Genomic DNA, 72,089 nt, shown 5'->3' on the forward strand with positions numbered 1-72,089 from the left:
AGAGACCCTTGCACTCCCATTATTCAGCAGACAAAACTACTCTCTATGTATCCGTTAGGGTGTCTTTCAGGTTTCGTGCATTCTGAATCGAATCGTAGTTGGCCACAATGAAAGTGGCACGTATAACGTCGAAAATAGAATTCGGACACCGCTCTGAGTAAGACCAACGTGTTGTCCACCCTCTAGACTTCAATGAGGTTAAGCCGCGATACCTAAGACAGATCTGCACTCGATGACACCTCGATAACAGCCGGTTCCCACACTTACATCTTGCTCTCCTTACGTCAGTATACATCATATCAGTCTGTGACGCTGGCTTTGCAACATCTTGCGTGCCTTTAGGTTCGCCGCGACCAACACTTACCATGCACTGACAACAAAAAATGTAGGCGCCGCGGCTTGAACACTGGACCTTTCACATGCCAAGCGAACGCTCTACCAACTGAGCTACGCCCCATACACGAGCAAACAGCGCTATTCCCCATTCTTTGCGACTCAGATGCGCACGGACACGATGGTTGGTTGGTTTGTAGCGGTGAAGGGAGCAGAGTACAAAGGCGCGGACCCGTTCATATACACAAAAGTACCAAGTAGTTTCGATGCTCTGGTATTACAAATGAAAATTCCGTCTGTTTTTAACGTCTTAAATTGAAAGAGCCGTCACAAATTGCTCCGTTTTCACTCCTTGACGACAATCATACAGCACCTGAGGTAACAAACACATCTCGAGCCCCATTGTGCACTCCATTATTCATGCCAACTCAGTGCCTCGCTCTTTACTACTGTGTACCAATCTTGTCGTCCAACTGCAAAACACTGGGCCACAATAAGTTTCCGCGTCTCCATTGCACTGCGCATACTACGAAACGCTCCCCAAACTTGGCACTCACCCTCGCAGCCGACTTTTCCGACTTTCCACGACGCTCACGCTAGTGACAGCATTATTTATAGTTCGACGTCGCGCCAAAGCGAATGAGCACATTTCGCCTACGGCTTAGGCCGCCCTCCTAGTGTGGCTGCTCGGTGTCTGCAGGCAGCGAGGGTCTGCAAGCTTCCTGTGTTCGCACCTATGTCACCTGTGCTTGCTTGTCAGAGACAGACTACTTCAAAACATACAACTCACTCCATGAATTGATTGCTACGGCATCTGTTATCAGCAGTCACAACTAACAACACCAGTAGCAGCTGACTGCATGCAAAGAATAGGAATGTGCAGTGGAATTTACGTGAACTCAGCGCAAGGCAGATCTTTCCGACATAGGCTTGAGAATCTTACAGGAACACTTGTACTGTTTCTAAATTAAGTGTAGGCGTGGGAGGAGGGTGCTTCCTGCGCACTAATAACAGCACGCTTGTCAATTGTGGATGCTAATCATTCGCTTGTATCTTCCTAGACACATCTGCTGGTTGTGAATTATTCCACTTGCATGGCAAGGTGCGCATGTAGGTGTGTTAAAAATTCTGGAAGCACTGGGTATTGAACCCAGTTCCTCTCGCATACTAAGCGAGCGCACTACCATCTGAGCTACGCCCGCCCCCCCGAAGACTAATGGTGCTACATACAGCCATATAGACGACACAGACCCTTGCACTCCCATTATTCAGCAGACAAAACTACTCTCTATGTATCCGTTAGGGTGTCTTTCAGGTTTCGTGCATTCTGAATCGAATCGTAGTTGGCCACAATGAAAGTGGCACGTATAACGTCGAAAATAGAATTCGGACACCGCTCTGAGTAAGACCAACGTGTTGTCCACCCTCTAGACTTCAATGAGGTTAAGCCGCGATACCTAAGACAGATCTGCACTCGATGACACCTCGATAACAGCCGGTTCCCACACTTACATCTTGCTCTCCTTACGTCAGTATACATCATATCAGTCTGTGACGCTGGCTTTGCAACATCTTGCGTGCCTTTAGGTTCGCCGCGACCAACACTTACCATGCACTGACCACAAAAAATGTAGGCGCCGCGGCTTGAACACTGGACCTTTCACATGCCAAGCGAACGCTCTACCAACTGAGCTACGCCCCATACACGAGCAAACTGCGCTATTCCCCATTCTTTGCGACTCAGATGCGCACGGACACGATGGTTGGTTGGTTTGTAGCGGTGAAGGGAGCAGAGTACAAAGGCGCGGACCCGTTCATATACACAAAAGTACCAAGTAGTTTCGATGCTCTGGTATTACAAATGAAAATTCCGTCTGTTTTTAACGTCTTAAATTGAAAGAGCCGTCACAAATTGCTCCGTTTTCACTCCTTGACGACAATCATACAGCACCTGAGGTAACAAACACATCTCGAGCCCCATTGTGCACTCCATTATTCATGCCAACTCAGTGCCTCGCTCTTTACTACTGTGTACCAATCTTGTCGTCCAACTGCAAAACACTGGGCCACAATAAGTTTCCGCGTCTCCATTGCACTGCGCATACTACGAAACGCTCCCCAAACTTGGCACTCACACTCGCAGCCGACTTTTCCGACTTTCCACGACGCTCACGCTAGTGACAGCATTATTTATAGTTCGACGCCGCGCCAAAGCGAATGAGCACATTTCGCCTACGGCTTAGGCCGCCCTCCTAGTGTGGCTGCTCGGTGTCTGCAGGCAGCGAGGGTCTGCAAGCTTCCTGTGTTCGCACCTATGTCACCTGTGCTTGCTTGTCAGAGACAGACTACCGCAAAACATACAACTCACTCCATGAATTGATTGCTACGGCATCTGTTATCAGCAGTCACAACTAACAACACCAGTAGCAGCTGACTGCATGCAAAGAATAGGAATGTGCAGTGGAATTTACGTGAACTCAGCGCAAGGCAGATCTTTCCGACATAGGCTTGAGAATCTTACAGGAACACTTGTACTGTTTCTAAATTAAGTGTAGGCGTGGGAGGAGGGTGCTTCCTGCGCACTAATAACAGCACGCTTGTCAATTGTGGATGCTAATCATTCGCTTGTATCTTCCTAGACACATCTGCTGGTTGTGAATTATTCCACTTGCATGGCAAGGTGCGCATGTAGGTGTGTTAAAAATTCTGGAAGCACTGGGTATTGAACCCAGTTCCTCTCGCATACTAAGCGAGCGCACTACCATCTGAGCTACGCCCGCCCCCTTGAAGACTAATGGTGCTACATACAGCCATATAGACGACACAGACCCTTGCACTCCCATTATTCAGCAGACAAAACTACTCTCTATGTATCCGTTAGGGTGTCTTTCAGGTTTCGTGCATTCTGAATCGAATCGTAGTTGGCCACAATGAAAGTGGCACGTATAACGTCGAAAATAGAATTCGGACACCGCTCTGAGTAGGACCAACGTGTTGTCCACCCTCTAGACTTCAATGAGGTTAAGCCGCGATACCTAAGACAGATCTGCACTCGATGACACCTCGATAACAGCCGGTCCCCACACTTACATCTTGCTCTCCTTACGTCAGTATACATCATATCAGTCTGTGACGCTGGCTTTGCAACATCTTGCGTGCCTTTAGGTTCGCCGCGACCAACACTTACCATGCACTGACAACAAAAAATGTAGGCGCCGCGGCTTGAACACTGGACCTTTCACATGCCAAGCGAACGCTCTACCAACTGAGCTACGCCCCATACACGAGCAAACAGCGCTATTCCCCATTCTTTGCGACTCAGATGCGCACGGACACGATGGTTGGTTGGTTTGTAGCGGTGAAGGGAGCAGAGTACAAAGGCGCGGACCCGTTCATATACACAAAAGTACCAAGTAGTTTCGATGCTCTGGTATTACAAATGAAAATTCCGTCTGTTTTTAACGTCTTAAATTGAAAGAGCCGTCACAAATTGCTCCGTTTTCACTCCTTGACGACAATCATACAGCACCTGAGGTAACAAACACATCTCGAGCCCCATTGTGCACTCCATTATTCATGCCAACTCAGTGCCTCGCTCTTTACTACTGTGTACCAATCTTGTCGTCCAACTGCAAAACACTGGGCCACAATAAGTTTCCGCGTCTCCATTGCACTGCGCATACTACGAAACGCTCCCCAAACTTGGCACTCACCCTCGCAGCCGACTTTTCCGACTTTCCACGACGCTCACGCAACGCTCACGCTAGTGACAGCATTATTTATAGTTCGACGCCGCGCCAAAGCGAATGAGCACATTTCGCCTACGGCTTAGGCCGCCCTCCTAGTGTGGCTGCTCGGTGTCTGCAGGCAGCGAGGGTCTGCAAGCTTCCTGTGTTCGCACCTATGTCACCTGTGCTTGCTTGTCAGAGACAGACTACCGCAAAACATACAACTCACTCCATGAATTGATTGCTACGGCATCTGTTATCAGCAGTCACAACTAACAACACCAGTAGCAGCTGACTGCATGCAAAGAATAGGAATGTGCAGTGGAATTTACGTGAACTCAGCGCAAGGCAGATCTTTCCGACATAGGCTTGAGAATCTTACAGGAACACTTGTACTGTTTCTAAATTAAGTGTAGGCGTGGGAGGAGGGTGCTTCCTGCGCACTAATAACAGCACGCTTGTCAATTGTGGATGCTAATCATTCGCTTGTATCTTCCTAGACACATCTGCTGGTTGTGAATTATTCCACTTGCATGGCAAGGTGCGCATGTAGGTGTGTTAAAAATTCTGGTAGCACTGGGTATTGAACCCAGTTCCTCTCGCATACTAAGCGAGCGCACTACCATCTGAGCTACGCCCGCCCCCCCGAAGACTAATGGTGCTACATACAGCCATATAGACGACAGAGACCCTTGCACTCCCATTATTCAGCAGACAAAACTACTCTCTATGTATCCGTTAGGGTGTCTTTCAGGTTTCGTGCATTCTGAATCGAATCGTAGTTGGCCACAATGAAAGTGGCACGTATAACGTCGAAAATAGAATTCGGACACCGCTCTGAGTAAGACCAACGTGTTGTCCACCCTCTAGACTTCAATGAGGTTAAGCCGCGATACCTAAGACAGATCTGCACTCGATGACACCTCGATAACAGCCGGTTCCCACACTTACATCTTGCTCTCCTTACGTCAGTATACATCATATCAGTCTGTGACGCTGGCTTTGCAACATCTTGCGTGCCTTTAGGTTCGCCGCGACCAACACTTACCATGCACTGACAACAAAAAATGTAGGCGCCGCGGCTTGAACACTGGACCTTTCACATGCCAAGCGAACGCTCTACCAACTGAGCTACGCCCCATACACGAGCAAACAGCGCTATTCCCCATTCTTTGCGACTCAGATGCGCACGGACACGATGGTTGGTTGGTTTGTAGCGGTGAAGGGAGCAGAGTACAAAGGCGCGGACCCGTTCATATACACAAAAGTACCAAGTAGTTTCGATGCTCTGGTATTACAAATGAAAATTCCGTCTGTTTTTAACGTCTTAAATTGAAAGAGCCGTCACAAATTGCTCCGTTTTCACTCCTTGACGACAATCATACAGCACCTGAGGTAACAAACACATCTCGAGCCCCATTGTGCACTCCATTATTCATGCCAACTCAGTGCCTCGCTCTTTACTACTGTGTACCAATCTTGTCGTCCAACTGCAAAACACTGGGCCACAATAAGTTTCCGCGTCTCCATTGCACTGCGCATACTACGAAACGCTCCCCAAACTTGGCACTCACCCTCGCAGCCGACTTTTCCGACTTTCCACGACGCTCACGCTAGTGACAGCATTATTTATAGTTCGACGTCGCGCCAAAGCGAATGAGCACATTTCGCCTACGGCTTAGGCCGCCCTCCTAGTGTGGCTGCTCGGTGTCTGCAGGCAGCGAGGGTCTGCAAGCTTCCTGTGTTCGCACCTATGTCACCTGTGCTTGCTTGTCAGAGACAGACTACTTCAAAACATACAACTCACTCCATGAATTGATTGCTACGGCATCTGTTATCAGCAGTCACAACTAACAACACCAGTAGCAGCTGACTGCATGCAAAGAATAGGAATGTGCAGTGGAATTTACGTGAACTCAGCGCAAGGCAGATCTTTCCGACATAGGCTTGAGAATCTTACAGGAACACTTGTACTGTTTCTAAATTAAGTGTAGGCGTGGGAGGAGGGTGCTTCCTGCGCACTAATAACAGCACGCTTGTCAATTGTGGATGCTAATCATTCGCTTGTATCTTCCTAGACACATCTGCTGGTTGTGAATTATTCCACTTGCATGGCAAGGTGCGCATGTAGGTGTGTTAAAAATTCTGGAAGCACTGGGTATTGAACCCAGTTCCTCTCGCATACTAAGCGAGCGCACTACCATCTGAGCTACGCCCGCCCCCCCGAAGACTAATGGTGCTACATACAGCCATATAGACGACACAGACCCTTGCACTCCCATTATTCAGCAGACAAAACTACTCTCTATGTATCCGTTAGGGTGTCTTTCAGGTTTCGTGCATTCTGAATCGAATCGTAGTTGGCCACAATGAAAGTGGCACGTATAACGTCGAAAATAGAATTCGGACACCGCTCTGAGTAAGACCAACGTGTTGTCCACCCTCTAGACTTCAATGAGGTTAAGCCGCGATACCTAAGACAGATCTGCACTCGATGACACCTCGATAACAGCCGGTTCCCACACTTACATCTTGCTCTCCTTACGTCAGTATACATCATATCAGTCTGTGACGCTGGCTTTGCAACATCTTGCGTGCCTTTAGGTTCGCCGCGACCAACACTTACCATGCACTGACCACAAAAAATGTAGGCGCCGCGGCTTGAACACTGGACCTTTCACATGCCAAGCGAACGCTCTACCAACTGAGCTACGCCCCATACACGAGCAAACTGCGCTATTCCCCATTCTTTGCGACTCAGATGCGCACGGACACGATGGTTGGTTGGTTTGTAGCGGTGAAGGGAGCAGAGTACAAAGGCGCGGACCCGTTCATATACACAAAAGTACCAAGTAGTTTCGATGCTCTGGTATTACAAATGAAAATTCCGTCTGTTTTTAACGTCTTAAATTGAAAGAGCCGTCACAAATTGCTCCGTTTTCACTCCTTGACGACAATCATACAGCACCTGAGGTAACAAACACATCTCGAGCCCCATTGTGCACTCCATTATTCATGCCAACTCAGTGCCTCGCTCTTTACTACTGTGTACCAATCTTGTCGTCCAACTGCAAAACACTGGGCCACAATAAGTTTCCGCGTCTCCATTGCACTGCGCATACTACGAAACGCTCCCCAAACTTGGCACTCACACTCGCAGCCGACTTTTCCGACTTTCCACGACGCTCACGCTAGTGACAGCATTATTTATAGTTCGACGCCGCGCCAAAGCGAATGAGCACATTTCGCCTACGGCTTAGGCCGCCCTCCTAGTGTGGCTGCTCGGTGTCTGCAGGCAGCGAGGGTCTGCAAGCTTCCTGTGTTCGCACCTATGTCACCTGTGCTTGCTTGTCAGAGACAGACTACCGCAAAACATACAACTCACTCCATGAATTGATTGCTACGGCATCTGTTATCAGCAGTCACAACTAACAACACCAGTAGCAGCTGACTGCATGCAAAGAATAGGAATGTGCAGTGGAATTTACGTGAACTCAGCGCAAGGCAGATCTTTCCGACATAGGCTTGAGAATCTTACAGGAACACTTGTACTGTTTCTAAATTAAGTGTAGGCGTGGGAGGAGGGTGCTTCCTGCGCACTAATAACAGCACGCTTGTCAATTGTGGATGCTAATCATTCGCTTGTATCTTCCTAGACACATCTGCTGGTTGTGAATTATTCCACTTGCATGGCAAGGTGCGCATGTAGGTGTGTTAAAAATTCTGGAAGCACTGGGTATTGAACCCAGTTCCTCTCGCATACTAAGCGAGCGCACTACCATCTGAGCTACGCCCGCCCCCTTGAAGACTAATGGTGCTACATACAGCCATATAGACGACACAGACCCTTGCACTCCCATTATTCAGCAGACAAAACTACTCTCTATGTATCCGTTAGGGTGTCTTTCAGGTTTCGTGCATTCTGAATCGAATCGTAGTTGGCCACAATGAAAGTGGCACGTATAACGTCGAAAATAGAATTCGGACACCGCTCTGAGTAAGACCAACGTGTTGTCCACCCTCTAGACTTCAATGAGGTTAAGCCGCGATACCTAAGACAGATCTGCACTCGATGACACCTCGATAACAGCCGGTTCCCACACTTACATCTTGCTCTCCTTACGTCAGTATACATCATATCAGTCTGTGACGCTGGCTTTGCAACATCTTGCGTGCCTTTAGGTTCGCCGCGACCAACACTTACCATGCACTGACCACAAAAAATGTAGGCGCCGCGGCTTGAACACTGGACCTTTCACATGCCAAGCGAACGCTCTACCAACTGAGCTACGCCCCATACACGAGCAAACAGCGCTATTCCCCATTCTTTGCGACTCAGATGCGCACGGACACGATGGTTGGTTGGTTTGTAGCGGTGAAGGGAGCAGAGTACAAAGGCGCGGACCCGTTCATATACACAAAAGTACCAAGTAGTTTCGATGCTCTGGTATTACAAATGAAAATTCCGTCTGTTTTTAACGTCTTAAATTGAAAGAGCCGTCACAAATTGCTCCGTTTTCACTCCTTGACGACAATCATACAGCACCTGAGGTAACAAACACATCTCGAGCCCCATTGTGCACTCCATTATTCATGCCAACTCAGTGCCTCGCTCTTTACTACTGTGTACCAATCTTGTCGTCCAACTGCAAAACACTGGGCCACAATAAGTTTCCGCGTCTCCATTGCACTGCGCATACTACGAAACGCTCCCCAAACTTGGCACTCACCCTCGCAGCCGACTTTTCCGACTTTCCACGACGCTCACGCAACGCTCACGCTAGTGACAGCATTATTTATAGTTCGACGTCGCGCCAAAGCGAATGAGCACATTTCGCCTACGGCTTAGGCCGCCCTCCTAGTGTGGCTGCTCGGTGTCTGCAGGCAGCGAGGGTCTGCAAGCTTCCTGTGTTCGCACCTATGTCACCTGTGCTTGCTTGTCAGAGACAGACTACTTCAAAACATACAACTCACTCCATGAATTGATTGCTACGGCATCTGTTATCAGCAGTCACAACTAACAACACCAGTAGCAGCTGACTGCATGCAAAGAATAGGAATGTGCAGTGGAATTTACGTGAACTCAGCGCAAGGCAGATCTTTCCGACATAGGCTTGAGAATCTTACAGGAACACTTGTACTGTTTCTAAATTAAGTGTAGGCGTGGGAGGAGGGTGCTTCCTGCGCACTAATAACAGCACGCTTGTCAATTGTGGATGCTAATCATTCGCTTGTATCTTCCTAGACACATCTGCTGGTTGTGAATTATTCCACTTGCATGGCAAGGTGCGCATGTAGGTGTGTTAAAAATTCTGGAAGCACTGGGTATTGAACCCAGTTCCTCTCGCATACTAAGCGAGCGCACTACCATCTGAGCTACGCCCGCCCCCCCGAAGACTAATGGTGCTACATACAGCCATATAGACGACACAGACCCTTGCACTCCCATTATTCAGCAGACAAAACTACTCTCTATGTATCCGTTAGGGTGTCTTTCAGGTTTCGTGCATTCTGAATCGAATCGTAGTTGGCCACAATGAAAGTGGCACGTATAACGTCGAAAATAGAATTCGGACACCGCTCTGAGTAAGACCAACGTGTTGTCCACCCTCTAGACTTCAATGAGGTTAAGCCGCGATACCTAAGACAGATCTGCACTCGATGACACCTCGATAACAGCCGGTTCCCACACTTACATCTTGCTCTCCTTACGTCAGTATACATCATATCAGTCTGTGACGCTGGCTTTGCAACATCTTGCGTGCCTTTAGGTTCGCCGCGACCAACACTTACCATGCACTGACAACAAAAAATGTAGGCGCCGCGGCTTGAACACTGGACCTTTCACATGCCAAGCGAACGCTCTACCAACTGAGCTACGCCCCATACACGAGCAAACAGCGCTATTCCCCATTCTTTGCGACTCAGATGCGCACGGACACGATGGTTGGTTGGTTTGTAGCGGTGAAGGGAGCAGAGTACAAAGGCGCGGACCCGTTCATATACACAAAAGTACCAAGTAGTTTCGATGCTCTGGTATTACAAATGAAAATTCCGTCTGTTTTTAACGTCTTAAATTGAAAGAGCCGTCACAAATTGCTCCGTTTTCACTCCTTGACGACAATCATACAGCACCTGAGGTAACAAACACATCTCGAGCCCCATTGTGCACTCCATTATTCATGCCAACTCAGTGCCTCGCTCTTTACTACTGTGTACCAATCTTGTCGTCCAACTGCAAAACACTGGGCCACAATAAGTTTCCGCGTCTCCATTGCACTGCGCATACTACGAAACGCTCCCCAAACTTGGCACTCACCCTCGCAGCCGACTTTTCCGACTTTCCACGACGCTCACGCAACGCTCACGCTAGTGACAGCATTATTTATAGTTCGACGTCGCGCCAAAGCGAATGAGCACATTTCGCCTACGGCTTAGGCCGCCCTCCTAGTGTGGCTGCTCGGTGTCTGCAGGCAGCGAGGGTCTGCAAGCTTCCTGTGTTCGCACCTATGTCACCTGTGCTTGCTTGTCAGAGACAGACTACCGCAAAACATACAACTCACTCCATGAATTGATTGCTACGGCATCTGTTATCAGCAGTCACAACTAACAACAGCAGTAGCAGCTGACTGCATGCAAAGAATAGGAATGTGCAGTGGAATTTACGTGAACTCAGCGCAAGGCAGATCTTTCCGACATAGGCTTGAGAATCTTACAGGAACACTTGTACTGTTTCTAAATTAAGTGTAGGCGTGGGAGGAGGGTGCTTCCTGCGCACTAATAACAGCACGCTTGTCAATTGTGGATGCTAATCATTCGCTTGTATCTTCCTAGACACATCTGCTGGTTGTGAATTATTCCACTTGCATGGCAAGGTGCGCATGTAGGTGTGTTAAAAATTCTGGAAGCACTGGGTATTGATCCCAGTTCCTCTCGCATACTAAGCGAGCGCACTACCATCTGAGCTACGCCCGCCCCCCCGAAGACTAATGGTGCTACATACAGCCATATAGACGACACAGACCCTTGCACTCCCATTATTCAGCAGACAAAACTACTCTCTATGTATCCGTTAGGGTGTCTTTCAGGTTTCGTGCATTCTGTATCGAATCGTAGTTGGCCACAATGAAAGTGGCACGTATAACGTCGAAAATAGAATTCGGACACCGCTCTGAGTAAGACCAACGTGTTGTCCACCCTCTGGACTTCAATGAGGTTATGCCGCGATACCTAAGACAGATCTGCACTCGATGACACCTCGATAACAGCCGGTCCCCACACTTACATCTTGCTCTCCTTACGTCAGTATACATCATATCAGTCTGTAACGCTGGCTTTGCAACATCTTGCGTGCCTTTAGGTTCGCCGCGACCAACACTTACCATGCACTGACCACAAAAAATGTAGGCGCCGCGGCTTGAACACTGGACCTTTCACATGCCAAGCGAACGCTCTACCAACTGAGCTACGCCCCATGCACGAGCAAACTGCGCTATTCCCCATTCTTTGCGACTCAGATGCGCACGGACACGATGGTTGGTTGGTTTGTAGCGGTGAAGGGAGCAGAGTACAAAGGCGCGGACCCGTTCATATACACAAAAGTACCAAGTAGTTTCGATGCTCTGGTATTACAAATGAAAATTCCGTCTGTTTTTAACGTCTTAAATTGAAAGAGCCGTCACAAATTGCTCCGTTTTCACTCCTTGACGACAATCATACAGCACCTGAGGTAACAAACACATCTCGAGCCCCATTGTGCACTCCATTATTCATGCCAACTCAGTGCCTCGCTCTTTACTACTGTGTACCAATCTTGTCGTCCAACTGCAAAACACTGGGCCACAATAAGTTTCCGCGTCTCCATTGCACTGCGCATACTACGAAACGCTCCCCAAACTTGGCACTCACCCTCGCAGCCGACTTTTCCGACTTTCCACGACGCTCACGCTAGTGACAGCATTATTTATAGTTCGACGTCGCGCCAAAGCGAATGAGCACATTTCGCCTACGGCTTAGGCCGCCCTCCTAGTGTGGCTGCTCGGTGTCTGCAGGCAGCGAGGGTCTGCAAGCTTCCTGTGTTCGCACCTATGTCACCTGTGCTTGCTTGTCAGAGACAGACTACCGCAAAACATACAACTCACTCCATGAATTGATTGCTACGGCATCTGTTATCAGCAGTCACAACTAACAACACCAGTAGCAGCTGACTGCATGCAAAGAATAGGAATGTGCAGTGGAAATTACGTGAACTCAGCGCAAGGCAGATCTTTCCGACATAGGCTTGAGAATCTTACAGGAACACTTGTACTGTTTCTAAATTAAGTGTAGGCGTGGGAGGAGGGTGCTTCCTGCGCACTAATAACAGCACGCTTGTCAATTGTGGATGCTAATCATTCGCTTGTATCTTCCTAGACACATCTGCTGGTTGTGAATTATTCCACTTGCATGGCAAGGTGCGCATGTAGGTGTGTTAAAAATTCTGGAAGCACTGGGTATTGATCCCAGTTCCTCTCGCATACTAAGCGAGCGCACTACCATCTGAGCTACGCCCGCCCCCCGAAGACTAATGGTGCTACATACAGCCATATAGACGACACAGACCCTTGCACTCCCATTATTCAGCAGACAAAACTACTCTCTATGTATCCGTTAGGGTGTCTTTCAGGTTTCGTGCATTCTGTATCGAATCGTAGTTGGCCACAATGAAAGTGGCACGTATAACGTCGAAAATAGAATTCGGACACCGCTCTGAGTAAAACCAACGTGTTGTCCACCCTCTGGACTTCAATGAGGTTAAGCCGCGATACCTAAGACAGATCTGCACTCGATGACACCTCGATAACAGCCGGTCCCCACACTTACATCTTGCTCTCCTTACGTCAGTATACATCATATCAGTCTGTAACGCTGGCTTTGCAACATCTTGCGTGCCTTTAGGTTCGCCGCGACCAACACTTACCATGCACTGACCACAAAAAATGTAGGCGCCGCGGCTTGAACACTGGACCTTTCACATGCCAAGCGAACGCTCTACCAACTGAGCTACGCCCCATGCACGAGCAAACTGCGCTATTCCCCATTCTTTGCGACTCAGATGCGCACGGACACGATGGTTGGTTGGTTTGTAGCGGTGAAGGGAGCAGAGTACAAAGGCGCGGACCCGTTCATATACACAAAAGTACCAAGTAGTTTCGATGCTCTGGTATTACAAATGAAAATTCCGTCTGTTTTTAACGTCTTAAATTGAAAGAGCCGTCACAAATTGCTCCGTTTTCACTCCTTGACGACAATCATACAGCACCTGAGGTAACAAACACATCTCGAGCCCCATTGTGCACTCCATTATTCATGCCAACTCAGTGCCTCGCTCTTTACTACTGTGTACCAATCTTGTCGTCCAACTGCAAAACACTGGGCCACAATAAGTTTCCGCGTCTCCATTGCACTGCGCATACTACGAAACGCTCCCCAAACTTGGCACTCACCCTCGCAGCCGACTTTTCCGACTTTCCACGACGCTCACGCTAGTGACAGCATTATTTATAGTTCGACGTCGCGCCAAAGCGAATGAGCACATTTCGCCTACGGCTTAGGCCGCCCTCCTAGTGTGGCTGCTCGGTGTCTGCAGGCAGCGAGGGTCTGCAAGCTTCCTGTGTTCGCACCTATGTCACCTGTGCTTGCTTGTCAGAGACAGACTACCGCAAAACATACAACTCACTCCATGAATTGATTGCTACGGCATCTGTTATCAGCAGTCACAACTAACAACACCAGTAGCAGCTGACTGCATGCAAAGAATAGGAATGTGCAGTGGAATTTACGTGAACTCAGCGCAAGGCAGATCTTTCCGACATAGGCTTGAGAATCTTACAGGAACACTTGTACTGTTTCTAAATTAAGTGTAGGCGTGGGAGGAGGGTGCTTCCTGCGCACTAATAACAGCACGCTTGTCAATTGTGGATGCTAATCATTCGCTTGTATCTTCCTAGACACATCTGCTGGTTGTGAATTATTCCACTTGCATGGCAAGGTGCGCATGTAGGTGTGTTAAAAATTCTGGTAGCACTGGGTATTGATCCCAGTTCCTCTCGCATACTAAGCGAGCGCTCTACCATCTGAGCTACGCCCGCCCCCCCGAAGACTAATGGTGCTACATACAGCCATAAAGACGACACAGACCCTTGCACTCCCATTATTCAGCAGACAAACACTACTCTCTATGTATCCGTTAGGGTGTCTTTCAGGTTTCGTGCATTCTGTATCGAATCGTAGTTGGCCACAATGAAAGTGGCACGTATAACGTCGAAAATAGAATTCGGACACCGCTCTGAGTAAGACCAACGTGTTGTCCACCCTCTAGACTTCAATGAGGTTAAGCCGCGATACCTAAGACAGATCTGCACTCGATGACACCTCGATAACAGCCGGTCCCCACACTTACATCTTGCTCTCCTTACGTCAGTATACATCATATCAGTCTGTGACGCTGGCTTTGCAACATCTTGCGTGCCTTTAGGTTCGCCGCGACCAACACTTACCATGCACTGACCACAAAAAATGTAGGCGCCGCGGCTTGAACACTGGACCTTTCACATGCCAAGCGAACGCTCTACCAACTGAGCTACGCCCCATGCACTAGCAAACTGCGCTATTCCCCATTCTTTGCGACTCAGATGCGCACGGACACGATGGTTGGTTGGTTTGTAGCGGTGAAGGGAGCAGAGTACAAAGGCGCGGACCCGTTCATATACACAAAAGTACCGAGTAGTTTCGATGCTCTGGTATTACAAATGAAAATTCCGTCTGTTTTTAACGTCTTAAATTGAAAGAGCCGTCACAAATTGCTCCGTTTTCACTCCTTGACGACAATCATACAGCACCTGAGGTAACAAACACATCTCGAGCCCCATTGTGCACTCCATTATTCATGCCAACTCAGTGCCTCGCTCTTTACTACTGTGTACCAATCTTGTCGTCCAACTGCAAAACACTGGGCCACAATAAGTTTCCGCGTCTCCATTGCACTGCGCATACTACGAAACGCTCCCCAAACTTGGCACTCACCCTCGCAGCCGACTTTTCCGACTTTCCACGACGCTCACGCAACGCTCACGCTAGTGACAGCATTATTTATAGTTCGACGTCGCGCCAAAGCGAATGAGCACATTTCGCCTACGGCTTAGGCCGCCCTCCTAGTGTGGCTGCTCGGTGTCTGCAGGCAGCGAGGGTCTGCAAGCTTCCTGTGTTCGCACCTATGTCACCTGTGCTTGCTTGTCAGAGACAGACTACCGCAAAACATACAACTCACTCCATGATTTGATTGCTACGGCATCTGTTATCAGCAGTCACAACTAACAACACCAGTAGCAGCTGACTGCATGCAAAGAATAGGAATGTGCAGTGGAAATTACGTGAACTCAGCGCAAGGCAGATCTTTCCGACATAGGCTTGAGAATCTTACAGGAACACTTGTACTGTTTCTAAATTAAGTGTAGGCGTGGGAGGAGGGTGCTTCCTGCGCACGAATAACAGCACGCTTGTCAATTGTGGATGCTAATCATTCGCTTGTATCTTCCTAGACACATCTGCTGGTTGTGAATTATTCCACTTGCATGGCAAGGTGCGCATGTAGGTGTGTTGAAAATTCGGAAAGCACTGGGTATTGAACCCAGTTCCTCTCGAATACTAAGCGAGCGCTCTACCATCTGAGCTACGCCCGCCCCCCCGAAGACTAATGGTGCTACATACAGCCATATAGACGACACAGACCCTTGCACTCCCATTATTCAGCAGACAAACACTACTCTCTATGTATCCGTTAGGGTGTCTTTCAGGTTTCGTGCATTCTGTATCGAATCGTAGTTGGCCACAATGAAAGTGGCACGTATAACGTCGAAAATAGAATTCGGACACCGCTCTGAGTAAGACCAACGTGTTGTCCACCCTCTAGACTTCAATGAGGTTAAGCCGCGATACCTAAGACAGATCTGCACTCGATGACACCTCGATAACAGCCGGTCCCCACACTTACATCTTGCTCTCCTTACGTCAGTATACATCATATCAGTCTGTGACGCTGGCTTTGCAACATCTTGCGTGCCTTTAGGTTCGCCGCGACCAACACTTACCATGCACTGACCACAAAAAATGTAGGCGCCGCGGCTTGAACACTGGACCTTTCACATGCCAAGCGAACGCTCTACCAACTGAGCTACGCCCCATGCACTAGCAAACTGCGCTATTCCCCATTCTTTGCGACTCAGATGCGCACGGACACGATGGTTGGTTGGTTTGTAGCGGTGAAGGGAGCAGAGTACAAAGGCGCGGACCCGTTCATATACACAAAAGTACCAAGTAGTTTCGATGCTCTGGTATTACAAATGAAAATTCCGTCTGTTTTTAACGTCTTAAATTGAAAGAGCCGTCACAAATTGCTCCGTTTTCACTCCTTGACGACAATCATACAGCACCTGAGGTAACAAACACATCTCGAGCCCCATTGTGCACTCCATTATTCATGCCAACTCAGTGCCTCGCTCTTTACTACTGTGTACCAATCTTGTCGTCCAACTGCAAAACACTGGGCCACAATAAGTTTCCGCGTCTCCATTGCACTGCGCATACTACGAAACGCTCCCCAAACTTGGCACTCACCCTCGCAGCCGACTTTTCCGACTTTCCACGACGCTCACGCAACGCTCACGCTAGTGACAGCATTATTTATAGTTCGACGTCGCGCCAAAGCGAATGAGCACATTTCGCCTACGGCTTAGGCCGCCCTCCTAGTGTGGCTGCTCGGTGTCTGCAGGCAGCGAGGGTCTGCAAGCTTCCTGTGTTCGCACCTATGTCACCTGTGCTTGCTTGTCAGAGACAGACTACCGCAAAACATACAACTCACTCCATGATTTGATTGCTACGGCATCTGTTATCAGCAGTCACAACTAACAACACCAGTAGCAGCTGACTGCATGCAAAGAATAGGAATGTGCAGTGGAAATTACGTGAACTCAGCGCAAGGCAGATCTTTCCGACATAGGCTTGAGAATCTTACAGGAACACTTGTACTGTTTCTAAATTAAGTGTAGGCGTGGGAGGAGGGTGCTTCCTGCGCACGAATAACAGCACGCTTGTCAATTGTGGATGCTAATCATTCGCTTGTATCTTCCTAGACACATCTGCTGGTTGTGAATTATTCCACTTGCATGGCAAGGTGCGCATGTAGGTGTGTTGAAAATTCGGAAAGCACTGGGTATTGAACCCAGTTCCTCTCGAATACTAAGCGAGCGCTCTACCATCTGAGCTACGCCCGCCCCCCCGAAGACTAATGGTGCTACATACAGCCATATAGACGACACAGACCCTTGCACTCCCATTATTCAGCAGACAAACACTACTCTCTATGTATCCGTTAGGGTGTCTTTCAGGTTTCGTGCATTCTGTATCGAATCGTAGTTGGCCACAATGAAAGTGGCACGTATAACGTCGAAAATAGAATTCGGACACCGCTCTGAGTAAGACCAACGTGTTGTCCACCCTCTAGACTTCAATGAGGTTAAGCCGCGATACCTAAGACAGATCTGCACTCGATGACACCTCGATAACAGCCGGTCCCCACACTTACATCTTGCTCTCCTTACGTCAGTATACATCATATCAGTCTGTGACGCTGGCTTTGCAACATCTTGCGTGCCTTTAGGTTCGCCGCGACCAACACTTACCATGCACTGACCACAAAAAATGTAGGCGCCGCGGCTTGAACACTGGACCTTTCACATGCCAAGCGAACGCTCTACCAACTGAGCTACGCCCCATGCACTAGCAAACTGCGCTATTCCCCATTCTTTGCGACTCAGATGCGCACGGACACGATGGTTGGTTGGTTTGTAGCGGTGAAGGGAGCAGAGTACAAAGGCGCGGACCCGTTCATATACACAAAAGTACCAAGTAGTTTCGATGCTCTGGTATTACAAATGAAAATTCCGTCTGTTTTTAACGTCTTAAATTGAAAGAGCCGTCACAAATTGCTCCGTTTTCACTCCTTGACGACAATCATACAGCACCTGAGGTAACAAACACATCTCGAGCCCCATTGTGCACTCCATTATTCATGCCAACTCAGTGCCTCGCTCTTTACTACTGTGTACCAATCTTGTCGTCCAACTGCAAAACACTGGGCCACAATAAGTTTCCGCGTCTCCATTGCACTGCGCATACTACGAAACGCTCCCCAAACTTGGCACTCACCCTCGCAGCCGACTTTTCCGACTTTCCACGACGCTCACGCAACGCTCACGCTAGTGACAGCATTATTTATAGTTCGACGTCGCGCCAAAGCGAATGAGCACATTTCGCCTACGGCTTAGGCCGCCCTCCTAGTGTGGCTGCTCGGTGTCTGCAGGCAGCGAGGGTCTGCAAGCTTCCTGTGTTCGCACCTATGTCACCTGTGCTTGCTTGTCAGAGACAGACTACCGCAAAACATACAACTCACTCCATGAATTGATTGCTACGGCATCTGTTATCAGCAGTCACAACTAACAACACCAGTAGCAGCTGACTGCATGCAAAGAATAGGAATGTGCAGTGGAATTTACGTGAACTCAGCGCAAGGCAGATCTTTCCGACATAGGCTTGAGAACCTTACAGGAACACTTGTACTGTTTCTAAATTAAGTGTAGGCGTGGGAGGAGGGTGCTTCCTGCGCACTAATAACAGCACGCTTGTCAATTGTGGATGCTAATCATTCGCTTGTATCTTCCTAGACACATCTGCTGGATGTGAATTATTCCACTTGCATGGCAAGGTGCGCATGTAGGTGTGTTGAAAATTCTGAAAGCACTGGGTATTGAACCCAGTTCCTCTCGAATACTAAGCGAGCGCTCTACCATCTGAGCTACGCCCGCCCCCCCGAAGACTAATGGTGCTACATACAGCCATATAGACGACACAGACCCTTGCACTCCCATTATTCAGCAGACAAACACTACTCTCTATGTATCCGTTAGGGTGTCTTTCAGGTTTCGTGCATTCTGTATCGAATCGTAGTTGGCCACAATGAAAGTGGCACGTATAACGTCGAAAATAGAATTCGGACACCGCTCTGAGTAAGACCAACGTGTTGTCCACCCTCTAGACTTCAATGAGGTTAAGCCGCGATACCTAAGACAGATCTGCACTCGATGACACCTCGATAACAGCCGGTCCCCACACTTACATCTTGCTCTCCTTACGTCAGTATACATCATATCAGTCTGTGACGCTGGCTTTGCAACATCTTGCGTGCCTTTAGGTTCGCCGCGACCAACACTTACCATGCACTGACCACAAAAAATGTAGGCGCCGCGGCTTGAACACTGGACCTTTCACATGCCAAGCGAACGCTCTACCAACTGAGCTACGCCCCATGCACTAGCAAACTGCGCTATTCCCCATTCTTTGCGACTCAGATGCGCACGGACACGATGGTTGGTTGGTTTGTAGCGGTGAAGGGAGCAGAGTACAAAGGCGCGGACCCGTTCATATACACAAAAGTACCGAGTAGTTTCGATGCTCTGGTATTACAAATGAAAATTCCGTCTGTTTTTAACGTCTTAAATTGAAAGAGCCGTCACAAATTGCTCCGTTTTCACTCCTTGACGACAATCATACAGCACCTGAGGTAACAAACACATCTCGAGCCCCATTGTGCACTCCATTATTCATGCCAACTCAGTGCCTCGCTCTTTACTACTGTGTACCAATCTTGTCGTCCAACTGCAAAACACTGGGCCACAATAAGTTTCCGCGTCTCCATTGCACTGCGCATACTACGAAACGCTCCCCAAACTTGGCACTCACCCTCGCAGCCGACTTTTCCGACTTTCCACGACGCTCACGCAACGCTCACGCTAGTGACAGCATTATTTATAGTTCGACGTCGCGCCAAAGCGAATGAGCACATTTCGCCTACGGCTTAGGCCGCCCTCCTAGTGTGGCTGCTCGGTGTCTGCAGGCAGCGAGGGTCTGCAAGCTTCCTGTGTTCGCACCTATGTCACCTGTGCTTGCTTGTCAGAGACAGACTACCGCAAAACATACAACTCACTCCATGAATTGATTGCTACGGCATCTGTTATCAGCAGTCACAACTAACAACACCAGTAGCAGCTGACTGCATGCAAAGAATAGGAATGTGCAGTGGAATTTACGTGAACTCAGCGCAAGGCAGATCTTTCCGACATAGGCTTGAGAATCTTACAGGAACACTTGTACTGTTTCTAAATTAAGTGTAGGCGTGGAGGAGGGTGCTTCCTGCGCACGAATAACAGCACGCTTGTCAATTGTGGATGCTAATCATTCGCTTGTATCTTCCTAGACACATCTGCTGGTTGTGAATTATTCCACTTGCATGGCAAGGTGCGCATGTAGGTGTGTTGAAAATTCTGAAAGCACTGGGTATTGAACCCAGTTCCTCTCGAATACTAAGCGAGCGCTCTACCATCTGAGCTACGCCCGCCCCCCCGAAGACTAATGGTGCTACATACAGCCATATAGACGACACAGACCCTTGCACTCCCATTATTCAGCAGACAAACACTACTCTCTATGTATCCGTTAGGGTGTCTTTCAGGTTTCGTGCATTCTGTATCGAATCGTAGTTGGCCACAATGAAAGTGGCACGTATAACGTCGAAAATAGAATTCGGACACCGCTCTGAGTAAGACCAACGTGTTGTCCACCCTCTAGACTTCAATGAGGTTAAGTCGCGATACCTAAGACAGATCTGCACTCGATGACACCTCGATAACAGCCGGTCCCCACACTTACATCTTGCTCTCCTTACGTCAGTATACATCATATCAGTCTGTGACGCTGGCTTTGCAACATCTTGCGTGCCTTTAGGTTCGCCGCGACCAACACTTACCATGCACTGACCACAAAAAATGTAGGCGCCGCGGCTTGAACACTGGACCTTTCACATGCCAAGCGAACGCTCTACCAACTGAGCTACGCCCCATGCACTAGCAAACTGCGCTATTCCCCATTCTTTGCGACTCAGATGCGCACGGACACGATGGTTGGTTGGTTTGTAGCGGTGAAGGGAGCAGAGTACAAAGGCGCGGACCCGTTCATATACACAAAAGTACCAAGTAGTTTCGATGCTCTGGTATTACAAATGAAAATTCCGTCTGTTTTTAACGTCTTAAATTGAAAGAGCCGTCACAAATTGCTCCGTTTTCACTCCTTGACGACAATCATACAGCACCTGAGGTAACAAACACATCTCGAGCCCCATTGTGCACTCCATTATTCATGCCAACTCAGTGCCTCGCTCTTTACTACTGTGTACCAATCTTGTCGTCCAACTGCAAAACACTGGGCCACAATAAGTTTCCGCATCTCCATTGCACTGCGCATACTACGAAACGCTCCCCAAACTTGGCACTCACCCTCGCAGCCGACTTTTCCGACTTTCCACGACGCTCACGCAACGCTCACGCTAGTGACAGCATTATTTATAGTTCGACGTCGCGCCAAAGCGAATGAGCACATTTCGCCTACGGCTTAGGCCGCCCTCCTAGTGTGGCTGCTCGGTGTCTGCAGGCAGCGAGGGTCTGCAAGCTTCCTGTGTTCGCACCTATGTCACCTGTGCTTGCTTGTCAGAGACAGACTACCGCAAAACATACAACTCACTCCATGAATTGATTGCTACGGCATCTGTTATCAGCAGTCACAACTAACAACACCAGTAGCAGCTGACTGCATGCAAAGAATAGGAATGTGCAGTGGAATTTACGTGAACTCAGCGCAAGGCAGATCTTTCCGACATAGGCTTGAGAATCTTACAGGAACACTTGTACTGTTTCTAAATTAAGTGTAGGCGTGGGAGGAGGGTGCTTCCTGCGCACTAATAACAGCACGCTTGTCAATTGTGGATGCTAATCATTCGCTTGTATCTTCCTAGACACATCTGCTGGTTGTGAATTATTCCACTTGCATGGCAAGGTGCGCATGTAGGTGTGTTAAAAATTCTGGTAGCACTGGGTATTGATCCCAGTTCCTCTCGCATACTAAGCGAGCGCTCTACCATCTGAGCTACGGCCGCCCCCCCGAAGACTAATGGTGCTACATACAGCCATATAGACGACACAGACCCTTGCACTCCCATTATTCAGCAGACAAACACTACTCTCTATGTATCCGTTAGGGTGTCTTTCAGGTTTCGTGCATTCTGTATCGAATCGTAGTTGGCCACAATGAAAGTGGCACGTATAACGTCGAAAATAGAATTCGGACACCGCTCTGAGTAAGACCAACGTGTTGTCCACCCTCTAGACTTCAATGAGGTTAAGTCGCGATACCTAAGACAGATCTGCACTCGATGACACCTCGATAACAGCCGGTCCCCACACTTACATCTTGCTCTCCTTACGTCAGTATACATCATATCAGTCTGTGACGCTGGCTTTGCAACATCTTGCGTGCCTTTAGGTTCGCCGCGACCAACACTTACCATGCACTGACCACAAAAAATGTAGGCGCCGCGGCTTGAACACTGGACCTTTCACATGCCAAGCGAACGCTCTACCAACTGAGCTACGCCCCATGCACTAGCAAACTGCGCTATTCCCCATTCTTTGCGACTCAGATGCGCACGGACACGATGGTTGGTTGGTTTGTAGCGGTGAAGGGAGCAGAGTACAAAGGCGCGGACCCGTTCATATACACAAAAGTACCAAGTAGTTTCGATGCTCTGGTATTACAAATGAAAATTCCGTCTGTTTTTAACGTCTTAAATTGAAAGAGCCGTCACAAATTGCTCCGTTTTCACTCCTTGACGACAATCATACAGCACCTGAGGTAACAAACACATCTCGAGCCCCATTGTGCACTCCATTATTCATGCCAACTCAGTGCCTCGCTCTTTACTACTGTGTACCAATCTTGTCGTCCAACTGCAAAACACTGGGCCACAATAAGTTTCCGCATCTCCATTGCACTGCGCATACTACGAAACGCTCCCCAAACTTGGCACTCACCCTCGCAGCCGACTTTTCCGACTTTCCACGACGCTCACGCTAGTGACAGCATTATTTATAGTTCGACGTCGCGCCAAAGCGAATGAGCACATTTCGCCTACGGCTTAGGCCGCCCTCCTAGTGTGGCTGCTCGGTGTCTGCAGGCAGCGAGGGTCTGCAAGCTTCCTGTGTTCGCACCTATGTCACCTGTGCTTGCTTGTCAGAGACAGACTACCGCAAAACATACAACTCACTCCATGAATCGATTGCTACGGCATCTGTTATCAGCAGTCACAACTAACAACACCAGTAGCAGCTGACTGCATGCAAAGAATAGGAATGTGCAGTGGAATTTACGTGAACTCAGCGCAAGGCAGATCTTTCCGACATAGGCTTGAGAATCTTACAGGAACACTTGTACTGTTTCTAAATTAAGTGTAGGCGTGGGAGGAGGGTGCTTCCTGCGCACTAATAACAGCACGCTTGTCAATTGTGGATGCTAATCATTCGCTTGTATCTTCCTAGACACATCTGCTGGTTGTGAATTATTCCACTTGCATGGCAAGGTGCGCATGTAGGTGTGTTAAAAATTCTGGTAGCACTGGGTATTGATCCCAGTTCCTCTCGCATACTAAGCGAGCGCTCTACCATCTGAGCTACGCCCGCCCCCCCGAAGACTAACGGTGCTACATACAGCCATATAGACGACACAGACCCTTGCACTCCCATTATTCAGCAGACAAACACTACTCTCTATGTATCCGTTAGGGTGTCTTTCAGGTTTCGTGCATTCTGTATCGAATCGTAGTTGGCCACAATGAAAGTGGCACGTATAACGTCGAAAATAGAATTCGGACACCGCTCTGAGTAAGACCAACGTGTTGTCCACCCTCTAGACTTCAATGAGGTTAAGCCGCGATACCTAAGACAGATCTGCACTCGATGACACCTCGATAACAGCCGGTCCCCACACTTACATCTTGCTCTCCTTACGTCAGTATACATCATATCAGTCTGTGACGCTGGCTTTGCAACATCTTGCGTGCCTTTAGGTTCGCCGCGACCAACACTTACCATGCACTGACCACAAAAAATGTAGGCGCCGCGGCTTGAACACTGGACCTTTCACATGCCAAGCGAACGCTCTACCAACTGAGCTACGCCCCATGCACTAGCAAACTGCGCTATTCCCCATTCTTTGCGACTCAGATGCGCACGGACACGATGGTTGGTTGGTTTGTAGCGGTGAAGGGAGCAGAGTACAAAGGCGCGGACCCGTTCATATACACAAAAGTACCGAGTAGTTTCGATGCTCTGGTATTACAAATGAAAATTCCGTCTGTTTTTAACGTCTTAAATTGAAAGAGCCGTCACAAATTGCTCCGTTTTCACTCCTTGACGACAATCATACAGCACCTGAGGTAACAAACACATCTCGAGCCCCATTGTGCACTCCATTATTCATGCCAACTCAGTGCCTCGCTCTTTACTACTGTGTACCAATCTTGTCGTCCAACTGCAAAACACTGGGCCACAATAAGTTTCCGCGTCTCCATTGCACTGCGCATACTACGAAACGCTCCCCAAACTTGGCACTCACCCTCGCAGCCGACTTTTCCGACTTTCCACGACGCTCACGCAACGCTCACGCTAGTGACAGCATTATTTATAGTTCGACGTCGCGCCAAAGCGAATGAGCACATTTCGCCTACGGCTTAGGCCGCCCTCCTAGTGTGGCTGCTCGGTGTCTGCAGGCAGCGAGGGTCTGCAAGCTTCCTGTGTTCGCACCTATGTCACCTGTGCTTGCTTGTCAGAGACAGACTACCGCAAAACATACAACTCACTCCATGAATTGATTGCTACGGCATCTGTTATCAGCAGTCACAACTAACAACACCAGTAGCAGCTGACTGCATGCAAAGAATAGGAATGTGCAGTGGAATTTACGTGAACTCAGCGCAAGGCAGATCTTTCCGACATAGGCTTGAGAATCTTACAGGAACACTTGTACTGTTTCTAAATTAAGTGTAGGCGTGGGAGGAGGGTGCTTCCTGCGCACTAATAACAGCACGCTTGTCAATTGTGGATGCTAATCATTCGCTTGTATCTTCCTAGACACATCTGCTGGTTGTGAATTATTCCACTTGCATGGCAAGGTGCGCATGTAGGTGTGTTAAAAATTCTGGTAGCACTGGGTATTGATCCCAGTTCCTCTCGCATACTAAGCGAGCGCTCTACCATCTGAGCTACGCCCGCCCCCCCCGAAGACTAATGGTGCTACATACAGCCATATAGACGACACAGACCCTTGCACTCCCATTATTCAGCAGACAAACACTACTCTCTATGTATCCGTTAGGGTGTCTTTCAGGTTTCGTGCATTCTGTATCGAATCGTAGTTGGCCACAATGAAAGTGGCACGTATAACGTCGAAAATAGAATTCGGACACCGCTCTGAGTAAGACCAACGTGTTGTCCACCCTCTAGACTTCAATGAGGTTAAGCCGCGATACCTAAGACAGATCTGCACTCGATGACACCTCGATAACAGCCGGTCCCCACACTTACATCTTGCTCTCCTTTCGTCAGTATACATCATATCAGTCTGTGACGCTGGCTTTGCAACATCTTGCGTGCCTTTAGGTTCGCCGCGACCAACACTTACCATGCACTGACCACAAAAAATGTAGGCGCCGCGGCTTGAACACTGGACCTTTCACATGCCAAGCGAACGCTCTACCAACTGAGCTACGCCCCATGCACTAGCAAACTGCGCTATTCCCCATTCTTTGCGACTCAGATGCGCACGGACACGATGGTTGGTTGGTTTGTAGCGGTGAAGGGAGCAGAGTACAAAGGCGCGGACCCGTTCATATACACAAAAGTACCGAGTAGTTTCGATGCTCTGGTATTACAAATGAAAATTCCGTCTGTTTTTAACGTCTTAAATTGAAAGAGCCGTCACAAATTGCTCCGTTTTCACTCCTTGACGACAATCATACAGCACCTGAGGTAACAAACACATCTCGAGCCCCATTGTGCACTCCATTATTCATGCCAACTCAGTGCCTCGCTCTTTACTACTGTGTACCAATCTTGTCGTCCAACTGCAAAACACTGGGCCACAATAAGTTTCCGCGTCTCCATTGCACTGCGCATACTACGAAACGCTCCCCAAACTTGGCACTCACCCTCGCAGCCGACTTTTCCGACTTTCCACGACGCTCACGCAACGCTCACGCTAGTGACAGCATTATTTATAGTTCGACGTCGCGCCAAAGCGAATGAGCACATTTCGCCTACGGCTTAGGCCGCCCTCCTAGTGTGGCTGCTCGGTGTCTGCAGGCAGCGAGGGTCTGCAAGCTTCCTGTGTTCGCACCTATGTCACCTGTGCTTGCTTGTCAGAGACAGACTACCGCAAAACATACAACTCACTCCATGAATTGATTGCTACGGCATCTGTTATCAGCAGTCACAACTAACAACACCAGTAGCAGCTGACTGCATGCAAAGAATAGGAATGTGCAGTGGAATTTACGTGAACTCAGCGCAAGGCAGATCTTTCCGACATAGGCTTGAGAATCTTACAGGAACACTTGTACTGTTTCTAAATTAAGTGTAGGCGTGGGAGGAGGGTGCTTCCTGCGCACTAATAACAGCACGCTTGTCAATTGTGGATGCTAATCATTCGCTTGTATCTTCCTAGACACATCTGCTGGTTGTGAATTATTCCACTTGCATGGCAAGGTGCGCATGTAGGTGTGTTAAAAATTCTGGTAGCACTGGGTATTGATCCCAGTTCCTCTCGCATACTAAGCGAGCGCTCTACCATCTGAGCTACGCCCGCCCCCCCGAAGACTAATGGTGCTACATACAGCCATATAGACGACACAGACCCTTGCACTCCCATTATTCAGCAGACAAACACTACTCTCTATGTATCCGTTAGGGTGTCTTTCAGGTTTCGTGCATTCTGTATCGAATCGTAGTTGGCCACAATGAAAGTGGCACGTATAACGTCGAAAATAGAATTCGGACACCGCTCTGAGTAAGACCAACGTGTTGTCCACCCTCTAGACTTCAATGAGGTTAAGCCGCGATACCTAAGACAGATCTGCACTCGATGACACCTCGATAACAGCCGGTCCCCACACTTACATCTTGCTCTCCTTACGTCAGTATACATCATATCAGTCTGTGACGCTGGCTTTGCAACATCTTGCGTGCCTTTAGGTTCGCCGCGACCAACACTTACCATGCACTGACCACAAAAAATGTAGGCGCCGCGGCTTGAACACTGGACCTTTCACATGCCAAGCGAACGCTCTACCAACTGAGCTACGCCCCATGCACTAGCAAACTGCGCTATTCCCCATTCTTTGCGACTCAGATGCGCACGGACACGATGGTTGGTTGGTTTGTAGCGGTGAAGGGAGCAGAGTACAAAGGCGCGGACCCGTTCATATACACAAAAGTACCGAGTAGTTTCGATGCTCTGGTATTACAAATGAAAATTCCGTCTGTTTTTAACGTCTTAAATTGAAAGAGCCGTCACAAATTGCTCCGTTTTCACTCCTTGACGACAATCATACAGCACCTGAGGTAACAAACACATCTCGAGCCCCATTGTGCACTCCATTATTCATGCCAACTCAGTGCCTCGCTCTTTACTACTGTGTACCAATCTTGTCGTCCAACTGCAAAACACTGGGCCACAATAAGTTTCCGCGTCTCCATTGCACTGCGCATACTACGAAACGCTCCCCAAACTTGGCACTGACCCTCGCAGCCGACTTTTCCGACTTTCCACGACGCTCACGCTAGTGACAGCATTATTTATAGTTCGACGTCGCGCCAAAGCGAATGAGCACATTTCGCCTACGGCTTAGGCCGCCCTCCTAGTGTGGCTGCTCGGTGTCTGCAGGCAGCGAGGGTCTGCAAGCTTCCTGTGTTCGCACCTATGTCACCTGTGCTTGCTTGTCAGAGACAGACTACCGCAAAACATACAACTCACTCCATGAATTGATTGCTACGGCATCTGTTATCAGCAGTCACAACTAACAACACCAGTAGCAGCTGACTGCATGCAAAGAATAGGAATGTGCAGTGGAATTTACGTGAACTCAGCGCAAGGCAGATCTTTCCGACATAGGCTTGAGAATCTTACAGGAACACTTGTACTGTTTCTAAATTAAGTGTAGGCGTGGGAGGAGGGTGCTTCCTGCGCACTAATAACAGCACGCTTGTCAATTGTGGATGCTAATCATTCGCTTGTATCTTCCTAGACACATCTGCTGGTTGTGAATTATTCCACTTGCATGGCAAGGTGCGCATGTAGGTGTGTTAAAAATTCTGGTAGCACTGGGTATTGATCCCAGTTCCTCTCGCATACTAAGCGAGCGCTCTACCATCTGAGCTACGCCCGCCCCCCCGAAGACTAATGGTGCTACATACAGCCATATAGACGACACAGACCCTTGCACTCCCATTATTCAGCAGACAAACACTACTCTCTATGTATCCGTTAGGGTGTCTTTCAGGTTTCGTGCATTCTGTATCGAATCGTAGTTGGCCACAATGAAAGTGGCACGTATAACGTCGAAAATAGAATTCGGACACCGCTCTGAGTAAGACCAACGTGTTGTCCACCCTCTAGACTTCAATGAGGTTAAGCCGCGATACCTAAGACAGATCTGCACTCGATGACACCTCGATAACAGCCGGTCCCCACACTTACATCTTGCTCTCCTTACGTCAGTATACATCATATCAGTCTGTGACGCTGGCTTTGCAACATCTTGCGTGCCTTTAGGTTCGCCGCGACCAACACTTACCATGCACTGACCACAAAAAATGTAGGCGCCGCGGCTTGAACACTGGACCTTTCACATGCCAAGCGAACGCTCTACCAACTGAGCTACGCCCCATGCACTAGCAAACTGCGCTATTCCCCATTCTTTGCGACTCAGATGCGCACGGACACGATGGTTGGTTGGTTTGTAGCGGTGAAGGGAGCAGAGTACAAAGGCGCGGACCCGTTCATATACACAAAAGTACCGAGTAGTTTCGATGCTCTGGTATTACAAATGCAAATTCCGTCTGTTTTTAACGTCTTAAATTGAAAGAGCCGTCACAAATTGCTCCGTTTTCACTCCTTGACGACAATCATACAGCACCTGAGGTAACAAACACATCTCGAGCCCCATTGTGCACTCCATTATTCATGCCAACTCAGTGCCTCGCTCTTTACTACTGTGTACCAATCTTGTCGTCCAACTGCAAAACACTGGGCCACAATAAGTTTCCGCGTCTCCATTGCACTGCGCATACTACGAAACGCTCCCCAAACTTGGCACTCACCCTCGCAGCCGACTTTTCCGACTTTCCACGACGCTCACGCTAGTGACAGCATTATTTATAGTTCGACGTCGCGCCAAAGCGAATGAGCACATTTCGCCTACGGCTTAGGCCGCCCTCCTAGTGTGGCTGCTCGGTGTCTGCAGGCAGCGAGGGTCTGTAAGCTTCCTGTGTTCGCACCTATGTCACCTGTGCTTGCTTGTCAGAGACAGACTACCGCAAAACATACAACTCACTCCATGAATTGATTGCTACGGCATCTGTTATCAGCAGTCACAACTAACAACACCAGTAGCAGCTGACTGCATGCAAAGAATAGGAATGTGCAGTGGAATTTACGTGAACTCAGCGCAAGGCAGATCTTTCCGACATAGGCTTGAGAATCTTACAGGAACACTTGTACTGTTTCTAAATTAAGTGTAGGCGTGGGAGGAGGGTGCTTCCTGCGCACGAATAACAGCACGCTTGTCAATTGTGGATGCTAATCATTCGCTTGTATCTTCCTAGACACATCTGCTGGTTGTGAATTATTCCACTTGCATGGCAAGGTGCGCATGTAGGTGTGTTGAAAATTCTGAAAGCACTGGGTATTGAACCCAGTTCCTCTCGAATACTAAGCGAGCGCTCTACCATCTGAGCTACGCCCGCCCCCCCGAAGACTAATGGTGCTACATACAGCCATATAGACGACACAGACCCTTGCACTCCCATTATTCAGCAGACAAACACTACTCTCTATGTATCCGTTAGGGTGTCTTTCAGGTTTCGTGCATTCTGTATCGAATCGTAGTTGGCCACAATGAAAGTGGCACGTATAACGTCGAAAATAGAATTCGGACACCGCTCTGAGTAAGACCAACGTGTTGTCCACCCTCTAGACTTCAATGAGGTTAAGCCGCGATACCTAAGACAGATCTGCACTCGATGACACCTCGATAACAGCCGGTCCCCACACTTACATCTTGCTCTCCTTACGTCAGTATACATCATATCAGTCTGTGACGCTGGCTTTGCAACATCTTGCGTGCCTTTAGGTTCGCCGCGACCAACACTTACCATGCACTGACCACAAAAAATGTAGGCGCCGCGTCTTGAACACTGGACCTTTCACATGCCAAGCGAACGCTCTACCAACTGAGCTACGCCCCATGCACTAGCAAACTGCGCTATTCCCCATTCTTTGCGACTCAGATGCGCACGGACACGATGGTTGGTTGGTTTGTAGCGGTGAAGGGAGCAGAGTACAAAGGCGCGGACCCGTTCATATACACAAAAGCACCAAGTAGTTTCGATGCTCTGGTATTACAAATGCAAATTCCGTCTGTTTTTAACGTCTTAAATTGAAAGAGCCGTCACAAATTGCTCCGTTTTCACTCCTTGACGACAATCATACAGCACCTGAGGTAACAAACACATCTCGAGCCCCATTGTGCACTCCATTATTCATGCCAACTCAGTGCCTCGCTCTTTACTACTGTGTACCAATCTTGTCGTCCAACTGCAAAACACTGGGCCACAATAAGTTTCCGCGTCTCCATTGCACTGCGCATACTACGAAACGCTCCCCAAACTTGGCACTCACCCTCGCAGCCGACTTTTCCGACTTTCCACGACGCTCACGCTAGTGACAGCATTATTTATAGTTCGACGTCGCGCCAAAGCGAATGAGCACATTTCGCCTACGGCTTAGGCCGCCCTCCTAGTGTGGCTGCTCGGTGTCTGCAGGCAGCGAGGGTCTGCAAGCTTCCTGTGTTCGCACCTATGTCACCTGTGCTTGCTTGTCAGAGACAGACTACCGCAAAACATACAACTCACTCCATGAATTGATTGCTACGGCATCTGTTATCAGCAGTCACAACTAACAACACCAGTAGCAGCTGACTGCATGCAAAGAATAGGAATGTGCAGTGGAATTTACGTGAACTCAGCGCAAGGCAGATCTTTCCGACATAGGCTTGAGAATCTTACAGGAACACTTGTACTGTTTCTAAATTAAGTGTAGGCGTGGGAGGAGGGTGCTTCCTGCGCACGAATAACAGCACGCTTGTCAATTGTGGATGCTAATCATTCGCTTGTATCTTCCTAGACACATCTGCTGGTTGTGAATTATTCCACTTGCATGGCAAGGTGCGCATGTAGGTGTGTTGAAAATTCTGAAAGCACTGGGTATTGAACCCAGTTCCTCTCGAATACTAAGCGAGCGCTCTACCATCTGAGCTACGCCCGCCCCCCCGAAGACTAATGGTGCTACATACAGCCATATAGACGACACAGACCCTTGCACTCCCATTATTCAGCAGACAAACACTACTCTCTATGTATCCGTTAGGGTGTCTTTCAGGTTTCGTGCATTCTGTATCGAATCGTAGTTGGCCACAATGAAAGTGGCACGTATAACGTCGAAAATAGAATTCGGACACCGCTCTGAGTGAGACCAACGTGTTGTCCACCCTCTAGACTTCAATGAGGTTAAGCCGCGATACCTAAGACAGATCTGCACTCGATGACACCTCGATAACAGCCGGTCCCCACACTTACATCTTGCTCTCCTTACGTCAGTATACATCATATCAGTCTGTGACGCTGGCTTTGCAACATCTTGCGTGCCTTTAGGTTCGCCGCGACCAACACTTACCATGCACTGACCACAAAAAATGTAGGCGCCGCGGCTTGAACACTGGACCTTTCACATGCCAAGCGAACGCTCTACCAACTGAGCTACGCCCCATGCACTAGCAAACTGCGCTATTCCCCATTCTTTGCGACTCAGATGCGCACGGACACGATGGTTGGTTGGTTTGTAGCGGTGAAGGGAGCAGAGTACAAAGGCGCGGACCCGTTCATATACACAAAAGTACCAAGTAGTTTCGATGCTCTGGTATTACAAATGAAAATTCCGTCTGTTTTTAACGTCTTAAATTGAAAGAGCCGTCACAAATTGCTCCGTTTTCACTCCTTGACGACAATCATACAGCACCTGAGGTAACAAACACATCTCGAGCCCCATTGTGCACTCCATTATTCATGCCAACTCAGTGCCTCGCTCTTTACTACTGTGTACCAATCTTGTCGTCCAACTGCAAAACACTGGGCCACAATAAGTTTCCGCGTCTCCATTGCACTGCGCATACTACGAAACGCTCCCCAAACTTGGCACTCACCCTCGCAGCCGACTTTTCCGACTTTCCACGACGCTCACGCAACGCTCACGCTAGTGACAGCATTATTTATAGTTCGACGTCGCGCCAAAGCGAATGAGCACATTTCGCCTACGGCTTAGGCCGCCCTCCTAGTGTGGCTGCTCGGTGTCTGCAGGCAGCGAGGGTCTGCAAGCTTCCTGTGTTCTCACCTATGTCACCTGTGCTTGCTTGTCAGAGACAGACTACCGCAAAACATACAACTCACTCCATGAATTGATTGCTACGGCATCTGTTATCAGCAGTCACAACTAACAACACCAGTAGCAGCTGACTGCATGCAAAGAATAGGAATGTGCAGTGGAATTTACGTGAACTCAGCGCAAGGCAGATCTTTCCGACATAGGCTTGAGAATCTTACAGGAACACTTGTACTGTTTCTAAATTAAGTGTAGGCGTGGGAGGAGGGTGCTTCCTGCGCACTAATAACAGCACGCTTGTCAATTGTGGATGCTAATCATTCGCTTGTATCTTCCTAGACACATCTGCTGGTTGTGAATTATTCCACTTGCATGGCAAGGTGCGCATGTAGGTGTGTTAAAAATTCTGGTAGCACTGGGTATTGATCCCAGTTCCTCTCGCATACTAAGCGAGCGCTCTACCATCTGAGCTACGCCCGCCCCCCCCCGAAGACTAATGGTGCTACATACAGCCATATAGACGACACAGACCCTTGCACTCCCATTATTCAGCAGACAAACACTACTCTCTATGTATCCGTTAGGGTGTCTTTCAGGTTTCGTGCATTCTGTATCGAATCGTAGTTGGCCACAATGAAAGTGGCACGTATAACGTCGAAAATAGAATTCGGACACCGCTCTGAGTAAGACCAACGTGTTGTCCACCCTCTAGACTTCAATGAGGTTAAGCCGCGATACCTAAGACAGATCTGCACTCGATGACACCTCGATAACAGCCGGTCCCCACACTTACATCTTGCTCTCCTTACGTCAGTATACATCATATCAGTCTGTGACGCTGGCTTTGCAACATCTTGCGTGCCTTTAGGTTCGCCGCGACCAACACTTACCATGTACTGACCACAAAAAATGTAGGCGCCGCGGCTTGAACACTGTACCTTTCACATGCCAAGCGAACGCTCTACCAACTGAGCTACGCCCCATGCACTAGCAAACTGCGCTATTCCCCATTCTTTGCGACTCAGATGCGCACGGACACGATGGTTGGTTGGTTTGTAGCGGTGAAGGGAGCAGAGTACAAAGGCGCGGACCCGTTCATATACACAAAAGTACCAAGTAGTTTCGATGCTCTGGTATTACAAATGAAAATTCCGTCTGTTTTTAACGTCTTAAATTGAAAGAGCCGTCACAAATTGCTCCGTTTTCACTCCTTGACGACAATCATACAGCACCTGAGGTAACAAACACATCTCGAGCCCCATTGTGCACTCCATTATTCATGCCAACTCAGTGCCTCGCTCTTTACTACTGTGTACCAATCTTGTCGTCCAACTGCAAAACACTGGGCCACAATAAGTTTCCGCGTCTCCATTGCACTGCGCATACTACGAAACGCTCCCCAAACTTGGCACTCACCCTCGCAGCCGACTTTTCCGACTTTCCACGACGCTCACGCAACGCTCACGCTAGTGACAGCATTATTTATAGTTCGACGTCGCGCCAAAGCGAATGAGCACATTTCGCCTACGGCTTAGGCCGCCCTCCTAGTGTGGCTGCTCGGTGTCTGCAGGCAGCGAGGGTCTGCAAGCTTCCTGTGTTCGCACCTATGTCACCTGTGCTTGCTTGTCAGAGACAGACTACCGCAAAACATACAACTCACTCCATGAATTGATTGCTACGGCATCTGTTATCAGCAGTCACAACTAACAACACCAGTAGCAGCTGACTGCATGCAAAGAATAGGAATGTGCAGTGGAATTTACGTGAACTCAGCGCAAGGCAGATCTTTCCGACATAGGCTTGAGAATCTTACAGGAACACTTGTACTGTTTCTAAATTAAGTGTAGGCGTGGGAGGAGGGTGCTTCCTGCGCACGAATAACAGCACGCTTGTCAATTGTGGATGCTAATCATTCGCTTGTATCTTCCTAGACACATCTGCTGGTTGTGAATTATTCCACTTGCATGGCAAGGTGCGCATGTAGGTGTGTTGAAAATTCTGAAAGCACTGGGTATTGAACCCAGTTCCTCTCGAATACTAAGCGAGCGCTCTACCATCTGAGCTACGCCCGCCCCCCCGAAGACTAATGGTGCTACATACAGCCATATAGACGACACAGACCCTTGCACTCCCATTATTCAGCAGACAAACACTACTCTCTATGTATCCGTTAGGGTGTCTTTCAGGTTTCGTGCATTCTGTATCGAATCGTAGTTGGCCACAATGAAAGTGGCACGTATAACGTCGAAAATAGAATTCGGACACCGCTCTGAGTGAGACCAACGTGTTGTCCACCCTCTAGACTTCAATGAGGTTAAGCCGCGATACCTAAGACAGATCTGCACTCGATGACACCTCGATAACAGCCGGTCCCCACACTTACATCTTGCTCTCCTTACGTCAGTATACATCATATCAGTCTGTGACGCTGGCTTTGCAACATCTTGCGTGCCTTTAGGTTCGCCGCGACCAACACTTACCATGCACTGACCACAAAAAATGTAGGCGCCGCGGCTTGAACACTGGACCTTTCACATGCCAAGCGAACGCTCTACCAACTGAGCTACGCCCCATGCACTAGCAAACTGCGCTATTCCTCATTCTTTGCGACTCAGATGCGCACGGACACGATGGTTGGTTGGTTTGTAGCGGTGAAGGGAGCAGAGTACAAAGGCGCGGACCCGTTCATATACACAAAAGTACCAAGTACTTTCGATGCTCTGGTATTACAAATGAAAATTCCGTCTGTTTTTAACGTCTTAAATTGAAAGAGCCGTCACAAATTGCTCCGTTTTCACTGCTTGACGACAATCATACAGCACCTGAGGTAACAAACACATCTCGAGCCCCATTGTGCACTCCATTATTCATGCCAACTCAGTGCCTCGCTCTTTACTACTGTGTACCAATCTTGTCGTCCAACTGCAAAACACTGGGCCACAATAAGTTTCCGCGTCTCCATTGCACTGCGCATACTACGAAACGCTCCCCAAACTTGGCACTCACCCTCGCAGCCGACTTTTCCGACTTTCCACGACGCTCACGCAACGCTCACGCTAGTGACAGCATTATTTATAGTTCGACGTCGCGCCAAAGCGAATGAGCACATTTCGCCTACGGCTTAGGCCGCCCTCCTAGTGTGGCTGCTCGGTGTCTGCAGGCAGCGAGGGTCTGCAAGCTTCCTGTGTTCTCACCTATGTCACCTGTGCTTGCTTGTCAGAGACAGACTACCGCAAAACATACAACTCACTCCATGAATTGATTGCTACGGCATCTGTTATCAGCAGTCACAACTAACAACACCAGTAGCAGCTGACTGCATGCAAAGAATAGGAATGTGCAGTGGAATTTATGTGAACTCAGCGCAAGGCAGATCTTTCCGACATAGGCTTGAGAATCTTACAGGAACACTTGTACTGTTTCTAAATTAAGTGTAGGCGTGGGAGGAGGGTGCTTCCTGCGCACTAATAACAGCACGCTTGTCAATTGTGGATGCTAATCATTCGCTTGTATCTTCCTAGACACATCTGCTGGTTGTGAATTATTCCACTTGCATGGCAAGGTGCGCATGTAGGTGTGTTAAAAATTCTGGTAGCACTGGGTATTGATCCCAGTTCCTCTCGCATACTAAGCGAGCGCTCTACCATCTGAGCTACGCCCGCCCCCCCGAAGACTAATGGTGCTACATACAGCCATATAGACGACACAGACCCTTGCACTCCCATTATTCAGCAGACAAACACTACTCTCTATGTATCCGTTAGGGTGTCTTTCAGGTTTCGTGCATTCTGTATCGAATCGTAGTTGGCCACAATGAAAGTGGCACGTATAACGTCGAAAATAGAATTCGGACACCGCTCTGAGTAAGACCAACGTGTTGTCCACCCTCTAGACTTCAATGAGGTTAAGCCGCGATACCTAAGACAGATCTGCACTCGATGACACCTCGATAACAGCCGGTCCCCACACTTACATCTTGCTCTCCTTACGTCAGTATACATCATATCAGTCTGTGACGCTGGCTTTGCAACATCTTGCGTGCCTTTAGGTTCGCCGCGACCAACACTTACCATGCACTGACCACAAAAAGTGTAGGCGCCGCGGCTTGAACACTGGACCTTTCACATGCCAAGCGAACGCTCTACCAACTGAGCTACGCCCCATGCACTAGCAAACTGCGCTATTCCCCATTCTTTACGACTCAGATGCGCACGGACACGATGGTTGGTTGGTTTGTAGCGGTGAAGGGAGCAGAGTACAAAGGCGCGGACCCGTTCATATACACAAAAGTACCGAGTAGTTTCGATGCTCTGGTATTACAAATGAAAATTCCGTCTGTTTTTAACGTCTTAAATTGAAAGAGCCGTCACAAATTGCTCCGTTTTCACTCCTTGACGACAATCATACAGCACCTGAGGTAACAAACACATCTCGAGCCCCATTGTGCACTCCATTATTCATGCCAACTCAGTGCCTCGCTCTTTACTACTGTGTACCAATCTTGTCGTCCAACTGCAAAACACTGGGCCACAATAAGTTTCCGCGTCTCCATTGCACTGCGCATACTACGAAACGCTCCCCAAACTTGGCACTCACCCTCGCAGCCGACTTTTCCGACTTTCCACGACGCTCACGCAACGCTCACGCTAGTGACAGCATTATTTATAGTTCGACGTCGCGCCAAAGCGAATGAGCACATTTCGCCTACGGCTTAGGCCGCCCTCCTAGTGTGGCTGCTCGGTGTCTGCAGGCAGCGAGGGTCTGCAAGCTTCCTGTGTTCGCACCTATGTCACCTGTGCTTGCTTGTCAGAGACAGACTACCGCAAAACATACAACTCACTCCATGAATTGATTGCTACGGCATCTGTTATCAGCAGTCACAACTAACAACACCAGTAGCAGCTGACTGCATGCAAAGAATAGGAATGTGCAGTGGAATTTACGTGAACTCAGCGCAAGGCAGATCTTTCCGACATAGGCTTGAGAATCTTACAGGAACACTTGTACTGTTTCTAAATTAAGTGTAGGCGTGGGAGGAGGGTGCTTCCTGCGCACGAATAACAGCACGCTTGTCAATTGTGGATGCTAATCATTCGCTTGTATCTTCCTAGACACATCTGCTGGTTGTGAATTATTCCACTTGCATGGCAAGGTGCGCATGTAGGTGTGTTGAAAATTCTGAAAGCACTGGGTATTGAACCCAGTTCCTCTCGAATACTAAGCGAGCGCTCTACCATCTGAGCTACGCCCGCCCCCCCGAAGACTAATGGTGCTACATACAGCCATATAGACGACACAGACCCTTGCACTCCCATTATTCAGCAGACAAACACTACTCTCTATGTATCCGTTAGGGTGTCTTTCAGGTTTCGTGCATTCTGTATCGAATCGTAGTTGGCCACAATGAAAGTGGCACGTATAACGTCGAAAATAGAATTCGGACACCGCTCTGAGTAAGACCAACGTGTTGTCCACCCTCTAGACTTCAATGAGGTTAAGCCGCGATACCTAAGACAGATCTGCACTCGATGACACCTCGATAACAGCCGGTCCCCACACTTACATCTTGCTCTCCTTACGTCAGTATACATCATATCAGTCTGTGACGCTGGCTTTGCAACATCTTGCGTGCCTTTAGGTTCGCCGCGACCAACACTTACCATGCACTGACCACAAAAAATGTAGGCGCCGCGGCTTGAACACTGGACCTTTCACATGCCAAGCGAACGCTCTACCAACTGAGCTACGCCCCATGCACTAGCAAACTGCGCTATTCCCCATTCTTTGCGACTCAGATGCGCACGGACACGATGGTTGGTTGGTTTGTAGCGGTGAAGGGAGCAGAGTACAAAGGCGCGGACCCGTTCATATACACAAAAGTACCGAGTAGTTTCGATGCTCTGGTATTACAAATGAAAATTCCGTCTGTTTTTAACGTCTTAAATTGAAAGAGCCGTCACAAATTGCTCCGTTTTCACTCCTTGACGACAATCATACAGCACCTGAGGTAACAAACACATCTCGAGCCCCATTGTGCACTCCATTATTCATGCCAACTCAGTGCCTCGCTCTTTACTACTGTGTACCAATCTTGTCGTCCAACTGCAAAACACTGGGCCACAATAAGTTTCCGCGTCTCCATTGCACTGCGCATACTACGAAACGCTCCCCAAACTTGGCACTCACCCTCGCAGCCGACTTTTCCGACTTTCCACGACGCTCACGCAACGCTCACGCTAGTGACAGCATTATTTATAGTTCGACGTCGCGCCAAAGCGAATGAGCACATTTCGCCTACGGCTTAGGCCGCCCTCCTAGTGTGGCTGCTCGGTGTCTGCAGGCAGCGAGGGTCTGCAAGCTTCCTGTGTTCGCACCTATGTCACCTGTGCTTGCTTGTCAGAGACAGACTACCGCAAAACATACAACTCACTCCATGAATTGATTGCTACGGCATCTGTTATCAGCAGTCACAACTAACAACAGCAGTAGCAGCTGACTGCATGCAAAGAATAGGAATGTGCAGTGGAATTTACGTGAACTCAGCGCAAGGCAGATCTTTCCGACATAGGCTTGAGAATCTTACAGGAACACTTGTACTGTTTCTAAATTAAGTGTAGGCGTGGGAGGAGGGTGCTTCCTGCGCACGAATAACAGCACGCTTGTCAATTGTGGATGCTAATCATTCGCTTGTATCTTCCTAGACACATCTGCTGGTTGTGAATTATTCCACTTGCATGGCAAGGTGCGCATGTAGGTGTGTTGAAAATTCTGAAAGCACTGGGTATTGAACCCAGTTCCTCTCGAATACTAAGCGAGCGCTCTACCATCTGAGCTACGCCCGCCCCCCCGAAGACTAATGGTGCTACATACAGCCATATAGACGACACAGACCCTTGCACTCCCATTATTCAGCAGACAAACACTACTCTCTATGTATCCGTTAGGGTGTCTTTCAGGTTTCGTGCATTCTGTATCGAATCGTAGTTGGCCACAATGAAAGTGGCACGTATAACGTCGAAAATAGAATTCGGACACCGCTCTGAGTAAGACCAACGTGTTGTCCACCCTCTAGACTTCAATGAGGTTAAGCCGCGATACCTAAGACAGATCTGCACTCGATGACACCTCGATAACAGCCGGTCCCCACACTTACATCTTGCTCTCCTTACGTCAGTATACATCATATCAGTCTGTGACGCTGGCTTTGCAACATCTTGCGTGCCTTTAGGTTCGCCGCGACCAACACTTACCATGCACTGACCACAAAAAATGTAGGCGCCGCGGCTTGAACACTGGACCTTTCACATGCCAAGCGAACGCTCTACCAACTGAGCTACGCCCCATGCACTAGCAAACTGCGCTATTCCCCATTCTTTGCGACTCAGATGCGCACGGACACGATGGTTGGTTGGTTTGTAGCGGTGAAGGGAGCAGAGTACAAAGGCGCGGACCCGTTCATATACACAAAAGTACCGAGTAGTTTCGATGCTCTGGTATTACAAATGAAAATTCCGTCTGTTTTTAACGTCTTAAATTGAAAGAGCCGTCACAAATTGCTCCGTTTTCACTCCTTGACGACAATCATACAGCACCTGAGGTAACAAACACATCTCGAGCCCCATTGTGCACTCCATTATTCATGCCAACTCAGTGCCTCGCTCTTTACTACTGTGTACCAATCTTGTCGTCCAACTGCAAAACACTGGGCCACAATAAGTTTCCGCGTCTCCATTGCACTGCGCATACTACGAAACGCTCCCCAAACTTGGCACTCACCCTCGCAGCCGACTTTTCCGACTTTCCACGACGCTCACGCAACGCTCACGCTAGTGACAGCATTATTTATAGTTCGACGTCGCGCCAAAGCGAATGAGCACATTTCGCCTACGGCTTAGGCCGCCCTCCTAGTGTGGCTGCTCGGTGTCTGCAGGCAGCGAGGGTCTGCAAGCTTCCTGTGTTCGCACCTATGTCACCTGTGCTTGCTTGTCAGAGACAGACTACCGCAAAACATACAACTCACTCCATGAATTGATTGCTACGGCATCTGTTATCAGCAGTCACAACTAACAACAGCAGTAGCAGCTGACTGCATGCAAAGAATAGGAATGTGCAGTGGAATTTACGTGAACTCAGCGCAAGGCAGATCTTTCCGACATAGGCTTGAGAATCTTACAGGAACACTTGTACTGTTTCTAAATTAAGTGTAGGCGTGGGAGGAGGGTGCTTCCTGCGCACGAATAACAGCACGCTTGTCAATTGTGGATGCTAATCATTCGCTTGTATCTTCCTAGACACATCTGCTGGTTGTGAATTATTCCACTTGCATGGCAAGGTGCGCATGTAGGTGTGTTGAAAATTCTGAAAGCACTGGGTATTGAACCCAGTTCCTCTCGAATACTAAGCGAGCGCTCTACCATCTGAGCTACGCCCGCCCCCCCGAAGACTAATGGTGCTACATACAGCCATATAGACGACACAGACCCTTGCACTCCCATTATTCAGCAGACAAACACTACTCTCTATGTATCCGTTAGGGTGTCTTTCAGGTTTCGTGCATTCTGTATCGAATCGTAGTTGGCCACAATGAAAGTGGCACGTATAACGTCGAAAATAGAATTCGGACACCGCTCTGAGTAAGACCAACGTGTTGTCCACCCTCTAGACTTCAATGAGGTTAAGCCGCGATACCTAAGACAGATCTGCACTCGATGACACCTCGATAACAGCCGGTCCCCACACTTACATCTTGCTCTCCTTACGTCAGTATACATCATATCAGTCTGTGACGCTGGCTTTGCAACATCTTGCGTGCCTTTAGGTTCGCCGCGACCAACACTTACCATGCACTGACCACAAAAAATGTAGGCGCCGCGGCTTGAACACTGGACCTTTCACATGCCAAGCGAACGCTCTACCAACTGAGCTACGCCCCATGCACTAGCAAACTGCGCTATTCCCCATTCTTTGCGACTCAGATGCGCACGGACACGATGGTTGGTTGGTTTGTAGCGGTGAAGGGAGCAGAGTACAAAGGCGCGGACCCGTTCATATACACAAAAGTACCAAGTAGTTTCGATGCTCTGGTATTACAAATGAAAATTCCGTCTGTTTTTAACGTCTTAAATTGAAAGAGCCGTCACAAATTGCTCCGTTTTCACTCCTTGACGACAATCATACAGCACCTGAGGTAACAAACACATCTCGAGCCCCATTGTGCACTCCATTATTCATGCCAACTCAGTGCCTCGCTCTTTACTACTGTGTACCAATCTTGTCGTCCAACTGCAAAACACTGGGCCACAATAAGTTTCCGCGTCTCCATTGCACTGCGCATACTACGAAACGCTCCCCAAACTTGGCACTCACCCTCGCAGCCGACTTTTCCGACTTTCCACGACGCTCACGCAACGCTCACGCTAGTGACAGCATTATTTATAGTTCGACGTCGCGCCAAAGCGAATGAGCACATTTCGCCTACGGCTTAGGCCGCCCTCCTAGTGTGGCTGCTCGGTGTCTGCAGGCAGCGAGGGTCTGCAAGCTTCCTGTGTTCGCACCTATGTCACCTGTGCTTGCTTGTCAGAGACAGACTACCGCAAAACATACAACTCACTCCATGAATTGATTGCTACGGCATCTGTTATCAGCAGTCACAACTAACAACACCAGTAGCAGCTGACTGCATGCAAAGAATAGGAATGTGCAGTGGAATTTACGTGAACTCAGCGCAAGGCAGATCTTTCCGACATAGGCTTGAGAATCTTACAGGAACACTTGTACTGTTTCTAAATTAAGTGTAGGCGTGGGAGGAGGGTGCTTCCTGCGCACGAATAACAGCACGCTTGTCAATTGTGGATGCTAATCATTCGCTTGTATCTTCCTAGACACATCTGCTGGTTGTGAATTATTCCACTTGCATGGCAAGGTGCGCATGTAGGTGTGTTGAAAATTCTGAAAGCACTGGGTATTGAACCCAGTTCCTCTCGAATACTAAGCGAGCGCTCTACCATCTGAGCTACGCCCGCCCCCCCCGAAGACTAATGGTGCTACATACAGCCATATAGACGACACAGACCCTTGCACTCCCATTATTCAGCAGACAAACACTACTCTCTATGTATCCGTTAGGGTGTCTTTCAGGTTTCGTGCATTCTGTATCGAATCGTAGTTGGCCACAATGAAAGTGGCACGTATAACGTCGAAAATAGAATTCGGACACCGCTCTGAGTAAGACCAACGTGTTGTCCACCCTCTAGACTTCAATGAGGTTAAGCCGCGATACCTAAGACAGATCTGCACCCGATGACACCTCGATAACAGCCGGTCCCCACACTTACATCTTGCTCTCCTTACGTCAGTATACATCATATCAGTCTGTGACGCTGGCTTTGCAACATCTTGCGTGCCTTTAGGTTCGCCGCGACCAACACTTACCATGCACTGACCACAAAAAATGTAGGCGCCGCGGCTTGAACACTGGACCTTTCACATGCCAAGCGAACGCTCTACCAACTGAGCTACGCCCCATGCACTAGCAAACTGCGCTATTCCCCATTCTTTGCGACTCAGATGCGCACGGACACGATGGTTGGTTGGTTTGTAGCGGTGAAGGGAGCAGAGTACAAAGGCGCGGACCCGTTCATATACACAAAAGTACCGAGTAGTTTCGATGCTCTGGTATTACAAATGAAAATTCCGTCTGTTTTTAACGTCTTAAATTGAAAGAGCCGTCACAAATTGCTCCGTTTTCACTCCTTGACGACAATCATACAGCACCTGAGGTAACAAACACATCTCGAGCCCCATTGTGCACTCCATTATTCATGCCAACTCAGTGCCTCGCTCTTTACTACTGTGTACCAATCTTGTCGTCCAACTGCAAAACACTGGGCCACAATAAGTTTCCGCGTCTCCATTGCACTGCGCATACTACGAAACGCTCCCCAAACTTGGCACTCACCCTCGCAGCCGACTTTTCCGACTTTCCACGACGCTCACGCAACGCTCACGCTAGTGACAGCATTATTTATAGTTCGACGTCGCGCCAAAGCGAATGAGCACATTTCGCCTACGGCTTAGGCCGCCCTCCTAGTGTGGCTGCTCGGTGTCTGCAGGCAGCGAGGGTCTGCAAGCTTCCTGTGTTCGCACCTATGTCACCTGTGCTTGCTTGTCAGAGACAGACTACCGCAAAACATACAACTCACTCCATGAATTGATTGCTACGGCATCTGTTATCAGCAGTCACAACTAACAACAGCAGTAGCAGCTGACTGCATGCAAAGAATAGGAATGTGCAGTGGAATTTACGTGAACTCAGCGCAAGGCAGATCTTTCCGACATAGGCTTGAGAATCTTACAGGAACACTTGTACTGTTTCTAAATTAAGTGTAGGCGTGGGAGGAGGGTGCTTCCTGCGCACGAATAACAGCACGCTTGTCAATTGTGGATGCTAATCATTCGCTTGTATCTTCCTAGACACATCTGCTGGTTGTGAATTATTCCACTTGCATGGCAAGGTGCGCATGTAGGTGTGTTGAAAATTCTGAAAGCACTGGGTATTGAACCCAGTTCCTCTCGAATACTAAGCGAGCGCTCTACCATCTGAGCTACGCCCGCCCCCCCGAAGACTAATGGTGCTACATACAGCCATATAGACGACACAGACCCTTGCACTCCCATTATTCAGCAGACAAACACTACTCTCTATGTATCCGTTAGGGTGTCTTTCAGGTTTCGTGCATTCTGTATCGAATCGTAGTTGGCCACAATGAAAGTGGCACGTATAACGTCGAAAATAGAATTCGGACACCGCTCTGAGTAAGACCAACGTGTTGTCCACCCTCTAGACTTCAATGAGGTTAAGCCGCGATACCTAAGACAGATCTGCACTCGATGACACCTCCATAACAGCCGGTCCCCACACTTACATCTTGCTCTCCTTACGTCAGTATACATCATATCAGTCTGTGACGCTGGCTTTGCAACATCTTGCGTGCCTTTAGGTTCGCCGCGACCAACACTTACCATGCACTGACCACAAAAAATGTAGGCGCCGCGGCTTGAACACTGGACCTTTCACATGCCAAGCGAACGCTCTACCAACTGAGCTACGCCCCATGCACTAGCAAACTGCGCTATTCCCCATTCTTTGCGACTCAGATGCGCACGGACACGATGGTTGGTTGGTTTGTAGCGGTGAAGGGAGCAGAGTACAAAGGCGCGGACCCGTTCATATACACAAAAGTACCAAGTAGTTTCGATGCTCTGGTATTACAAATGAAAATTCCGTCTGTTTTTAACGTCTTAAATTGAAAGAGCCGTCACAAATTGCTCCGTTTTCACTCCTTGACGACAATCATACAGCACCTGAGGTAACAAACACATCTCGAGCCCCATTGTGCACTCCATTATTCATGCCAACTCAGTGCCTCGCTCTTTACTACTGTGTACCAATCTTGTCGTCCAACTGCAAAACACTGGGCCACAATAAGTTTCCGCGTCTCCATTGCACTGCGCATACTACGAAACGCTCCCCAAACTTGGCACTCACCCTCGCAGCCGACTTTTCCGACTTTCCACGACGCTCACGCAACGCTCATGCTAGTGACAGCATTATTTATAGTTCGACGTCGCGCCAAAGCGAATGAGCACATTTCGCCTACGGCTTAGGCCGCCCTCCTAGTGTGGCTGCTCGGTGTCTGCAGGCAGCGAGGGTCTGCAAGCTTCCTGTGTTCGCACCTATGTCACCTGTGCTTGCTTGTCAGAGACAGACTACCGCAAAACATACAACTCACTCCATGAATTGATTGCTACGGCATCTGTTATCAGCAGTCACAACTAACAACACCAGTAGCAGCTGACTGCATGCAAAGAATAGGAATGTGCAGTGGAATTTACGTGAACTCAGCGCAAGGCAGATCTTTCCGACATAGGCTTGAGAATCTTACAGGAACACTTGTACTGTTTCTAAATTAAGTGTAGGCGTGGGAGGAGGGTGCTTCCTGCGCACGAATAACAGCACGCTTGTCAATTGTGGATGCTAATCATTCGCTTGTATCTTCCTAGACACATCTGCTGGTTGTGAATTATTCCACTTGCATGGCAAGGTGCGCATGTAGGTGTGTTGAAAATTCTGAAAGCACTGGGTATTGAACCCAGTTCCTCTCGAATACTAAGCGAGCGCTCTACCATCTGAGCTACGCCCGCCCCCCCCGAAGACTAATGGTGCTACATACAGCCATATAGACGACACAGACCCTTGCACTCCCATTATTCAGCAGACAAACACTACTCTCTATGTATCCGTTAGGGTGTCTTTCAGGTTTCGTGCATTCTGTATCGAATCGTAGTTGGCCACAATGAAAGTGGCACGTATAACGTCGAAAATAGAATTCGGACACCGCTCTGAGTAAGACCAACGTGTTGTCCACCCTCTAGACTTCAATGAGGTTAAGCCGCGATACCTAAGACAGATCTGCACCCGATGACACCTCGATAACAGCCGGTCCCCACACTTACATCTTGCTCTCCTTACGTCAGTATACATCATATCAGTCTGTGACGCTGGCTTTGCAACATCTTGCGTGCCTTTAGGTTCGCCGCGACCAACACTTACCATGCACTGACCACAAAAAATGTAGGCGCCGCGGCTTGAACACTGGACCTTTCACATGCCAAGCGAACGCTCTACCAACTGAGCTACGCCCCATGCACTAGCAAACTGCGCTATTCCCCATTCTTTGCGACTCAGATGCGCACGGACACGATGGTTGGTTGGTTTGTAGCGGTGAAGGGAGCAGAGTACAAAGGCGCGGACCCGTTCATATACACAAAAGTACCGAGTAGTTTCGATGCTCTGGTATTACAAATGAAAATTCCGTCTGTTTTTAACGTCTTAAATTGAAAGAGCCGTCACAAATTGCTCCGTTTTCACTCCTTGACGACAATCATACAGCACCTGAGGTAACAAACACATCTCGAGCCCCATTGTGCACTCCATTATTCATGCCAACTCAGTGCCTCGCTCTTTACTACTGTGTACCAATCTTGTCGTCCAACTGCAAAACACTGGGCCACAATAAGTTTCCGCGTCTCCATTGCACTGCGCATACTACGAAACGCTCCCCAAACTTGGCACTCACCCTCGCAGCCGACTTTTCCGACTTTCCACGACGCTCACGCAACGCTCACGCTAGTGACAGCATTATTTATAGTTCGACGTCGCGCCAAAGCGAATGAGCACATTTCGCCTACGGCTTAGGCCGCCCTCCTAGTGTGGCTGCTCGGTGTCTGCAGGCAGCGAGGGTCTGCAAGCTTCCTGTGTTCGCACCTATGTCACCTGTGCTTGCTTGTCAGAGACAGACTACCGCAAAACATACAACTCACTCCATGAATTGATTGCTACGGCATCTGTTATCAGCAGTCACAACTAACAACAGCAGTAGCAGCTGACTGCATGCAAAGAATAGGAATGTGCAGTGGAATTTACGTGAACTCAGCGCAAGGCAGATCTTTCCGACATAGGCTTGAGAATCTTACAGGAACACTTGTACTGTTTCTAAATTAAGTGTAGGCGTGGGAGGAGGGTGCTTCCTGCGCACGAATAACAGCACGCTTGTCAATTGTGGATGCTAATCATTCGCTTGTATCTTCCTAGACACATCTGCTGGTTGTGAATTATTCCACTTGCATGGCAAGGTGCGCATGTAGGTGTGTTGAAAATTCTGAAAGCACTGGGTATTGAACCCAGTTCCTCTCGAATACTAAGCGAGCGCTCTACCATCTGAGCTACGCCCGCCCCCCCGAAGACTAATGGTGCTACATACAGCCATATAGACGACACAGACCCTTGCACTCCCATTATTCAGCAGACAAACACTACTCTCTATGTATCCGTTAGGGTGTCTTTCAGGTTTCGTGCATTCTGTATCGAATCGTAGTTGGCCACAATGAAAGTGGCACGTATAACGTCGAAAATAGAATTCGGACACCGCTCTGAGTAAGACCAACGTGTTGTCCACCCTCTAGACTTCAATGAGGTTAAGCCGCGATACCTAAGACAGATCTGCACTCGATGACACCTCGATAACAGCCGGTCCCCACACTTACATCTTGCTCTCCTTACGTCAGTATACATCATATCAGTCTGTGACGCTGGCTTTGCAACATCTTGCGTGCCTTTAGGTTCGCCGCGACCAACACTTACCATGCACTGACCACAAAAAATGTAGGCGCCGCGGCTTGAACACTGGACCTTTCACATGCCAAGCGAACGCTCTACCAACTGAGCTACGCCCCATGCACTAGCAAACTGCGCTATTCCCCATTCTTTGCGACTCAGATGCGCACGGACACGATGGTTGGTTGGTTTGTAGCGGTGAAGGGAGCAGAGTACAAAGGCGCGGACCCGTTCATATACACAAAAGTACCAAGTAGTTTCGATGCTCTGGTATTACAAATGAAAATTCCGTCTGTTTTTAACGTCTTAAATTGAAAGAGCCGTCACAAATTGCTCCGTTTTCACTCCTTGACGACAATCATACAGCACCTGAGGTAACAAACACATCTCGAGCCCCATTGTGCACTCCATTATTCATGCCAACTCAGTGCCTCGCTCTTTACTACTGTGTACCAATCTTGTCGTCCAACTGCAAAACACTGGGCCACAATAAGTTTCCGCGTCTCCATTGCACTGCGCATACTACGAAACGCTCCCCAAACTTGGCACTCACCCTCGCAGCCGACTTTTCCGACTTTCCACGACGCTCACGCAACGCTCACGCTAGTGACAGCATTATTTATAGTTCGACGTCGCGCCAAAGCGAATGAGCACATTTCGCCTACGGCTTAGGCCGCCCTCCTAGTGTGGCTGCTCGGTGTCTGCAGGCAGCGAGGGTCTGCAAGCTTCCTGTGTTCGCACCTATGTCACCTGTGCTTGCTTGTCAGAGACAGACTACCGCAAAACATACAACTCACTCCATGAATTGATTGCTACGGCATCTGTTATCAGCAGTCACAACTAACAACACCAGTAGCAGCTGACTGCATGCAAAGAATAGGAATGTGCAGTGGAATTTACGTGAACTCAGCGCAAGGCAGATCTTTCCGACATAGGCTTGAGAATCTTACAGGAACACTTGTACTGTTTCTAAATTAAGTGTAGGCGTGGGAGGAGGGTGCTTCCTGCGCACGAATAACAGCACGCTTGTCAATTGTGGATGCTAATCATTCGCTTGTATCTTCCTAGACACATCTGCTGGTTGTGAATTATTCCACTTGCATGGCAAGGTGCGCATGTAGGTGTGTTGAAAATTCGGAAAGCACTGGGTATTGAACCCAGTTCCTCTCGAATACTAAGCGAGCGCTCTACCATCTGAGCTACGCCCGCCCCCCCGAAGACTAATGGTGCTACATACAGCCATATAGACGACACAGACCCTTGCACTCCCATTATTCAGCAGACAAACACTACTCTCTATGTATCCGTTAGGGTGTCTTTCAGGTTTCGTGCATTCTGTATCGAATCGTAGTTGGCCACAATGAAAGTGGCACGTATAACGTCGAAAATAGAATTCGGACACCGCTCTGAGTAAGACCAACGTGTTGTCCACCCTCTAGACTTCAATGAGGTTAAGCCGCGATACCTAAGACAGATCTGCACCCGATGACACCTCGATAACAGCCGGTCCCCACACTTACATCTTGCTCTCCTTACGTCAGTATACATCATATCAGTCTGTGACGCTGGCTTTGCAACATCTTGCGTGCCTTTAGGTTCGCCGCGACCAACACTTACCATGCACTGACCACAAAAAATGTAGGCGCCGCGGCTTGAACACTGGACCTTTCACATGCCAAGCGAACGCTCTACCAACTGAGCTACGCCCCATGCACTAGCAAACTGCGCTATTCCCCATTCTTTGCGACTCAGATGCGCACGGACACGATGGTTGGTTGGTTTGTAGCGGTGAAGGGAGCAGAGTACAAAGGCGCGGACCCGTTCATATACACAAAAGTACCAAGTAGTTTCGATGCTCTGGTATTACAAATGAAAATTCCGTCTGTTTTTAACGTCTTAAATTGAAAGAGCCGTCACAAATTGCTCCGTTTTCACTCCTTGACGACAATCATACAGCACCTGAGGTAACAAACACATCTCGAGCCCCATTGTGCACTCCATTATTCATGCCAACTCAGTGCCTCGCTCTTTACTACTGTGTACCAATCTTGTCGTCCAACTGCAAAACACTGGGCCACAATAAGTTTCCGCGTCTCCATTGCACTGCGCATACTACGAAACGCTCCCCAAACTTGGCACTCACCCTCGCAGCCGACTTTTCCGACTTTCCACGACGCTCACGCAACGCTCACGCTAGTGACAGCATTATTTATAGTTCGACGTCGCGCCAAAGCGAATGAGCACATTTCGCCTACGGCTTAGGCCGCCCTCCTAGTGTGGCTGCTCGGTGTCTGCAGGCAGCGAGGGTCTGCAAGCTTCCTGTGTTCGCACCTATGTCACCTGTGCTTGCTTGTCAGAGACAGACTACCGCAAAACATACAACTCACTCCATGAATTGATTGCTACGGCATCTGTTATCAGCAGTCACAACTAACAACAGCAGTAGCAGCTGACTGCATGCAAAGAATAGGAATGTGCAGTGGAATTTACGTGAACTCAGCGCAAGGCAGATCTTTCCGACATAGGCTTGAGAATCTTACAGGAACACTTGTACTGTTTCTAAATTAAGTGTAGGCGTGGGAGGAGGGTGCTTCCTGCGCACGAATAACAGCACGCTTGTCAATTGTGGATGCTAATCATTCGCTTGTATCTTCCTAGACACATCTGCTGGTTGTGAATTATTCCACTTGCATGGCAAGGTGCGCATGTAGGTGTGTTGAAAATTCTGAAAGCACTGGGTATTGAACCCAGTTCCTCTCGAATACTAAGCGAGCGCTCTACCATCTGAGCTACGCCCGCCCCCCCGAAGACTAATGGTGCTACATACAGCCATATAGACGACACAGACCCTTGCACTCCCATTATTCAGCAGACAAACACTACTCTCTATGTATCCGTTAGGGTGTCTTTCAGGTTTCGTGCATTCTGTATCGAATCGTAGTTGGCCACAATGAAAGTGGCACGTATAACGTCGAAAATAGAATTCGGACACCGCTCTGAGTAAGACCAACGTGTTGTCCACCCTCTAGACTTCAATGAGGTTAAGCCGCGATACCTAAGACAGATCTGCACTCGATGACACCTCGATAACAGCCGGTCCCCACACTTACATCTTGCTCTCCTTACGTCAGTATACATCATATCAGTCTGTGACGCTGGCTTTGCAACATCTTGCGTGCCTTTAGGTTCGCCGCGACCAACACTTACCATGCACTGACCACAAAAAATGTAGGCGCCGCGGCTTGAACACTGGACCTTTCACATGCCAAGCGAACGCTCTACCAACTGAGCTACGCCCCATGCACTAGCAAACTGCGCTATTCCCCATTCTTTGCGACTCAGATGCGCACGGACACGATGGTTGGTTGGTTTGTAGCGGTGAAGGGAGCAGAGTACAAAGGCGCGGACCCGTTCATATACACAAAAGTACCAAGTAGTTTCGATGCTCTGGTATTACAAATGAAAATTCCGTCTGTTTTTAACGTCTTAAATTGAAAGAGCCGTCACAAATTGCTCCGTTTTCACTCCTTGACGACAATCATACAGCACCTGAGGTAACAAACACATCTCGAGCCCCATTGTGCACTCCATTATTCATGCCAACTCAGTGCCTCGCTCTTTACTACTGTGTACCAATCTTGTCGTCCAACTGCAAAACACTGGGCCACAATAAGTTTCCGCGTCTCCATTGCACTGCGCATACTACGAAACGCTCCCCAAACTTGGCACTCACCCTCGCAGCCGACTTTTCCGACTTTCCACGACGCTCACGCAACGCTCACGCTAGTGACAGCATTATTTATAGTTCGACGTCGCGCCAAAGCGAATGAGCACATTTCGCCTACGGCTTAGGCCGCCCTCCTAGTGTGGCTGCTCGGTGTCTGCAGGCAGCGAGGGTCTGCAAGCTTCCTGTGTTCGCACCTATGTCACCTGTGCTTGCTTGTCAGAGACAGACTACCGCAAAACATACAACTCACTCCATGAATTGATTGCTACGGCATCTGTTATCAGCAGTCACAACTAACAACACCAGTAGCAGCTGACTGCATGCAAAGAATAGGAATGTGCAGTGGAATTTACGTGAACTCAGCGCAAGGCAGATCTTTCCGACATAGGCTTGAGAATCTTACAGGAACACTTGTACTGTTTCTAAATTAAGTGTAGGCGTGGGAGGAGGGTGCTTCCTGCGCACGAATAACAGCACGCTTGTCAATTGTGGATGCTAATCATTCGCTTGTATCTTCCTAGACACATCTGCTGGTTGTGAATTATTCCACTTGCATGGCAAGGTGCGCATGTAGGTGTGTTGAAAATTCGGAAAGCACTGGGTATTGAACCCAGTTCCTCTCGAATACTAAGCGAGCGCTCTACCATCTGAGCTACGCCCGCCCCCCCGAAGACTAATGGTGCTACATACAGCCATATAGACGACACAGACCCTTGCACTCCCATTATTCAGCAGACAAACACTACTCTCTATGTATCCGTTAGGGTGTCTTTCAGGTTTCGTGCATTCTGTATCGAATCGTAGTTGGCCACAATGAAAGTGGCACGTATAACGTCGAAAATAGAATTCGGACACCGCTCTGAGTAAGACCAACGTGTTGTCCACCCTCTAGACTTCAATGAGGTTAAGCCGCGATACCTAAGACAGATCTGCACCCGATGACACCTCGATAACAGCCGGTCCCCACACTTACATCTTGCTCTCCTTACGTCAGTATACATCATATCAGTCTGTGACGCTGGCTTTGCAACATCTTGCGTGCCTTTAGGTTCGCCGCGACCAACACTTACCATGCACTGACCACAAAAAATGTAGGCGCCGCGGCTTGAACACTGGACCTTTCACATGCCAAGCGAACGCTCTACCAACTGAGCTACGCCCCATGCACTAGCAAACTGCGCTATTCCCCATTCTTTGCGACTCAGATGCGCACGGACACGATGGTTGGTTGGTTTGTAGCGGTGAAGGGAGCAGAGTACAAAGGCGCGGACCCGTTCATATACACAAAAGTACCAAGTAGTTTCGATGCTCTGGTATTACAAATGAAAATTCCGTCTGTTTTTAACGTCTTAAATTGAAAGAGCCGTCACAAATTGCTCCGTTTTCACTCCTTGACGACAATCATACAGCACCTGAGGTAACAAACACATCTCGAGCCCCATTGTGCACTCCATTATTCATGCCAACTCAGTGCCTCGCTCTTTACTACTGTGTACCAATCTTGTCGTCCAACTGCAAAACACTGGGCCACAATAAGTTTCCGCGTCTCCATTGCACTGCGCATACTACGAAACGCTCCCCAAACTTGGCACTCACCCTCGCAGCCGACTTTTCCGACTTTCCACGACGCTCACGCAACGCTCACGCTAGTGACAGCATTATTTATAGTTCGACGTCGCGCCAAAGCGAATGAGCACATTTCGCCTACGGCTTAGGCCGCCCTCCTAGTGTGGCTGCTCGGTGTCTGCAGGCAGCGAGGGTCTGCAAGCTTCCTGTGTTCGCACCTATGTCACCTGTGCTTGCTTGTCAGAGACAGACTACCGCAAAACATACAACTCACTCCATGAATTGATTGCTACGGCATCTGTTATCAGCAGTCACAACTAACAACAGCAGTAGCAGCTGACTGCATGCAAAGAATAGGAATGTGCAGTGGAATTTACGTGAACTCAGCGCAAGGCAGATCTTTCCGACATAGGCTTGAGAATCTTACAGGAACACTTGTACTGTTTCTAAATTAAGTGTAGGCGTGGGAGGAGGGTGCTTCCTGCGCACGAATAACAGCACGCTTGTCAATTGTGGATGCTAATCATTCGCTTGTATCTTCCTAGACACATCTGCTGGTTGTGAATTATTCCACTTGCATGGCAAGGTGCGCATGTAGGTGTGTTGAAAATTCTGAAAGCACTGGGTATTGAACCCAGTTCCTCTCGAATACTAAGCGAGCGCTCTACCATCTGAGCTACGCCCGCCCCCCCGAAGACTAATGGTGCTACATACAGCCATATAGACGACACAGACCCTTGCACTCCCATTATTCAGCAGACAAACACTACTCTCTATGTATCCGTTAGGGTGTCTTTCAGGTTTCGTGCATTCTGTATCGAATCGTAGTTGGCCACAATGAAAGTGGCACGTATAACGTCGAAAATAGAATTCGGACACCGCTCTGAGTAAGACCAACGTGTTGTCCACCCTCTAGACTTCAATGAGGTTAAGCCGCGATACCTAAGACAGATCTGCACTCGATGACACCTCGATAACAGCCGGTCCCCACACTTACATCTTGCTCTCCTTACGTCAGTATACATCATATCAGTCTGTGACGCTGGCTTTGCAACATCTTGCCTGCCTTTAGGTTCGCCGCGACCAACACTTACCATGCACTGACCACAAAAAATGTAGGCGCCGCGGCTTGAACACTGGACCTTTCACATGCCAAGCGAACGCTCTACCAACTGAGCTACGCCCCATGCACTAGCAAACTGCGCTATTCCCCATTCTTTGCGACTCAGATGCGCACGGACACGATGGTTGGTTGGTTTGTAGCGGTGAAGGGAGCAGAGTACAAAGGCGCGGACCCGTTCATATACACAAAAGTACCAAGTAGTTTCGATGCTCTGGTATTACAAATGAAAATTCCGTCTGTTTTTAACGTCTTAAATTGAAAGAGCCGTCACAAATTGCTCCGTTTTCACTCCTTGACGACAATCATACAGCACCTGAGGTAACAAACACATCTCGAGCCCCATTGTGCACTCCATTATTCATGCCAACTCAGTGCCTCGCTCTTTACTACTGTGTACCAATCTTGTCGTCCAACTGCAAAACACTGGGCCACAATAAGTTTCCGCGTCTCCATTGCACTGCGCATACTACGAAACGCTCCCCAAACTTGGCACTCACCCTCGCAGCCGACTTTTCCGACTTTCCACGACGCTCACGCAACGCTCACGCTAGTGACAGCATTATTTATAGTTCGACGTCGCGCCAAAGCGAATGAGCACATTTCGCCTACGGCTTAGGCCGCCCTCCTAGTGTGGCTGCTCGGTGTCTGCAGGCAGCGAGGGTCTGCAAGCTTCCTGTGTTCGCACCTATGTCACCTGTGCTTGCTTGTCAGAGACAGACTACCGCAAAACATACAACTCACTCCATGAATTGATTGCTACGGCATCTGTTATCAGCAGTCACAACTAACAACACCAGTAGCAGCTGACTGCATGCAAAGAATAGGAATGTGCAGTGGAATTTACGTGAACTCAGCGCAAGGCAGATCTTTCCGACATAGGCTTGAGAATCTTACAGGAACACTTGTACTGTTTCTAAATTAAGTGTAGGCGTGGGAGGAGGGTGCTTCCTGCGCACGAATAACAGCACGCTTGTCAATTGTGGATGCTAATCATTCGCTTGTATCTTCCTAGACACATCTGCTGGTTGTGAATTATTCCACTTGCATGGCAAGGTGCGCATGTAGGTGTGTTGAAAATTCGGAAAGCACTGGGTATTGAACCCAGTTCCTCTCGAATACTAAGCGAGCGCTCTACCATCTGAGCTACGCCCGCCCCCCCGAAGACTAATGGTGCTACATACAGCCATATAGACGACACAGACCCTTGCACTCCCATTATTCAGCAGACAAACACTACTCTCTATGTATCCGTTAGGGTGTCTTTCAGGTTTCGTGCATTCTGTATCGAATCGTAGTTGGCCACAATGAAAGTGGCACGTATAACGTCGAAAATAGAATTCGGACACCGCTCTGAGTAAGACCAACGTGTTGTCCACCCTCTAGACTTCAATGAGGTTAAGCCGCGATACCTAAGACAGATCTGCACCCGATGACACCTCGATAACAGCCGGTCCCCACACTTACATCTTGCTCTCCTTACGTCAGTATACATCATATCAGTCTGTGACGCTGGCTTTGCAACATCTTGCGTGCCTTTAGGTTCGCCGCGACCAACACTTACCATGCACTGACCACAAAAAATGTAGGCGCCGCGGCTTGAACACTGGACCTTTCACATGCCAAGCGAACGCTCTACCAACTGAGCTACGCCCCATGCACTAGCAAACTGCGCTATTCCCCATTCTTTGCGACTCAGATGCGCACGGACACGATGGTTGGTTGGTTTGTAGCGGTGAAGGGAGCAGAGTACAAAGGCGCGGACCCGTTCATATACACAAAAGTACCAAGTAGTTTCGATGCTCTGGTATTACAAATGAAAATTCCGTCTGTTTTTAACGTCTTAAATTGAAAGAGCCGTCACAAATTGCTCCGTTTTCACTCCTTGACGACAATCATACAGCACCTGAGGTAACAAACACATCTCGAGCCCCATTGTGCACTCCATTATTCATGCCAACTCAGTGCCTCGCTCTTTACTACTGTGTACCAATCTTGTCGTCCAACTGCAAAACACTGGGCCACAATAAGTTTCCGCGTCTCCATTGCACTGCGCATACTACGAAACGCTCCCCAAACTTGGCACTCACCCTCGCAGCCGACTTTTCCGACTTTCCACGACGCTCACGCAACGCTCACGCTAGTGACAGCATTATTTATAGTTCGACGTCGCGCCAAAGCGAATGAGCACATTTCGCCTACGGCTTAGGCCGCCCTCCTAGTGTGGCTGCTCGGTGTCTGCAGGCAGCGAGGGTCTGCAAGCTTCCTGTGTTCGCACCTATGTCACCTGTGCTTGCTTGTCAGAGACAGACTACCGCAAAACATACAACTCACTCCATGAATTGATTGCTACGGCATCTGTTATCAGCAGTCACAACTAACAACAGCAGTAGCAGCTGACTGCATGCAAAGAATAGGAATGTGCAGTGGAATTTACGTGAACTCAGCGCAAGGCAGATCTTTCCGACATAGGCTTGAGAATCTTACAGGAACACTTGTACTGTTTCTAAATTAAGTGTAGGCGTGGGAGGAGGGTGCTTCCTGCGCACGAATAACAGCACGCTTGTCAATTGTGGATGCTAATCATTCGCTTGTATCTTCCTAGACACATCTGCTGGTTGTGAATTATTCCACTTGCATGGCAAGGTGCGCATGTAGGTGTGTTGAAAATTCTGAAAGCACTGGGTATTGAACCCAGTTCCTCTCGAATACTAAGCGAGCGCTCTACCATCTGAGCTACGCCCGCCCCCCCGAAGACTAATGGTGCTACATACAGCCATATAGACGACACAGACCCTTGCACTCCCATTATTCAGCAGACAAACACTACTCTCTATGTATCCGTTAGGGTGTCTTTCAGGTTTCGTGCATTCTGTATCGAATCGTAGTTGGCCACAATGAAAGTGGCACGTATAACGTCGAAAATAGAATTCGGACACCGCTCTGAGTAAGACCAACGTGTTGTCCACCCTCTAGACTTCAATGAGGTTAAGCCGCGATACCTAAGACAGATCTGCACTCGATGACACCTCGATAACAGCCGGTCCCCACACTTACATCTTGCTCTCCTTACGTCAGTATACATCATATCAGTCTGTGACGCTGGCTTTGCAACATCTTGCGTGCCTTTAGGTTCGCCGCGACCAACACTTACCATGCACTGACCACAAAAAATGTAGGCGCCGCGGCTTGAACACTGGACCTTTCACATGCCAAGCGAACGCTCTACCAACTGAGCTACGCCCCATGCACGAGCAAGCTGCGCTATTCCCCATTCTTTGCGACTCAGATGCGCACGGACACGATGGTTGGTTGGTTTGTAGCGGTGAAGGGAGCAGAGTACAAAGGCGCGGACCCGTTCATATACACAAAAGTACCAAGTAGTTTCGATGCTCTGGTATTACAAATGAAAATTCCGTCTGTTTTTAACGTCTTAAATTGAAAGAGCCGTCACAAATTGCTCCGTTTTCACTCCTTGACGACAATCATACAGCACCTGAGGTAACAAACACATCTCTAGCCCCATTGTGCACTCCATTATTCATGCCAACTCAGTGCCTCGCTCTTTACTACTGTGTACCAATCTTGTCGTCCAACTGCAAAACACTGGGCCACAATAAGTTTCCGCGTCTCCATTGCACTGCGCATACTACGAAACGCTCCCCAAACTTGGCACTCACCCTCGCAGCCGACTTTTCCGACTTTCAACGACGATCACGCAACGCTCACGCTAGTGACAGCATTATTTATAGTTCGACGTCGCGCCAAAGCGAATGAGCACATTTCGCCTACGGCTTAGGCCGCCCTCCTAGTGTGGCTGCTCGGTGTCTGCAGGCAGCGAGGGTCTGCAAGCTTCCTGTGTTCGCACCTATGTCACCTGTGCTTGCTTGTCAGAGACAGACTACCGCAAAACATACAACTCACTCCATGAATTGATTGCTACGGCATCTGTTATCAGCAGTCACAACTAACAACACCAGTAGCAGCTGACTGCATGCAAAGAATAGGAATGTGCAGTGGAATTTACGTGAACTCAGCGCAAGGCAGATCTTTCCGACATAGGCTTGAGAATCTTACAGGAACACTTGTACTGTTTCTAAATTAAGTGTAGGCGTGGGAGGAGGGTGCTTCCTGCGCACTAATAACAGCACGCTTGTCAATTGTGGATGCTAATCATTCGCTTGTATCTTCCTAGACACATCTGCTGGTTGTGAATTATTCCACTTGCATGGCAAGGTGCGCATGTAGGTGTGTTAAAAATTCTGGTAGCACTGTGTATTGATCCCAGTTCCTCTCGCATACTAAGCGAGCGCTCTACCATCTGAGCTACGCCCGCCCACCCGAAGACTAATGGTGCTACATACAGCCATATAGACGACACAGACCCTTGCACTCCCATTATTCAGCAGACAAACACTACTCTCTATGTATCCGTTAGGGTGTCTTTCAGGTTTCGTGCATTCTGTATCGAATCGTAGTTGGCCACAATGAAAGTGGCACGTATAACGTCGAAAATAGAATTCGGACACCGCTCTGAGTAAGACCAACGTGTTGTCCACCCTCTAGACTTCAATGAGGTTAAGCCGCGATACCTAAGACAGATCTGCACTCGATGACACCTCGATAACAGCCGGTCCCCACACTTACATCTTGCTCTCCTTACGTCAGTATACATCATATCAGTCTGTGACGCTGGCTTTGCAACATCTTGCGTGCCTTTAGGTTCGCCGCGACCAACACTTACCATGCACTGACCACAAAAAATGTAGGCGCCGCGGCTTGAACACTGGACCTTTCACATGCCAAGCGAACGCTCTACCAACTGAGCTACGCCCCATGCACGAGCAAGCTGCGCTATTCCCCATTCTTTGCGACTCAGATGCGCACGGACACGATGGTTGGTTGGTTTGTAGCGGTGAAGGGAGCAGAGTACAAAGGCGCGGACCCGTTCATATACACAAAAGTACCAAGTAGTTTCGATGCTCTGGTATTACAAATGAAAATTCCGTCTGTTTTTAACGTCTTAAATTGAAAGAGCCGTCACAAATTGCTCCGTTTTCACTCCTTGACGACAATCATACAGCACCTGAGGTAACAAACACATCTCTAGCCCCATTGTGCACTCCATTATTCATGCCAACTCAGTGCCTCGCTCTTTACTACTGTGTACCAATCTTGTCGTCCAACTGCAAAACACTGGGCCACAATAAGTTTCCGCGTCTCCATTGCACTGCGCATACTACGAAACGCTCCCCAAACTTGGCACTCACCCTCGCAGCCGACTTTTCCGACTTTCAACGACGATCACGCAACGCTCACGCTAGTGACAGCATTATTTATAGTTCGACGTCGCGCCAAAGCGAATGAGCACATTTCGCCTACGGCTTAGGCCGCCCTCCTAGTGTGGCTGCTCGGTGTCTGCAGGCAGCGAGGGTCTGCAAGCTTCCTGTGTTCGCACCTATGTCACCTGTGCTTGCTTGTCAGAGACAGACTACCGCAAAACATACAACTCACTCCATGAATTGATTGCTACGGCATCTGTTATCAGCAGTCACAACTAACAACACCAGTAGCAGCTGACTGCATGCAAAGAATAGGAATGTGCAGTGGAATTTACGTGAACTCAGCGCAAGGCAGATCTTTCCGACATAGGCTTGAGAATCTTACAGGAACACTTGTACTGTTTCTAAATTAAGTGTAGGCGTGGGAGGAGGGTGCTTCCTGCGCACTAATAACAGCACGCTTGTCAATTGTGGATGCTAATCATTCGCTTGTATCTTCCTAGACACATCTGCTGGTTGTGAATTATTCCACTTGCATGGCAAGGTGCGCATGTAGGTGTGTTAAAAATTCTGGTAGCACTGGGTATTGATCCCAGTTCCTCTCGCATACTAAGCGAGCGCTCTACCATCTGAGCTACGCCCGCCCCCCCGAAGACTAATGGTGCTACATACAGCCATATAGACGACACAGACCCTTGCACTCCCATTATTCAGCAGACAAACACTACTCTCTATGTATCCGTTAGGGTGTCTTTCAGGTTTCGTGCATTCTGTATCGAATCGTAGTTGGCCACAATGAAAGTGGCACGTATAACGTCGAAAATAGAATTCGGACACCGCTCTGAGTAAGACCAACGTGTTGTCCACCCTCTAGACTTCAATGAGGTTAAGCCGCGATACCTAAGACAGATCTGCACTCGATGACACCTCGATAACAGCCGGTCCCCACACTTACATCTTGCTCTCCTTACGTCAGTATACATCATATCAGTCTGTGACGCTGGCTTTGCAACATCTTGCGTGCCTTTAGGTTCGCCGCGACCAACACTTACCATGCACTGACCACAAAAAATGTAGGCGCCGCGGCTTGAACACTGGACCTTTCACATGCCAAGCGAACGCTCTACCAACTGAGCTACGCCCCATGCGCTAGCAAACTGCGCTATTCCCCATTCTTTGCGACTCAGATGCGCACGGACACGATGGTTGGTTGGTTTGTAGCGGTGAAGGGAGCAGAGTACAAAGGCGCGGACCCGTTCATATACACAAAAGTACCAAGTAGTTTCGATGCTCTGGTATTACAAATGAAAATTCCGTCTGTTTTTAACGTCTTAAATTGAAAGAGCCGTCACAAATTGCTCCGTTTTCACTCCTTGACGACAATCATACAGCACCTGAGGTAACAAACACATCTCTAGCCCCATTGTGCACTCCATTATTCATGCCAACTCAGTGCCTCGCTCTTTACTACTGTGTACCAATCTTGTCGTCCAACTGCAAAACACTGGGCCACAATAAGTTTCCGCGTCTCCATTGCACTGCGCATACTACGAAACGCTCCCCAAACTTGGCACTCACCCTCGCAGCCGACTTTTCCGACTTTCAACGACGATCACGCAACGCTCACGCTAGTGACAGCATTATTTATAGTTCGACGTCGCGCCAAAGCGAATGAGCACATTTCGCCTACGGCTTAGGCCGCCCTCCTAGTGTGGCTGCTCGGTGTCTGCAGGCAGCGAGGGTCTGCAAGCTTCCTGTGTTCGCACCTATGTCACCTGTGCTTGCTTGTCAGAGACAGACTACCGCAAAACATACAACTCACTCCATGAATTGATTGCTACGGCATCTGTTATCAGCAGTCACAACTAACAACACCAGTAGCAGCTGACTGCATGCAAAGAATAGGAATGTGCAGTGGAATTTACGTGAACTCAGCGCAAGGCAGATCTTTCCGACATAGGCTTGAGAATCTTACAGGAACACTTGTACTGTTTCTAAATTAAGTGTAGGCGTGGGAGGAGGGTGCTTCCTGCGCACTAATAACAGCACGCTTGTCAATTGTGGATGCTAATCATTCGCTTGTATCTTCCTAGACACATCTGCTGGTTGTGAATTATTCCACTTGCATGGCAAGGTGCGCATGTAGGTGTGTTAAAAATTCTGGTAGCACTGGGTATTGATCCCAGTTCCTCTCGCATACTAAGCGAGCGCTCTACCATCTGAGCTACGCCCGCCCCCCCGAAGACTAATGGTGCTACATACAGCCATATAGACGACACAGACCCTTGCACTCCCATTATTCAGCAGACAAACACTACTCTCTATGTATCCGTTAGGGTGTCTTTCAGGTTTCGTGCATTCTGTATCGAATCGTAGTTGGCCACAATGAAAGTGGCACGTATAACGTCGAAAATAGAATTCGGACACCGCTCTGAGTAAGACCAACGTGTTGTCCACCCTCTAGACTTCAATGAGGTTAAGCCGCGATACCTAAGACAGATCTGCACTCGATGACACCTCGATAACAGCCGGTCCCCACACTTACATCTTGCTCTCCTTACGTCAGTATACATCATATCAGTCTGTGACGCTGGCTTTGCAACATCTTGCGTGCCTTTAGGTTCGCCGCGACCAACACTTACCATGCACTGACCACAAAAAATGTAGGCGCCGCGGCTTGAACACTGGACCTTTCACATGCCAAGCGAACGCTCTACCAACTGAGCTACGCCCCATGCACTAGCAAACTGCGCTATTCCCCATTCTTTGCGACTCAGATGCGCACGGACACGATGGTTGGTTGGTTTGTAGCGGTGAAGGGAGCAGAGTACAAAGGCGCGGACCCGTTCATATACACAAAAGTACCAAGTAGTTTCGATGCTCTGGTATTACAAATGAAAATTCCGTCTGTTTTTAACGTCTTAAATTGAAAGAGCCGTCATAAATTGCTCCGTTTTCACTCCTTGACGACAATCATACAGCACCTGAGGTAACAAACACATCTCTAGCCCCATTGTGCACTCCATTATTCATGCCAACTCAGTGCCTCGCTCTTTACTACTGTGTACCAATCTTGTCGTCCAACTGCAAAACACTGGGCCACAATAAGTTTCCGCGTCTCCATTGCACTGCGCATACTACGAAACGCTCCCCAAACTTGGCACTCACCCTCGCAGCCGACTTTTCCGACTTTCCACGACACTCACGCAACGCTCACGCTAGTGACAGCATTATTTATAGTTCGACGTCGCGCCAAAGCGAATGAGCACATTTCGCCTACGGCTTAGGCCGCCCTCCTAGTGTGGCTGCTCGGTGTCTGCAGGCAGCGAGGGTCTGCAAGCTTCCTGTGTTCGCACCTATGTCACCTGTGCTTGCTTGTCAGAGACAGACTACCGCAAAACATACAACTCACTCCATGAATTGATTGCTACGGCATCTGTTATCAGCAGTCACAACTAACAACACCAGTAGCAGCTGACTGCATGCAAAGAATAGGAATGTGCAGTGGAATTTACGTGAACTCAGCGCAAGGCAGATCTTTCCGACATAGGCTTGAGAATCTTACAGGAACACTTGTACTGTTTCTAAATTAAGTGTAGGCGTGGGAGGAGGGTGCTTCCTGCGCACTAATAACAGCACGCTTGTCAATTGTGGATGCTAATCATTCGCTTGTATCTTCCTAGACACATCTGCTGGTTGTGAATTATTCCACTAGCATGGCAAGGTGCGCATGTAGGTGTGTTAAAAATTCTGGTAGCACTGTGTATTGATCCCAGTTCCTCTCGCATACTAAGCGAGCGCTCTACCATCTGAGCTACGCCCGCCCACCCGAAGACTAATGGTGCTACATACAGCCATATAGACGACACAGACCATTGCACTCCCATTATTCAGCAGACAAACACTACTCTCTATGTATCCGTTAGGGTGTCTTTCAGGTTTCGTGCATTCTGTATCGAATCGTAGTTGGCCACAATGAAAGTGGCACGTATAACGTCGAAAATAGAATTCGGACACCGCTCTGAGTAAGACCAACGTGTTGTCCACCCTCTAGACTTCAATGAGGTTAAGCCGCGATACCTAAGACAGATCTGCACTCGATGACACCTCGATAACAGCCGGTCCCCACACTTACATCTTGCTCTCCTTACGTCAGTATACATCATATCAGTCTGTGACGCTGGCTTTGCAACATCTTGCGTGCCTTTAGGTTCGCCGCGACCAACACTTACCATGCACTGACCACAAAAAATGTAGGCGCCGCGGCTTGAACACTGGACCTTTCACATGCCAAGCGAACGCTCTACCAACTGAGCTACGCCCCATGCACGAGCAAGCTGCGCTATTCCCCATTCTTTGCGACTCAGATGCGCACGGACACGATGGTTGGTTGGTTTGTAGCGGTGAAGGGAGCAGAGTACAAAGGCGCGGACCCGTTCATATACACAAAAGTACCAAGTAGTTTCGATGCTCTGGTATTACAAATGAAAATTCCGTCTGTTTTTAACGTCTTAAATTGAAAGAGCCGTCACAAATTGCTCCGTTTTCACTCCTTGACGACAATCATACAGCACCTGAGGTAACAAACACATCTCTAGCCCCATTGTGCACTCCATTATTCATGCCAACTCAGTGCCTCGCTCTTTACTACTGTGTACCAATCTTGTCGTCCAACTGCAAAACACTGGGCCACAATAAGTTTCCGCGTCTCCATTGCACTGCGCATACTACGAAACGCTCCCCAAACTTGGTACTCACCCTCGCAGCCGACTTTTCCGACTTTCCACGACGCTCACGCAACGCTCACGCTAGTGACAGCATTATTTATAGTTCGACGTCGCGCCAAAGCGAATGAGCACATTTCGCCTACGGCTTAGGCCGCCCTCCTAGTGTGGCTGCTCGGTGTCTGCAGGCAGCGAGGGTCTGCAAGCTTCCTGTGTTCGCACCTATGTCACCTGTGCTTGCTTGTCAGAGACAGACTACCGCAAAACATACAACTCACTCCATGAATTGATTGCTACGGCATCTGTTATCAGCAGTCACAACTAACAACACCAGTAGCAGCTGACTGCATGCAAAGAATAGGAATGTGCAGTGGAATTTACGTGAACTCAGCGCAAGGCAGATCTTTCCGACAAAGGCTTGAGAATCTTACAGGAACACTTGTACTGTTTCTAAATTAAGTGTAGGCGTGGGAGGAGGGTGCTTCCTGCGCACTAATAACAGCACGCTTGTCAATTGTGGATGCTAATCATTCGCTTGTATCTTCCTAGACACATCTGCTGGTTGTGAATTATTCCACTTGCATGGCAAGGTGCGCATGTAGGTGTGTTAAAAATTCTGGTAGCACTGGGTATTGATCCCAGTTCCTCTCGCATACTAAGCGAGCGCTCTACCATCTGAGCTACGCCCGCCCCCCCGAAGACTAATGGTGCTACATACAGCCATATAGACGACACAGACCCTTGCACTCCCATTATTCAGCAGACAAACACTACTCTCTATGTATCCGTTAGGGTGTCTTTCAGGTTTCGTGCATTCTGTATCGAATCGTAGTTGGCCACAATGAAAGTGGCACGTATAACGTCGAAAATAGAATTCGGACACCGCTCTGAGTAAGACCAACGTGTTGTCCACCCTCTAGACTTCAATGAGGTTAAGCCGCGATACCTAAGACAGATCTGCACTCGATGACACCTCGATAACAGCCGGTCCCCACACTTACATCTTGCTCTCCTTACGTCAGTATACATCATATCAGTCTGTGACGCTGGCTTTGCAACATCTTGCGTGCCTTTAGGTTCGCCGCGACCAACACTTACCATGCACTGACCACAAAAAATGTAGGCGCCGCGGCTTGAACACTGGACCTTTCACATGCCAAGCGAACGCTCTACCAACTGAGCTACGCCCCATGCACTAGCAAACTGCGCTATTCCCCATTCTTTGCGACTCAGATGCGCACGGACACGATGGTTGGTTGGTTTGTAGCGGTGAAGGGAGCAGAGTACAAAGGCGCGGACCCGTTCATATACACAAAAGTACCAAGTAGTTTCGATGCTCTGGTATTACAAATGAAAATTCCGTCTGTTTTTAACGTCTTAAATTGAAAGAGCCGTCACAAATTGCTCCGTTTTCACTCCTTGACGACAATCATACAGCACCTGAGGTAACAAACACATCTCGAGCCCCATTGTGCACTCCATTATTCATGCCAACTCAGTGCCTCGCTCTTTACTACTGTGTACCAATCTTGTCGTCCAACTGCAAAACACTGGGCCACAATAAGTTTCCGCGTCTCCATTGCACTGCGCATACTACGAAACGCTCCCCAAACTTGGCACTCACCCTCGCAGCCGACTTTTCCGACTTTCCACGACGCTCACGCAACGCTCACGCTAGTGACAGCATTATTTATAGTTCGACGTCGCGCCAAAGCGAATGAGCACATTTCGCCTACGGCTTAGGCCGCCCTCCTAGTGTGGCTGCTCGGTGTCTGCAGGCAGCGAGGGTCTGCAAGCTTCCTGTGTTCGCACCTATGTCACCTGTGCTTGCTTGTCAGAGACAGACTACCGCAAAACATACAACTCACTCCATGAATTGATTGCTACGGCATCTGTTATCAGCAGTCACAACTAACAACACCAGTAGCAGCTGACTGCATGCAAAGAATAGGAATGTGCAGTGGAATTTACGTGAACTCAGCGCAAGGCAGATCTTTCCGACATAGGCTTGAGAATCTTACAGGAACACTTGTACTGTTTCTAAATTAAGTGTAGGCGTGGGAGGAGGGTGCTTCCTGCGCACGAATAACAGCACGCTTGTCAATTGTGGATGCTAATCATTCGCTTGTATCTTCCTAGACACATCTGCTGGTTGTGAATTATTCCACTTGCATGGCAAGGTGCGCATGTAGGTGTGTTGAAAATTCTGAAAGCACTGGGTATTGAACCCAGTTCCTCTCGAATACTAAGCGAGCGCTCTACCATCTGAGCTACGCCCGCCCCCCCCGAAGACTAATGGTGCTACATACAGCCATATAGACGACACAGACCCTTGCACTCCCATTATTCAGCAGACAAACACTACTCTCTATGTATCCGTTAGGGTGTCTTTCAGGTTTCGTGCATTCTGTATCGAATCGTAGTTGGCCACAATGAAAGTGGCACGTATAACGTCGAAAATAGAATTCGGACACCGCTCTGAGTAAGACCAACGTGTTGTCCACCCTCTAGACTTCAATGAGGTTAAGCCGCGATACCTAAGACAGATCTGCACTCGATGACACCTCGATAACAGCCGGTCCCCACACTTACATCTTGCTCTCCTTACGTCAGTATACATCATATCAGTCTGTGACGCTGGCTTTGCAACATCTTGCGTGCCTTTAGGTTCGCCGCGACCAACACTTACCATGCACTGACCACAAAAAATGTAGGCGCCGCGGCTTGAACACTGGACCTTTCACATGCCAAGCGAACGCTCTACCAACTGAGCTACGCCCCATGCACGAGCAAGCTGCGCTATTCCCCATTCTTTGCGACTCAGATGCGCACGGACACGATGGTTGGTTGGTTTGTAGCGGTGAAGGGAGCAGAGTACAAAGGCGCGGACCCGTTCATATACACAAAAGTACCAAGTAGTTTCGATGCTCTGGTATTACAAATGAAAATTCCGTCTGTTTTTAACGTCTTAAATTGAAAGAGCCGTCACAAATTGCTCCGTTTTCACTCCTTGACGACAATCATACAGCACCTGAGGTAACAAACACATCTCTAGCCCCATTGTGCACTCCATTATTCATGCCAACTCAGTGCCTCGCTCTTTACTACTGTGTACCAATCTTGTCGTCCAACTGCAAAACACTGGGCCACAATAAGTTTCCGCGTCTCCATTGCACTGCGCATACTACGAAACGCTCCCCAAACTTGGTACTCACCCTCGCAGCCGACTTTTCCGACTTTCCACGACGCTCACGCAACGCTCACGCTAGTGACAGCATTATTTATAGTTCGACGTCGCGCCAAAGCGAATGAGCACATTTCGCCTACGGCTTAGGCCGCCCTCCTAGTGTGGCTGCTCGGTGTCTGCAGGCAGCGAGGGTCTGCAAGCTTCCTGTGTTCGCACCTATGTCACCTGTGCTTGCTTGTCAGAGACAGACTACCGCAAAACATACAACTCACTCCATGAATTGATTGCTACGGCATCTGTTATCAGCAGTCACAACTAACAACACCAGTAGCAGCTGACTGCATGCAAAGAATAGGAATGTGCAGTGGAATTTACGTGAACTCAGCGCAAGGCAGATCTTTCCGACAAAGGCTTGAGAATCTTACAGGAACACTTGTACTGTTTCTAAATTAAGTGTAGGCGTGGGAGGAGGGTGCTTCCTGCGCACTAATAACAGCACGCTTGTCAATTGTGGATGCTAATCATTCGCTTGTATCTTCCTAGACACATCTGCTGGTTGTGAATTATTCCACTTGCATGGCAAGGTGCGCATGTAGGTGTGTTAAAAATTCTGGTAGCACTGGGTATTGATCCCAGTTCCTCTCGCATACTAAGCGAGCGCTCTACCATCTGAGCTACGCTCGCCCCCCCGAAGACTAATGGTGCTACATACAGCCATATAGACGACACAGACCCTTGCACTCCCATTATTCAGCAGACAAACACTACTCTCTATGTATCCGTTAGGGTGTCTTTCAGGTTTCGTGCATTCTGTATCGAATCGTAGTTGGCCACAATGAAAGTGGCACGTATAACGTCGAAAATAGAATTCGGACACCGCTCTGAGTAAGACCAACGTGTTGTCCACCCTCTAGACTTCAATGAGGTTAAGCCGCGATACCTAAGACAGATCTGCACTCGATGACACCTCGATAACAGCCGGTCCCCACACTTACATCTTGCTCTCCTTACGTCAGTATACATCATATCAGTCTGTGACGCTGGCTTTGCAACATCTTGCGTGCCTTTAGGTTCGCCGCGACCAACACTTACCATGCACTGACCACAAAAAATGTAGGCGCCGCGGCTTGAACACTGGACCTTTCACATGCCAAGCGAACGCTCTACCAACTGAGCTACGCCCCATGCACTAGCAAACTGCGCTATTCCCCATTCTTTGCGACTCAGATGCGCACGGACACGATGGTTGGTTGGTTTGTAGCGGTGAAGGGAGCAGAGTACAAAGGCGCGGACCCGTTCATATACACAAAAGTACCAAGTAGTTTCGATGCTCTGGTATTACAAATGAAAATTCCGTCTGTTTTTAACGTCTTAAATTGAAAGAGCCGTCACAAATTGCTCCGTTTTCACTCCTTGACGACAATCATACAGCACCTGAGGTAACAAACACATCTCGAGCCCCATTGTGCACTCCATTATTCATGCCAACTCAGTGCCTCGCTCTTTACTACTGTGTACCAATCTTGTCGTCCAACTGCAAAACACTGGGCCACAATAAGTTTCCGCGTCTCCATTGCACTGCGCATACTACGAAACGCTCCCCAAACTTGGCACTCACCCTCGCAGCCGACTTTTCCGACTTTCCACGACGCTCACGCAACGCTCACGCTAGTGACAGCATTATTTATAGTTCGACGTCGCGCCAAAGCGAATGAGCACATTTCGCCTACGGCTTAGGCCGCCCTCCTAGTGTGGCTGCTCGGTGTCTGCAGGCAGCGAGGGTCTGCAAGCTTCCTGTGTTCGCACCTATGTCACCTGTGCTTGCTTGTCAGAGACAGACTACCGCAAAACATACAACTCACTCCATGAATTGATTGCTACGGCATCTGTTATCAGCAGTCACAACTAACAACACCAGTAGCAGCTGACTGCATGCAAAGAATAGGAATGTGCAGTGGAATTTACGTGAACTCAGCGCAAGGCAGATCTTTCCGACATAGGCTTGAGAATCTTACAGGAACACTTGTACTGTTTCTAAATTAAGTGTAGGCGTGGGAGGAGGGTGCTTCCTGCGCACGAATAACAGCACGCTTGTCAATTGTGGATGCTAATCATTCGCTTGTATCTTCCTAGACACATCTGCTGGTTGTGAATTATTCCACTTGCATGGCAAGGTGCGCATGTAGGTGTGTTGAAAATTCTGAAAGCACTGGGTATTGAACCCAGTTCCTCTCGAATACTAAGCGAGCGCTCTACCATCTGAGCTACGCCCGCCCCCCCCGAAGACTAATGGTGCTACATACAGCCATATAGACGACACAGACCCTTGCACTCCCATTATTCAGCAGACAAACACTACTCTCTATGTATCCGTTAGGGTGTCTTTCAGGTTTCGTGCATTCTGTATCGAATCGTAGTTGGCCACAATGAAAGTGGCACGTATAACGTCGAAAATAGAATTCGGACACCGCTCTGAGTAAGACCAACGTGTTGTCCACCCTCTAGACTTCAATGAGGTTAAGCCGCGATACCTAAGACAGATCTGCACTCGATGACACCTCGATAACAGCCGGTCCCCACACTTACATCTTGCTCTCCTTACGTCAGTATACATCATATCAGTCTGTGACGCTGGCTTTGCAACATCTTGCGTGCCTTTAGGTTCGCCGCGACCAACACTTACCATGCACTGACCACAAAAAATGTAGGCGCCGCGGCTTGAACACTGGACCTTTCACATGCCAAGCGAACGCTCTACCAACTGAGCTACGCCCCATGCACTAGCAAACTGCGCTATTCCCCATTCTTTGCGACTCAGATGCGCACGGACACAATGGTTGGTTGGTTTGTAGCGGTGAAGGGAGCAGAGTACAAAGGCGCGGACCCGTTCATATACACAAAAGTACCAAGTAGTTTCGATGCTCTGGTATTACAAATGAAAATTCCGTCTGTTTTTAACGTCTTAAATTGAAAGAGCCGTCACAAATTGCTCCGTTTTCACTCCTTGACGACAATCAGACAGCACCTGAGGTAACAAACACATCTCGAGCCCCATTGTGCACTCCATTATTCATGCCAACTCAGTGTCTCGCTCTTTACTACTGTGTACCAATCTTGTCGTCCAACTGCAAAACACTGGGCCACAATAAGTTTCCGCGTCTCCATTGCACTGCGCATACTACGAAACGCTCCCCAAACTTGGCACTCACCCTCGCAGCCGACTTTTCCGACTTTCCACGACGCTCACGCTAGTGACAGCATTATTTATAGTTCGACGTCGCGCCAAAGCGAATGAGCACATTTCGCCTACGGCTTAGGCCGCCCTCCTAGTGTGGCTGCTCGGTGTCTGCAGGCAGCGAGGGTCTGCAAGCTTCCTGTGTTCGCACCTATGTCACCTGTGCTTGCTTGTCAGAGACAGACTACCGCAAAACATACAACTCTCTCCATGAATTGATTGCTACGGCATCTGTTATCAGCAGTCACAACTAACAACACCAGTAGCAGCTGACTGCATGCAAAGAATAGGAATGTGCAGTGGAATTTACGTGAACTCAGCGCAAGGCAGATCTTTCCGACATAGGCTTGAGAATCTTACAGGAACACTTGTACTGTTTCTAAATTAAGTGTAGGCGTGGGAGGAGGGTGCTTCCTGCGCACTAATAACAGCACGCTTGTCAATTGTGGATGCTAATCATTCGCTTGTATCTTCCTAGACACATCTGCTGGTTGTGAATTATTCCACTTGCATGGCAAGGTGCGCATGTAGGTGTGTTGAAAATTCTGAAAGCACTGGGTATTGAACCCAGTTCCTCTCGAATACTAAGCGAGCGCTCTACCATCTGAGCTACGCCCGCCCCCCCGAAGACTAATGGTGCTACATACAGCCATATAGACGACACAGACCCTTGCACTCCCATTATTCAGCAGACAAACACTACTCTCTATGTATCCGTTAGGGTGTCTTTCAGGTTTCGTGCATTCTGTATCGAATCGTAGTTGGCCACAATGAAAGTGGCACGTATAACGTCGAAAATAGAATTCGGACACCGCTCTGAGTAAGACCAACGTGTTGTCCACCCTCTAGACTTCAATGAGGTTAAGCCGCGATACCTAAGACAGATCTGCACTCGATGACACCTCGATAACAGCCGGTCCCCACACTTACATCTTGCTCTCCTTACGTCAGTATACATCATATCAGTCTGTGACGCTGGCTTTGCAACATCTTGCGTGCCTTTAGGTTCGCCGCGACCAACACTTAACATGCACTGACAACAAAAAATGCAGGCGCCGCGGCTTGAACACTGGACCTTTCACATGCCAAGCGAACGCTCTACCAAATGAGCTACGCCCCATGCACGAGCAAACTGCGCTATTCCCCATTCTTTGCGACTCAGATGCGCACGGACACGATGGTTGGTTGGTTTGTAGCGGTGAAGGGAGCAGAGTACAAAGGCGCGGACCCGTTCATATACACAAAAGTACCAAGTAGTTTCGATGCTCTGGTATTACAAATGAAAATTCCGTCTGTTTTTAACGTCTTAAATTGAAAGAGCCGTCA

Source organism: Schistocerca gregaria, unplaced genomic scaffold, assembly GCF_023897955.1.
Source record: "Schistocerca gregaria isolate iqSchGreg1 unplaced genomic scaffold, iqSchGreg1.2 ptg000174l, whole genome shotgun sequence".
Taxonomy (NCBI): Eukaryota; Metazoa; Arthropoda; class Insecta; order Orthoptera; family Acrididae; genus Schistocerca; species Schistocerca gregaria.